Consider the following 71173-nt stretch of genomic DNA (forward strand, 5'->3'; position numbering starts at 1 on the left):
GGAGGCCACATAGAAATGACAGGGCAATTGGTGTGCTATTCAGAATAAGGAAAAGTCAAAGGTGAAACACTCGTCTAGGCTCAAATCAAGCGGGTTTGTTCACCATACAGGAATGGCACCTGCCTTTGCTGTGTTCAACCCTAGAGGGGAGACAGTGAGTCTCCCTGACCTGTGATGTGGGAGAGGTGATCGGTGAAGGGCAGTAGTGTTTATGGAACTCTTTTCAGGTTGCTACTTCTTGTGTTTGTGTAGGGCTGCTGGCAAATATGGGAGACACAGGGGAAATCTACCAGTACTAGTCATCTACCGCACTTCTCAGCGAGCTCAGAGAAGCTGTTTCCCCCTAACTACGGTGAAGTTCCATGTAGGGTATATAATAACACCATGCATTTGGGTAATTATTCTCTTACAGTTATCATTTTTGTAACGCCTCCTTGTGAAACATTTTCATATGCAGTATCCCATCTGGCTCCGCGAACTCTGACAAGCAAGCATGGCCCTCCAGGTCCTACAGGTGAGGAAACAGAATCAGAGACGGTCAATAAAAAATACCAGTTCACTCATAAAGAAGGCACAGAGAATATGCCAGGCACTGTTCAAAGTGTTGTAAATATTAATATTTATTTCGTCTTCGCAACAACCTTGTGAGTTGGGTACTATTATCCTTCTCGTTTTACAGATGCGGTTAAGTCGGGCTCAGAGGGGTTAATGAATTGTCATGCATGGGTCACACAGTTTCACATGGGAGACACACAGAGAGAATTGGAACTCAGGTTGACAGGTTCTAGAGCTCTCCAGCCTCTTGTTGACTTGGTCAAAGTCACAGAGCTGGAAAGAGGCAAAAGGCAAAGCCTGGCTGGACTTACAGCCCTGCTTTCCACTTGGCAGCAATAGCTCACACATCCCAGGGTTGAACGTGGGCCCCTCCTGCTCACTTTAGTTCTGTTACTTTACTTAAGCCTTCCCACGCTGCAAGAGAGGAAACTGAGGCATAGAGGTAAAGTGACTTGCCCGAGGTGGCAAAGTGAGCAAGTGGCAGAGAAAGGATTTGAATCCTTTCTGGACCTCAAGCCCCTAGTCCTCATTTACAGCCTGTCCTCCCGGCTGCCCCTACCCATAGAGTTTTCCATTGTTCTCCCTGGTGTCCAGAGTCATAGGTAAGTTTCCGTCCGTGCAAAGTCTAAGGGGTTTCCGGTCACTGCTGGCTTTCTGTTTACTTTGCTGAACTGTTTGCTCTATGGGGACAGAAGCTGCCGGCGTGCTCCCTGTGCAGACCTTTCATGGCCCCAGGAGTCCCAGCAGAAGCTCCGTCACACACTGAAAATGAAGACATCTGGGCTGCGGGCTTGGGGGGCCCCGGCAGAGCTGATTCTTCTCTGTGCTGCTCTAGGTTCTCTCGGCGTGCCTGGCTCCAGGTAAGTGACGGTTACAAATGATTCCCCAATCAATAATGTGACAGCGAGTATAAAGCCACATAATGCTGACCGCCTCTTTGTCGTGTGCCTATTGAATAAGGAACATCTCTTGAAGCAATTTGCATGCATTTGATAAAATAATATCAACAACTCTCTTCAAATTATTGTGGAACCAAGCATCTGACTTCAACAAAAGTTCCCAGAAGAAACTGACATGTTTAAATGTATTTTGTCACACTGAGAAGAATAGGATACTTGTTCTGTGTTCTGAACAAAGGCCTGGTGTGATTCTTTATGCAAAAGGTTTGTTATGTATGGAAAAAAGAACCAATTCATGTCAGTGATTTTCGTTTATGAGAGGGACCCACTCTACCTGCTCATCAACCCAAATTCTTTGGGTTCTCAGGTGCTCTTGCTCACTCGCTGGCTAGCTCGCTCTCTCTCTCTCTCACACACACACACACACGCACACTCGGTATATTCCCAGCAGATGAACGCTAAATGATTAATTTCATCAGTTTTGTATTGTTAATAGGATATAAAACAGGCTAAAGGGAATATTTGAGTGGAAGCTCAAACTTGGGCTGCAGTAAAAGAAGTGCCAGGACCCGGCAATGGGGGGATCCTCCCCGTGCATGACCCCCCCGAGCACGAATGCAGAAGTGCGCAGGTACCCCAGGCCGCCGCGTGAGCAGCCCTCTGGGAAGAAGGACTGTTAGTGCCATTCCTGTTGTTCGTCCCGTAAATGCTGCCCGAGCTCAGCTCCCACTTCGTGTGCGGAGCACCAGTACCCATTGGACACGCGCCTAGGTCTCAGCTCTGCTGAGCACTCAGCTGCCATCGGGCACCGCCCCTAAGACCAGGACGGCGACTGTTCACCGCCCATTGGGCACTTACAAACAATAGCTATTATGATTATCAAGAATCTCAGCGTGGCCCCAAGAAAGACCAAGCTGCCAAGGCCTCCCTTATGTGCACGCGCTATGTATACGCAGGGAAGGAATAAAGACCCAAGGAAATGCGTCTGGAATGGAGGGTGCAAGGGGCTCGTAGCAACCCTACCCACAACAGTGACCCCTGCACAAGGCTCCTTGTCAGGCTCTGAGGATGGAGACGAGTCGGACACAGAGTTCGTGTTCTCATGGAGAAAGAGCCGACGTGTGAGCACACGCCGTATGTCCTGTTGCAAGAGATGATACAGGGACAGGTGGGAACCGAGAGGGGGAGTGACCAGCCCTACTGGGCATGCAGGGGGTCTGGAAAGGCTTCGAGAAGAGATAGTGTCTGAATATTTATATACGAATAGGTGTTTGCCACATGGCCAAGGGGGTGGAGCGTGTTCCAGGCAGAGGAAGCACATGGACAACGGCCTAGAAGTAGGAGAAACCTGGTGTGTTCCTGAAGCATCAAGTCTGTTTCAGGAGGCCTTGAGCACAGGCCAGTGTGGGTACTACCAAAGACAGGGTCGAGTGGGAGTAAGCAGGGTCGGAGCAGGGTGGAGTGGGAGAGCAGTAGGGTGCCATCCAAGGAGCTTCAACCGTACCTTCTAGACAATAGGGAGTCATTGGAGGGTTCTAAGCCAAGGAGCAACACCAGCATATTTATACATTAGAAAGTTCATTCTGACAGAGGATGTGGTGGTAGGAGTGGGTAAGTAGAGTGCCTTGTTGAATCCGCCAGCCATGTCCGGAGATGGATATTAACCTCTTCTTCACGCTATGAAGAACAGCAAAATGATTCTCAAAGAGAAGAAGATTCACTCCTGTTTCATCAGTGTCAATGCCACTCCCGGATTCAGGTTGGGCGTTCCCGCCTCTCCCCATGATTTCCGCCGGGCCGTCCTGAACACAGCATGGATTTGAATTCCATGCTTGAAGTGGACGAATAGTCTTCAGTTCTAGAATAGGAGAAGCTGAGCCCCCCCTCCTGTTAGCTGAGAAGGGTTTTTGTCTTTATTCTTCTTATGATCAAGTCCGATGGAATCATCACATTGCAGTAAGACCGGTTATTTATTTATTGCCCCTCTGGGCCAGGCACTTAGATACATTAGCTCTAATCCCTCACAGCTATTTGAGGTAAGTGCTATTGTTTACGGTTTTACAGAGAGGGAAACTAAGATTGAGAGACAATGGAACTCACAAGGCTACTCACTTCATCTGGAACAGAATATGGATTCAAATCCATGTTTTTTCCAGTTCCAGAGCTCCTGTGTACCCTCACCAGCCTGCTCTCAGGTGCATCGTTCCCTCTCCGGCTGCATTGTGTATCTGGCTTGCTGGGCCCCCGTGCTGTTTGTCTATCTCTGGGCCACCCATTTGTTACCTTGAGATGTTGCTTTAAATTTCATGCCTACAACTGCCACTGACAGAGAGAGGAGAAATTGAAAACCTGCCACCCAGAAGCTGCCCCTGCTAGCAAAGAGGAAGGGTGCTAGCTGCAGAGGGGATGTGGCTGCCTAACAAATTGGGTGTGACAAGAAAGTTGTTGTGTCAGGGCATTTCTACAGAAAGCCAAAGTATATTGATACACCCCATCTGTATAAGCTGATGGCTTGCAATTTACTGCCGACCTAATCCCTCATTACTCGATGGATCCATCTTTATTTTGAGCAGAGACTCCTGGTAGAAAGAGACTGGGAGACAGGGACCCTGTGAAATATGTCCTGATGTTGGCTGTAGCGTTCCATACACTTAGAGCAAAGGAGCATCCCCCCTCTAATGGAGAGGGATATGTTCCAGGGGCTTGTAGAAGGGTGTTTATTGTAGCATTATTTGCAATTGCAAAACACTCGGCAAATGTAAATTCCTTCAAAAAGAAAAAGAATCAATCGAATGCAATGTATGTCCTTTGATGGAACACCTAGGTAAAAGAAATGAACTAGATCTCTTTATGAATCCACAAGCATTGGGCTCAGACATAGAGTGTTGACTGCCAAAAGCAACTTGCACAAGCGTACGCATAGGATGAGTAAAGCACACAAAAGCAGTGCTCTGTGTTGCGCATATGTGTATATATGTAAAAATATTTAACGGATCAAGGGATACATGTAAATTCCTGACAATAGTTCCCTCTGAAAAGGAGAAGGAAGTGGAGCTGAGGCTGGTCTCACATGCAGATGTGAAATGTGTGGGGTTATTTTTTTATTAAAAAAAAAAAAAAAGACTAGGGGCACCTGGTTTGCTCTGTCGGTTAAGTGTCTGACTCTTGATTTCGGCTCAGGTCATGATCTCAGGGTCGTGAGACGGAGCCCTGCATCAGGGCTCTGCGCTCAACACGGAGCCAGCTTGAGATTCTCTTTCTCCTCTCCCTGTGCCTCTCGTCCACTCATGCTCTCTCTTTCTCTCAAAAAAAGAAAGAAACAAAGAAGACTTGAAGGTAATATACCAAAATGTTAATAATTGGCAATCCTGGGTTGTATATGAGTGTTTTTTTTTTTTTTTTACTTTCTGTACTTCTCTGGTCGTGTTTTAAGTTTTCAACATTAAAAACATACATTTTGAATGACAGAGTCAATTCAGCTGATCAAAAGGTTCATCTGGTTTGTTTCTGTAAAAATCCATAGGCGTGAAAGAAATGTGCTGTATCCAAACACAGAGGCTGGAATTTACCGATGCAACTTGATGCCAGCCTTTCTTTCAGATTTGCATTTTGCGGTACTAATAAACCACACACATCTTAACTGATGTAATTTACAAACATACTATTTATTCAGCTGATTACTTCATTACATTGCCACCTCCATAATGAAAATGGGGTGCAAAAATGAGAGATCTGGTGGCTGTAACCACTTTTTCACCAAGTTCCTTCTGTAAACGATCATCCTGCCTATTAACAGGCTTTCAAATCTTAGAGAGGAAAATAATCGTAACTCTTAATAGTGTCTGTGCATGCATTACTTACCCACTCAGTCTCAACCACGGCCCAGAATCAGGTTGATAGTTGCTGAAAACACAATGTAACTGCTTCTGAGTTGGAACAGGAAGAGGATACCCTGCCGAGCTGTCAAATATATACTTAGCAGAAGCCGAATCGCAGACAATATTGTTTTGTCAAACGTGGGCAAATTAGTAGATAAGAGCACATTCTGAGCCCCCCCACTGGTGTGCGGCATCCTGCCTCAAGTAACCATTTTAAAGTATCCACCTGTGGTTTCCAGGAGAGTCTTTGACCTTTCGCTAAAGATCCAACTTTACTAGGCAATTGATTTTTGCTGGTCTCTGGGGCAGTTGTGGAGATGGATTTCACTGTAGTTAATATTATCCTCTTTTTAGGACTTTTGCCAAGTGAGAATGTATTGTTAATGACCTTGTCTGGAGTGATGTACTATGTATTTGAGTCAGTGGAAACTATGTGATGCGCTCCCTAATGACTCAATCTTGGACACAGGGATGAAAGAAACTTTGCATAGAGAAGGAAGGCACCAGTGGAGTGGGTGCTGGCCTGGTTCACTTGCAGGCGGCGTGGGGAAATACAGAGGCTCTAGAGTCGAACAGACCTCAGCTCAGACCCCAAGACCACCGCATGCCAGCTCTGTGACTCTGGGGCATTTCCCTCCTCTGTCCAAGTGGCAGTGTCTTCCCACATTGCTGTGAGGACTCTGGCATGGGTAAAACACCTCCCACAGGGCTTGACATGTCCTGGGTGCTCAGCAAATCTGTTTTCTATCTCATCTCTTGTGCCTTGAAAGGGAACACAGATTATAAGGGATCGTACAGTGTTATATGCCCCTTCCGGTGGAAGAAAAGTAAAATCATAATACCCCCAACATGTTATGCATGGGGAAACGGGAGGCCTAGACAGATTCAGTGACATGGTCATTTATTCACCCTTTTACTGAAAGTCCCACTGAGTGCCAGGAACTCAACAAAAAGTGTTGCCTTACTTTCTAGACCTATTTCAGGTCTCATGTCGCTTGACTGCTCTGCAGATGTGACACTATCTGCCTCCCTCCCCCACACCCTGGCCTCACCGACACCCCCACTCACTGCTCTGTGCTGCCTGTGCTCGGGACTGGCAGGGCACTGGTCTTTCTTGGTCTGCTGGTGGTGCTGATGTTCCCCCGAGGACTTATCTCTGGCCTGCCCCTCCTCTCAAGAACAGTATTACAATACATCTGCCATAGCTTTGCATGATCAGATCTGTATCCCTGGTGAATATCTCTCTTCTCAGTATGCAACCCACATGGGAACTCGTGACTGAATACTCTACGTAGGTGTTGCTTGAGCACCTGGAACTCAGCATGTCCCAACTGCATCTTCCCCAACAAGCTCTTTTATGCCGGTGTTCCCCCCTCATGCACACACTCTAACTGGGAACAAGCATCAGCCCGAACCCCTTCCCCTCTAACCCTTTCCTCTTACTTTCTATCCATTCTACCTGAGCAGTGCCTCATGTACCTGTCCTCTCCATGTGCTCTCCCCTAGACACTGCCAGAGTTCAAGTTCACATCACTCCGCGGTGCTACTGCACAAGCCTCCTACCTGCATGTCCTACATCCAGGCACTTCCCACCCCTGCCCAGTCTCCACACTATGGCCCCCAAAGCACAGCTCTGGCCATGGAGCCTGTGTACTTCAAAACCTTGCCTACTGGATAAAGTCCCAAATTGCTAGACATGAGACATGTTTCTCTTTTCCTATCCTAAGACAAACGGTGAACTTCCAGAAGGCAGAACCTATGTTCTGTATTTCCCTGTGTCCCCTGTAGCACAGTACCCTGAATGTTGTTGGTTCTCAGCAAATGTTTCATGGACTTTTAACTTGAGAGGGTGCCTTATAGACCATCAAGTCCAGGGGCGTCTGGGTGGCTCAGTCGGTTAAGCACCCAAATCTTGATTTTGGCTCAGGTCATGATCTCGGAGTTCTGAGATTAAGCCTGCCATCAGGCTCTGTGCTGGGCATAGAGCCTGCTTAAGATTCTCTCTCTCTCTCTCTCTCTCTCTCTCTCTCTCTCTCTCTCTTTCCCTCTTTCCCTCCCCTTCCTCTCTCTCTCTCTCTCAAAACAAAACAAAACATCTAGTCCAAAGTCTCCATTCCCAGGACATAACACAGAGGCCCACAGTGAGGGGGGAATTGCTTAAAGTCCAATATCCAGCTGTGGTTGTATTCCCTGCATATTTACAGCAGTTTAGAGTTTATAAAGTGTTTTTATGTGTACTTTCTTAGTTAATCCTAGAAATAACCTTGTGATACAGGTGTGATTCTCCCATTATATAGATGAGAAAAGTGAAATTCACACAGGTGGAAAAAGCAGACCAGGATCCCCCAGCTGCTGATGGACTGTATTTGCTCTGAGTTCAATGCTCTTTTGACCATAGCTAGCCAAAATGTAAGCCACTTATGGGTGTTCAATAACTTTGGTGGATGCATTAACCTATACGTGAATGATAAATAGCCTCACACAATTGAGCAAATACATATTTATTGAATGGGTAGGTGGGTGGTTGTATGTATACTTAATTCTCTTCTGACGCTTGACTCTGTTCTCCCATGATGACCCTTTAGAGGTGAAAGGCCACACTCTCTTGAGTCGAACGCAGTCAATGAGAGCCTTGCCAAGAGCAGACAGACGCGGAGTGTGGGTGTCACACTGATGCCTATTGATTGTGAACTGTCCAGCTGGTCCTCCTGGACCACCTGTGATCCCTGTCAGAAGAAAAGGGTAAGTACGCTGGCCTTGGGAGAGCTCTAAGCTTCCAGAAGCCCTAACCCTCAGTAAGATTGGTTGAGGTTGTGCTGACAGTGCCTGGCACATAGTAGGACCTCGATAAATGTTGGCTTATTTAATTAGTGAATTCTGTTCCTCTCTGCTGCCAAGTAGTAGATCCTTTCTTCAATCTTCCAGTTATTTTCCTAGCGTATCTCTCCTTGCTCATGTTAACAGCTTCCTAATCAGACTTCCTGCCTCCAACTTTGCTCTTTCAGTCCATCCTCGTGGTGCACCCAGGGGAGCTTCAAAAATGCATGTCTGGCCTGTCTTTTTCCAGCTTGAAACCATTCGAAGTCCACACATGGCCCTTAGACTCAAATCCAGACTCACGACATTCAGAGCCCCCATGATACAGACCTGGCCAATGTCTCCATAAAATATGCCCCACTCCAGCACACAGAACACCTGTCTCTCTCTGACCATTTCTTATTCTTTCTTTGCCTTTATTCATGCTGTTTTCTCAGGCTGGAGTGACCTTTCCCACTTTCATCACTGGCCAACAGCTACTCAGGATTTGAAACTGCTTATAAACCACCTCTTTTGAGCCCTTCCTTGACTTCTCAGCCCTCTGCACAGTTAGGTGGGCAACCTTCTGTGAGCCATAATAGCTCTCTATTCTTTCGGTCATTTACTTTTCCTTAATTATTTACCTTTCCATGAAATGGTAAGCTGTTGAAGGTTTATTCAATTCCATATCTTCAGTGTAGTCCAATCTCGAGCACGTAATAGGTGCTCCATAAATCTGTGTTGTTTGATCTCATGGTATTTTCTGACACCTCTGTAAGGAAGGGAAGACTGCCGTGACACTTTCCATGAGGCAGGTGGGTAAACAGAGACTCCGAGCAGGAGGTGTATCGGGTGCACCTGGTAGCAAGTCACAGGCCCTGCACTCAGGCTTCTGGCTTCTTGTCTAGTGTGCTCCCACAAAACAAACAAAAAAAAACCACACAGTCTCTGCAGTATTTGTCCTTCAGGTTCCCTTGTCCTAAGAGGGCTGGTCCAGGATCTCAGCGCTGAGCAGAGCAGACGTGTCAGAGAAAAGAGAACAGCTGCCATTTCCCCAGCTCCTCGGGACATCAGCGCAGCCATGGGCTAAGACCCGAACGAGGCTGTAAAAGTGGGCCCAGGATATTTACACAGTTAACTGGATCTTTGTGGAGAGCCACGCAGGATCCTTCAGTTCCCAAGTGAGCTTTACTGCTGAAGTTATCAACATCGATCCAATTATCTGTAGAATTGCTTCATCTGCACCATAAACCAGGACGACTCAGCATGAGCCAGCCAGCCAGAGCTCTTCACTCGGAGTTCGCTGTGCACTTGTCCTCAGAGGATGTGATCGCCCTCTGCGGGGTCACTGGCTGCGGGTTTATCAAAACCTTTCAACCAGAGTTTCGAGATGTCTCTCTTCCATCATTTCCACACTCCTCAAACCCATTTTGTCTTTGGTGCCTGGGGCTGGTCTTCTAGCAGTCTTCTTTACAGATTTCATCTCTGTCCTGCCAGCCTCTGCCTTCCAGCAGGAAAGACCCTCTGGAAATGCAAAGGAGCGTGGGTGAATGGTTGTCTGTATTTTGCTGGGTGGTGGAGGGCGGATTTCACAGCTGTGGCTGGCGAACAGGGCGTTTGTCAAAGGACTGCTCTCCTGGCTTGTGTTCTTTGTTGCACCAAACCCTCGGCCTACAACCAAGATTTGGAAGTCACCAACTCTGAACATTTTCCCCCAAAATTGTTTCTCATTGTCTCATCGTAAAATACTAAATCTAACCTAACCGAGGCTTGGAAGGCCCTGCATTTCCTGCCCCCTGGCCATATCTCCCTCCAGCTCTGGCCATCTGCCCTCTTGTACTCTCCTCTCCAGCCATGATGAATTTCTTCTTGTTTTCTGGAACCAGGCACACTCTAGTCTCTCAGGTTTGGTATAGCAATTTTCTCTGCCCGGATTCCTCTTCTCTACCCTCCTCATACCACCTCTTCCTGTTTGCCTGACATCTCTACTCATCTTTTGGGTCTCAGCTTAGTTGTGACTTCACCGTCTCCTGAGTTTGTACCAGGGATGCCCCTGTCACCTTACAGAGCACGCCGTCCTTCCTCAATCACGGTGGCCATCACACCGTGTTCTCACTGCCTGGTGCTTACCGTCACTATCACTTACAGTCACCATCTGCGATGACCTCCTTGAGGGCAGGCTAGAGGGCAGGACTATGATTAAAAACAAACAGATAAGCAGTTATGGGATGAATGAGTCGTGGGGATGAAAGGTAGAGCACAGGGAATATAGTAAGTGGTATTGTAATAGTGTTGTACGGTGACTGATGGTAGCTACACTTGTGCTGAGCAGAACGTAATGTACAGCGTTGTGGAATCACTATGTTATACACCTATGCACCAAAGAGTAGCATCGTCAACTATACTTCAGTTTTAAAAAAAGGGCAAGCATAAACACCTATCTTTATCAACATTGGGTGGCTCAATTAATGTTCTGCAAATTATTTTATTTTTTTCATTTTTTTTTAAAGATTTTATTTATTTATTTGACAGAGAGAGAGACAGCCAGTGAGAGCGGGAACACAGGCAGGGGGAGTGGGAGAGGAAGAAGCAGGCTCCCAGCGGAGCAGGGAGCCCAATGCGGGTCTCAATCCCAGGACTCTAGGATCACGCCCTGAGCCGAAGGCAGACGCTTAATGACTGAGCCACCCAGGCGCCCCTGGAAATTAAGTATTTTAGAATAAACAAACAGGAAGTTAGAGAAATGTTGACTGCTAAAAATTATTAATAATAATAAAGAAAAATAAGTACAAGAATTTGTGTGCCAAACTAGGTACCAGACAACGTAATGAGATGTCATATGGAAATCGTATATGTAATTGAAACTCCATCACTATACATTTAGGTAATTCATGACCCCTATTTTGTACGTGAACAAATTGAGATCACAGAGGTGGAGTAACTTGCCAATATCACATAACTACAAAGATTCAGAGTCAGGTGCACCTGCTTTTTCATTTATAAGATACCGAATAAATAAGAATACTTGAAACCACCCATTGGAGTAATCAAGCTGAGAGATTGTGGTTTTTTGTCATTGAACTGGTTACATTAGTCTACTTACCTTTTGACTCTGAAGCCCAGGCTTTTCTCACATTCAGCAAATCTGCATGGATCCCTGCAGATGCAGAAGCAAAGGCAAGATCTCTGCCCTCAGCTCACGGTCTATTTGAAACAGTCAAGCAAACAGCCAATTGCAACATGGACCCTTGAGTGTACCCTCAGTTGCTGAGGTCCCTGCGGCTCTGCCCTTGGTTCACCTTGCTCTCCTCTGCCATAGTACAGACACGCCTACTTGCTCCGGCCCTCTCAGTTCTACGGGGAACCATGTAACTTCTCTGACAAGGAAGTTGAAGACTGTGTTACCAGCAGACCATGCAGAAGTCAAGTGCGATGTGAAGGCTTTGTGTGTGCACAGACAGGTATAAAGGGAGGGGAAATCTAGCAGATGAGGTGATGACACCCGATGATGGGGGAAATGGCCATTACCTAGTGCTCAAGGTCAGGGTCACGTGTCAGGCCGGGAGGCCTCCTTGTCCTCCTTGATCTCTCTTTACATGTATTTCACAAAAACAGCCCTATAAAATAGGTATTCATATTATCTCCATTTAATGAATTAGGAACTTGGGACTTGGGGTAGTTACTTGCCCAAGATCAGACAGCAGGTAAGTAGAAGAGCTTGATTAGAAACTGGGGAATGCGAATTCCATTCGCTGACATGAAGGACACCAAAAGTACGTGTGCTGGAATCGGTAATCCTGAGTCGAGGCTACTTTTGACTTTGTGACCTAGGAGAAGTCACTTAACCTTTCTGCATGTTGGTCCTCTCAACAGAAAATTGGAAGCGACGTTAATGCCTTCTAAGCATGCTCTCGGCATCAAGTGGCACAATGGGTGTGAACGCTCTCTGCAGACTGTGAGCCCTGCTGGCTCTCTCAGAGGCTGGGGCTCAGTACAGTGCGGAGAACCTACAGCAGTTACCTAGGGTGGTTAGATCATTTATCTCTGCACAGTTTTGCAGAGGTAGTTCTTGACTTTTGCATTTCTCATAACCAAGTACAGCATGGCCCCTAACGTGTGATATAGTCAGTAAAAAATTTGGATTAAGGGAAAGAAGGAGAAAAAGGACAGATGGATGGAAGGAGGGAAGGAAGGAGCATATGCAAATGAATAATCGTCTGCTGCAGAACTAAGTAAACACTTGTCTTTCCAACTTGTCCATCTCGTGAATTTAAGCAAACCTACGCCTCGCTGTTTCTCCAAGTCTCCAGCAAAAATATAAGTATTTTGACCCAAATTATCTAGATGGGAGTTTGCAACTCTCTATATTCACTGCACCCACATGGACTGTGCTTTGGGATTTTTCAAGAAAGACTTAGAGATTTTTAGAGCCATTTCCAGGGCTTATTGCAAATGCAGAATTCTATGTAATAAATCCGAAAGACTTTTACAGTGTGTCCATGGACTCATTATGGCCAGTGTTCCATGATTCTGACCAAAGCCATAATGGTTATTCAGGCAGACTTCAGTTTAAGTGCCTTGTAAGAAACATTTGAAGACCAGATTGATATTCTTCTGCTTTTAACATTGGTTAAAAATGGTCAGACACATCTAAGGAAAGAGGGTCACCTGTCTTACAGGCTTTATCTCCCATGAATATACAAGTAAGAGAGGGGGTCAAGTCGGCGGCGGGGGAAGCATTTAAAGGAAACAGTGCTGAACATAGAGTTCTAATATTTTGAACATAGGGTCCAAATATTTTTAGCGTTTAAAAATAATCTAAATGGCTATGGTGTTGAGGGCAGTGCTGTTTATTGGGAAGAATTTGTGGTTAGAAAGTTACAGTTTCCAATCCTGCAGCAGATATTACCAGCCTTGTGCATTTGGCCCACCAAAACACTAATAAGAGTAGTAACACTTATCTAGCACTTACCATGAGCCCCTACTGTTCCATTTATTCATTGAAACCCCCAAGAACCCTGGGTATGATGACCTCCCCATTTTACAGATGAGCAAATTGAGGCAGGGAGGTCAGGTAACCTGTGGAAGGTCACACAGCTAGCACTACGTGCAGGACCCACCAAACCCACCTCCCCTCGCCAGCCTCAGGGAAAGAAGTCTAGACTTCTCTCCTGTCTGGCCACTTCAATCCCAGCCATGAAGACACTTTCCCTTTCCCCACCCTTAATAATCTCCCCTCCAAGTGCATTCAGAAATGCAACACTGGCTTCTTTGGGGGAATAAACTGTTAATGCCATTACTGACCCACCCTGATACACGATGACTAATCAAAATGGCCTTAAAGGCCCAGCAAAATGTCTGGCACACAGTAGGTGCTCACACTATGTTCGTTCCCCTCTTGGCAGCCACGTGACTCTGGGTAACACCCTTTCTCCTTCCAGGGAGGTGTGTAAACCGCAGACTTCTCTGCAACGGGGACAATGACTGTGGAGACCAGTCCGATGAAGCAAACTGTAAGAGGATTTACAAAAAATGTCAGCATGAAATGGACCAATACTGGGCAATTGGCCGTCTGGCCAGTGGGTAAGTCACTATCCTCCCATTGTGTAGATGGGAAGGCACGAAATTAAATATTAAGTCTGGAGGAGAGGAAGGGAGCTGATATTAACAGAGTTGCTGCTCCTTTCTTCCTTTCTGAAAAGAGATTGTACAGAAAGTGGGTGCTTGTAGCTGCTCTCTGAAGAAGGCTCCAGGGAGCTCCAGGAGCCCGTCCCGGGGACAGGTAGAGGCCACACGGAGGGCTAGGTTAGGAGCATTAGGGACGGAGCTGTGCATGGAGACCATACCGGCTTCACGCCAGGGCTGGGGGTGAACGTTTATTGAACACCCGCTATGTGACTGTGTTAGGTGCTTTCTAAGCATTACCTCTGAATCCTATTGACGACTTGGGAGGGGCATTTTGTATGTTTTTTTTCTAAGATGTATTTATTTACTTTAGAGAGAGAGAGCACATGCCGTGGAGAAGGGGAGAGAGAGAAGGGGAGAGAGAATCTTAAGCTGACTCTGTGTGGAGCCCAATGTGGGGTCCGATCTTACAACCTTGAGATCATGACCTGAGCCAAAACTAAGAGTCAGACACTCAACTGACTGTGTCATCCAGGTGCCCTGACAACTTGCAGGGGAGGTCTTCTCTGTGTCTGTATCTCGAGGCCCAGCACAGGGTCTGGCCCAGCGGTTAGGCTCCTAGGGAGGTGGTGAAGAAATGGATTTCTGAGATGGGTCTGTGGTCAGTCTGTTTCAAGCTTCTGTGGACCTCTGAGTTGATCAGTCCTCTGGAGAGATCAGAGGGGCAAGGTCAGATGGGAGCAAACCAGCCTGGTATTTGCTGTACCTGCCACATCCTGCAGCTCCTTAGCCCCCAGGAGGAAGAGTGAGAGCCTCCGCTCACACGCACTAGAAACCATCGTATAGGATCAGTGTGGGGAGGACATCACCCGGAGTGGAATTCACTTCCTTCCTAAACAAAAATCCCATCTCGCTGCTTAGAGGTTGTCATTAGAGAGAGAGAGACTCCTCCTACGGGAAAGACCTGCTCTCAGGACCACCATATAAGCTGGTTATTATAATCCCCACCTCCTCAATAAGGAAACTGAGGCCTGGAAAAGTTGAGAGAGTTCTAGGGGTCACGTGAGGGTGATGGAGTGGACATTCCACCGGCAGTAGAGCCAGCCCGGAGCATGTAGGAGGGGACAGAACGACAGCTCACTGGCCGTGGGACTTCAGGTGAGGACCTCGTGGGGCTTCGGTTTTGTCTTCTGTAGAAGGAAGCCATTAATACCCTCCTCTCAGGTTCTGTGAGGATCAAATAAGCTAATGCGATTGTAGCAGACAAGTGGGAGGCAGCTTGCGTGGAGGGAAGGATGCGGCCTGGCAGTGAGGCCTTGGGCAGGTCCCTTACCCTCTGTGCCTTACTTCCCTCCTCTGTAAAATGGGCATCATCATAATCACTACCTCTTAAGGGTTAATCCTTATGAGGAAACAATATGTGTCCGTTGATTACGACGGCTCCCTCCACAAAGTAAGCACCACGTTCTACTGGTTAAATAAAATAAACGTATAGACATTATTGCGAGGCATGAAACTCTGTCACAGGAAAGAGCACCTAAGACAATTCTGTTAGGACCGGAACCGTGGCCAGCGCACAGAAGCTGAGGGAAGACAGAGCTTTCAGTAGTAGTGAGAGCTGGTCAGGAATGGAGGCCTGCTGTAGGAGGCAGTGGGAAACAAGGCTACAGACTCGATTTCCGTCCCCTCGAAACAGACACAATGATACCTGCTGCCCCAGGCTGGGACTCTATAGGGTGATCCGTACGTAGCATCACCCACTGCTGTGTCTGTTTCTAGTTAGCGCCTCAGTAAAGGATGATTGTGCGGTGTCTTGTGATGGCGATCGTACAGAATTTCAGGAGGAAACCTCCACCCTCAAGGGCAAATTCAGTGTCAAGGGACAAAAGACATAAATAATATCAAAGATTAATCACAGACCAAGCAGTGTTTGAACACTTAACAAACATGGGCATATGCAATCCTCACAACAGCATGAAGCAGAAATTGTCCTTGTGCCCATTTTACAGATGAGGAAAACAAGGTACAAAGAGGTTAGCTGGTTTGCCTGAGGTCACATTACTAGGAAATGGCAAAACAGGGATTTGAGCCCAGGCGTCTGGCCCCAGAGTCCCTGTCCTTACCTCTTTCTCATAAGGTAACTGTACAAGGACAGACTGATAACTGCTTGAGGGGGCAAGCACGGGGTCTTAGGAAGACCTCTAGTTTAGCCCCACAAGTGTTGGTCAAGGCTTCCCATGAGGCAACAACAGAGCTCAATCTTGAAAGGCAAGGAGGAGATAAAACAGTGAGTGGCTGGAAGGGCATTCTGGGCACAAGGAATAGCACTTCTGCAATAGAGAAGGAGCAGAGCAGATTGGAGGACAAACAAACATGTCCCAATGGCTGGGACTAAGGTATATGATCATGATCTGGAAGGGCCACAGATGAAGCCAGAAAGCTGGTTTGGACCAGATACTGAGGACCTTGAATGCTGTACCAGGGAGTTTGGGTTTCCCTCATTAGGGTCTGCCAGTGAAGATGACCTAAACAGATGGCCCTAACCTCTCCCCCCTTTCCATGCCTTCCCTGCAGGATAAATCTGTTCACCAACAGGTTTGAGGGCCCGGTACTTGATCACAGGTATTACGCCGGTGGATGTTCCCCCCATTACATACTCAACACGAGATTTAGGAAGCCCTACAATGTGGACAGCTACGACCCACAGGTATGTGCCAGCCAGGAAGCCCCTGCAGGGCAATGGGGGGAGCACACACTAAGGAGCCAGCCAGCCTGGAGCCGAGGCCCGGCCCTGGGGCCTGCGAGCTGGGGGAGCGTGGACGCATCACTCTTTCTCTTTGAGCTTCCATTCTTTATGTGTAAAGTGGACAGTTCCTTCCTCAGGACAGAGTGGCGGGGCTGGCGTGCCATGGGCCATCACAGCGAGGGTTGTATTAGCAGAACTAGAGGAGCGATGGCATCAGAGCCTCCTTGGAAGACAGAAGTAGAGCCACGGACTTGGAGTCCCACAGACGGGGTGGGGGGGGGGCTCTGCAGCACAGCGTCTGAGTCAGCCTGGGTGCTCTGAGCCTCAGTTTCCCAGCCTTTCAGTGGGAGAGGATTAGTGAGACCACGTGTCAATGCGGAACACAGACAGGAAGCATGTGGCTCCATGGGAGGGGACGGCGTCCTCAGGACGTAAACCGCTTTCCTGTGGTAACTGCCAAGTCCCCGCCTACCAGAGCCAGGCGTTCTGCTAAGCTTTTTCGTCGTCACATGCTCCACCGTGTGAGCCCGTGTTCCTACGAACATGCCAACTTCCAAGCAAAGCTCACGGAGCGTGGGGTGTGGGACAGGCTCTGACTGCGCGCGCACACGCACGAGATCCAAGGGAAGGACGTGGGGTCCGGGCCTGGCTCTGCCCACGTCCCAGTCTTACTTTAGGCTGAGGTCCTTCCCCACGCTGGGCCCCAGCTTCCTCGTCTGTCAGATGAGCGGGCTGGACTGCGTACGAGGGAGTAGTTGAGGAGAGTTTCTACTTTTAAAATTATGTCCTCCGGAGGGTTGGGTTACTACTTCCTCCTCCTCCCTCTCCTCTTCTCCCCACACATCCTTATGGGCCAGAAAAGAGACATGGACAAGCACAGCCTGCCCCACCAGGCCCACGGCCACCCCTATGGGCTCTCCTTTCAGGGGAGGATCCCAGAGCAGCCATTTATCGTCCCGGCTGAAATAGCCCCGACCCAGCAAGACACACGTCGTAAGTCTCCCCTCTGCAGAGCCAGTGCTTTCTGAGGGCCGTGTCGGGCACTGTACGTGTTTTCTCTATGTGGACTCAGTCCTCAGAACAAGCCCAGTGAGGAACAGCCATCGTCTCTGTGGGACACAGGAAGAAACTGAGGCATACGAAGTCAAGTTGGCCATCCAAGGTTGCTCGACTGGAAAACATTCCACCTCAGGCCACACTGGGAATCCCTCTGCTCCCTTCCTCAGCAGCTGAGTGCTGTGCGACCTGCAGGCAACCAGAAGCCGACGTGTGGGGGTGGAGACCACTGGGGACGGGTCCCTCCAAGGCCATCAAGGCAGTATCTTTGGCAGCTCCCCTGTGCACAGAACAATGAGCACTGATTTTTGAGCAAACGGCTTTTCTCAGTCCTCTGGAAGGCACTTCCCCTCTGTGTCACTTCATCCCCACTGCACCAGCTTTGACCAGACCTGGTCAGCGGTCAGCTGCTCTCGCCTTAGAGCCCCCTCACTGGCCTGTCTCTCTGACCCCAGATTCATCCCTTCCGGTCCAATCCCTGTGCTATCCCCAAATGATCTCCTAGAGGCTCGGCTACGTCCATCTTGGCTCATCTTTGGATTGAGTCCAAATTTCAGAGCCAGTAACGCCGACACCCCAACATTTGGATGCCAGCACACTGCCTCACAGTGCCTGTCCCTTCCCCTCACTGTTGCATCTTCTGGGCCGACCACACTGGAATCCCTGCACGTTGTAGGATACATTGTGTTCTTTTCCGCTTATGCGCCTTTGCCTAAGCCGAGTCCCCGAGTCCCCAGTTGAATCCAAGTCAAGTCCCCACCTCTGAGTTTTGCCCGTAGTCTGTCTGTCCTCCTGGATTGGGAGCTGAGGGGCTGGGGAACACAGTCGGCCCTGAGGTTCCTGTATCCAGAGCCTCTAGCCGAGAGCCCTATGCACCGTACAAATACAGTGGATATCTGTTGACTTGTGTGGAACTGATGTGAGTCAAATGAAATTCGAAACATTTTCTTTTTTCCTCCTCTAGACCCAAGGCAAATACGAATTTGCACTGACAGAGTATGAATCGTACTCAGATTTCGAACATAACGTCACAGAGACAAGAGCAAGCATGTCTAGTTTCGGCTTTGGTTTTAAAATACCTGGAATATTTGAACTTGGTTTCAACACGGCAAGTGGTAATGGCAAACACTTTATTAGCAGAACCAAACGATTCTCCCACACTGTAAGTACCCTTTGCTGGTCTTTGGTTTCTGTGTATCCATTTGAATTTTCATGCCCAGATGTGTCTGTGCGCCCCATTACTACCAGGCCTAGCAACCAGTTATATCTCTGTTGTCCTGAAAAATCTCACAAAAACCAGCACGGTCTTACATGGACTTACTTTTTAGAAAGGCCAGGCAGTGGTACACAGTTAGTTTTCTTCTTCTGTATTTATGATCTCACACTTTCTAATGAGCTTTATCCCATAGTTTTCTTTTTTTTTTTTTTAAGATTTTTTTTAAAAAGATTTCCTTATTTGAGAGAGAGAGCACAGAGGGGCAGAGGGAGAGGGGCAGCAGACTCCCCACTGGGCGTGGAGCCCCACGTGAGATTGTGACCTGAGCTTAAATGAGCGAGCCACCCAGGCACCCCTCCCCTGGTTTTCATTATGCTTGAGATCGTAGCTTTTCCAGACCAAATCATCTCTGGAGGCGTTTCAGCCCCCAGCCATTTAACTTCCCATCCTAAACATTCAGCTGAAGTTCCCCTCCAGAATGTCACCCAAGACCTCTTCTTCTCCGACTTCGTGGGACCTTGGGTGGAGTCGACCACCCCATCACAGGCCTGCTCCTCCTGCATGTTTGCTGCTCCTCATCGCTTCCCCTTCTGGATTCTAATCCCCCCAAAAGCTCTTTATTTAATTTGTGGCCATCTTCTCTTCTTATCCGTCAACCATGCCGGGTGACCTCTTCTGTCCCCACTGCCCCACCGCCACCAGGGCAAGCCACGCGCCTTTGTGACTGCTTCGACCTTCTGCTATGCTCTGACCTGCATCGCACCCTCTTATGGGCATCATTACGTGAATGCCTCACGGACACTTCAGAGCAAGCTCTTTCTCCCCAGTTTTCCGCGTTAAATAGCATTTGTTTCCTTCTGCTTTTCCAGGTGAAACATTTCAGAATCATATTTTGCGCTCTCTCTCTTCTCTTCCTTTCCACATTATTTGGCCACCAAATCCTTCAGGGTCACTCTCCAGTATTTCTTAATCTAACTTTGATTTTATCTTAAGTAGCCCGGACCCTGGCATCTGTTGCTTGGCCCCCCGAGGGGTCTCCTGTCTCCCGACTTGCCCCTTCAGACTTAAGTGCTGCCGGAAAGACGTTTCTACGATACTAATCTAATCATGTCACCTGCCCCCCCCTTGCCCGTGAGATGAAGGTCAAAGCCCGTGAGTTGGTGGAAGAGGAGTAATTGGACTGGGAAGTAATGGGATATGATGTTGGAGAAGCAGGTGACAGGCAGCCTTGAGGAACCTCAAATTCCTGAGCGAGGAGGTGCATTTTATTCTCTAGTCCCTGGCCATTTTCAGCATGAGTGCGATGTGTTTGAAAATTGCTCTGAGTGGAACATGGAGGAGATCAAGTCACCTATAATGATTCATATGAGGAAAAAGTGGTGAGGGGCTCAGAAAGGTCTCTGCTGCTGAAATACCGACCAGCAGAGAATGAGTAGTAAACGTTAGCGGGAATGTTACAGTCTTTGTGTGTTTTTCCTTATCTTCTAGGCTCTGAGCCACTTGGGGGCACAGGCTGTTTCTTTCATCTTCAGACTTAGGATGGCACTTAGTAGGTGCTTAAGACTGAAATATAGTGACGAGGGGTGGGACTCATGAGAAGGAACGTACTTTGTTGGAGAGCAAACAAAGGGTGCCATCCATTTACTCCTTCCCTTTCTCCTGTTCCCCACCCCCATCCCACCTCCACCTCCCTGATTCAAATAGCTGGTTATAGCGCGCTTACGGTGTTCTGGGCGCTATAGTAGACTTGGGGTCTAGAGACAAATACAGCCTGCCTCTTGCCTTCACGCTCACAGTCTAGGAGGAGAGGCCAATGTGTATGCAGATAATTAATGCTGAGTTTTTTGTATCAGCTGGAATACAGCATGGTATGTGCTCTAAAGGCAATAGAAGCAAAGTGCAGTGCTGTCCCAGAGAATGGAGCGAGTGTCTGGGAAATTCAGGGATGGTGTCACATAGACAGCAGCAGCTAAGCAGGGGTTTAAAATATAAGTAGATGTGCCTCAGGCAGAAAAGGGAGGGAAGAGCATTTAAGGCAGGAGGAACAGCATGTGCAAAATTGTGTTATGAAGAGAAAGGCAGATTCGGGGAACCGTGAGAAGTTGGATTGATGCTGATGTGTGGTGTGGGTGGCGGGAAATAGGAAGGTATGGGGAGGACCACCTCACCACCAGAGGACAGAGTGTGAATTCTTATGTTCACAGGAAGGGAACGGAGTTTATTCTGGAGACAGTAGAGGGCCAATGCAGGGCTTTGTTTGAAGCCCAGAGGGCCATTATAACACAGGCGTGCCTCGGAGACACTGCAGGCTTGGTTCCGAACCACTGCAATGATGTGAATGTCACAATAAAGTGAGTTAGTGAATTTTGCAGTTTCCCAGTGCACACACAAGTTACGATTACACTATACTGCAGTCTCTTAAGTGTGCAATAGCATTATGTCTAAAGTAACAGTGGACATACCTTAATTAAAAATTCTGCTAAAAATGCTAACCATTGTCTGAGCTTTCAGCAAGTCATCGTCACTGATGACCATAACAAAAATAATAAGAAGAAAGTGTTGAAATATTACAAGAATTACCAGCGTGGGACACAGAGATACGGAGTGAGCCAGTGCTGTTGGGCAACGGTGCCAATAGCCTTCCTTGATACAGCTTGCCACAAACCTTCGATTTATAGAAAACACACAGGGAAGCACAATGAGACAAGGCATGTGTGTAAGACTCTCAGAGTTTTAAGAAGTCAGCTCTGACTGGAACAGTGAAGGCAGGCTAGAGAAAGGAGGGAGATCAGTGGGAAGGCTTTTATCAGCATCCAAGCAAGAGAGGAAATGTACGATATTTAGAAAAATCACGAACAGAGCACTGCTTTGCTTGGAAGGGTGAGGAAGAAGGGAGAGTCGTGAGTCTGTTGGACAGGACTAGAACGAGGTGAGCGTAAGGCAGGGAGCAATGAGAAGCCCGGGCAGTTGGCACCATGGGAGCTGGCATGGCCTTCTAGAACTGATAGGTCAAACTGGCTGTAAGTTTTAAGATTGGTGCAGAAAGTGCCTCGTGGACATTACCCACCCTCTTACCTTTTCCTCCGCCTACACGCCAGCATAGGAGCCTCTCGCCTCGGATTATACTAGTATCTCCTGGATGCTTGCAGTTCACCTAGCGTCACCCTCTTTTAGTCTGGCCCCCGCACTAGGGGTCCCCAAACATTATCTGTAAAGGGTCAGATAGTAAATATTGTAGGCTTTGTAGGGCCCTAGGGTCTCTGTCACAGCGACTGTGCTCTGCCGTCGTGGGCGACAGCAGCTATGGAGAGTGCCTGAACGACAGGCCATGGCTGCATTCCAGTAAGACCCCATTTATAACACCAGGAACCTTATTCGGGTGCAGGCTGTAGTTTGCTGACTTGTCGTACACTACAATGTGTCGCCTTCCTAAAGCACCACTTTGACTCACTCTTGAGTGGCCTTCCTTCAGAATTTGAAAAGCATAAACAAAGAGGCTGCCTTAGCAGGCAGGCAGGCCCCGTACCCCGCCAGAGCGGCCCCGGGTGCACCTGCTGCCCCCTGCCACGTCTGCCTCTGGCTACCCACCCTTCTCTTCCCTGCTTTGCCGCTCTGAGGAGGTGAGCTAAGAGCAAGTTCTCCCAAGCTGAAAGGACATTGGAATATTTATGAGAAATGAAAGCTTGTCAAGGAGGCCCGTCTTCCCTCAAGTATCCTCAAGGAATCATAAGAGTGATGACCCCAGGCCAAGAACGTCGGGTGGTATTTGTAAAGTTCATCTTCTCGTTCCAGATTCCTAACTTTAAAGGTCTGGTTTTCCCATGTGGGTATTTCATTTAGAAAAGCACACTGCTACACGCGCGGTCTGACCTTGAAGTAGCACGTTACAAGCTGAAACCCAGAAGCCTCATGCTCCATTACGAGTTCCTTCAGAGAGTCAAGCAGCTGCCCCTGGAGTACAGTTACGGGGAGTACAGAGATCTCTTCCGTGATTTCGGGACCCACTACATCACAGAGGCTGTGCTGGGGGGCGTTTACGAATACACGCTCGTCATGAACAAGGAGGCCATGGAGAGAGCAGGTAAACAGCCCAGGGGACCGTGGCTTTCCCGCCGGGGCCCACGTGAGCTCTGTGAGGTGGTGGGGAGAGGCTTCTCTTAGTTGGTAGGAGAAGAGTTATAGGCTCTGCTCCTAGTGCCTGTCTCCCTCCCTGGCTACAGTCTCACTTGCAGATCTCCCCTGTCTGTAACCTGTTAATGTGGGTCCCCCTCCACCCATCCCTGTTTTCTACAACTACTGTCTCTAGACAACAGCCCCCAAGCTCATGGCTTTAAATGCCCCCAACATGTGGAGAAATTCCCATGTCTTTTTCCACCCTGGCTACCTTCCCCACACCCAAGAGCTTATGTCCAAATGGCTCCTTGACATCACCATTGGGATGTCCAATCTCCAGCCCCACCTTACACGCCCCAAAAGTCAACTTTCACTTTTCTTTCCCAAATTTGTGTCTTCCATAGCCACACACATCTCAGAATGGTTTCACCATCCAACCACTGGCTCAAGCCAAAAACCTAGGAGTCAACCTGGACTCTATTTCTTTCCTTCTAGTCGATTAGCAAGTCCCATCAGTAAGTTTGAGGTGAAACTCAGGATTCTGCATTTCAGACAAGCTTTGACATGATGTCCATGCTGCGGATCCCTAAACCACATTTTAAGTACGAGGTCACAGATTATTACAGTAGCCTCCCAACTAATATTCACCTCCCATCCCCCCCCCACACTCTCTTCTCCCTACACTGTAATTACAGGACTCTCGACCAATGGCAGGCCTAAGGTGTGACTCCTGCTTCCCAATCCCGTGTTCTTTCCTCCAGTGTGGCACTTGCAAGGTGACCTGCCCTGGGTCACACCGTTCACAGTGGCAGAGCCAGGGCTTGATTATAAGTCCATTGTACTTGCAGGAGGACACATGGTATATGATGGATGTGAATTTAAGCCAGTGTGGCCTCAGTCTCACTAAGGTCGAGGAGAGCTTCCTCCATCTCACTAGTTTCAAAAGCGCTTTTTATATTTCCTCAAACCACTTCCTGCAGAGGGACTCTGTCATCAAATAAATTGGGGAAACATATAATGGATCCCACTTTTAGCCTAGTCAGGAGCCTACTGCCATAAAATGACCTCTCCACGTCCTCTGACACAGCATTGGTCACACTTACTTGACTACAGAAAGCACTTTTTCTTGTAATACTTACTAGTTCACAAATTACAAGAGATGCTGTCGTGAGATTTGTATTTCAGGGAACATGCTTTGGGGGAATACTGCTGTACGCTAACACCACTGGGACAGCCCAGGAATCAGAATTGCTCTCCTCTCCTTGCCTGGCCTCAAAGTGCCGACAAGTCACACCCGAGTTTTCAGCAAGCCCCGGAGGGGAGGATGCCTTGAGGAGAATTAGGGAGGAACAAATGGGAAATGAGCCAAAAATGAAGAAAGAAGAGGAATTGGCCCCTTCTCTTTGCCAGGTCCTAGACCGACACTTTAAATGCATCACCTCAATCAATTAATGAATAAGCTCTCTCTTCTATCACCAAAATTAAAGAAGAGTGGGTCAGGGGAAGGGGAACACATGGCAGGAACCTCGACTGATGGAATCAATCCCTAGAGGTTTGATAAGGAGCCACATTTTTAGAAAGCGACTCTGAGCACTTCCTCTCTTTGGGGGGCAGCAAAGAGCCTCAGAGCCTCTGAGGACCCTCAGGGGAAGTTGCTGTCAATCTCTCACGAGGTCTCCACGCTGATGTCAGCGGCCGCCCATATTGCAGTCACCAGGCTGGCCACCCTTTTATCTGAACCTGAGTTCCTGGGGGACCCATGACATCCAGGAAGGGCAAGGCCTTTGGAATCGATGACAGGAAAAGGGACAGGGTGAATTACCTCCAGGTCATGGGTCTCTTTCTTGCTTCCTTCAGATTACTCTCTCAAGGATGTCCGAGCCTGCGCCCAGAATGGTTTTAGAATTGGCATCGGCATTGAGGTGGTCTACGCCAAGCTGGGGGTGTCGGTAGACATATGCCGGGGTATTCTGAACGAAATAGGAGGTGAGTGGCAGGGGCATGTGACTTCTGTGCTCATCATCTCTCCCTTCCTAGCATTCCCAAAACTGAGTCTCTCTTTGGGCCAAACACATTTCAATTAAAAAACTAATTCATTCAATAAAAACTTATTTAGCTCCTACAATATGCTGGGTAAACAAAAATGAATAAGATTGTATTCCTATCCTCATGGTGCTCACACGAAACAGGCAGACAATTAAAGAAGCAATGACGAGGCAGTAATAAGCACCAAACCCTGTCTGGAGCATCAGGGAGGGAACGTGGCGATTGCCGCTCGAGGAGTAAAGCAGCAGGGTTGTTTTTAAGGCAGGAGGAAAATGACAATGGAAATTGACTCTGGGGGGTGAGAGTGGGCCTGGCTGGAGGTAGGAGGCCGGGGTCGGGGGCAGGTGGAGGAGGCTAGTCCGTATCTGAGACAATGAGTGGTTCGGAGACTAGAAGAGCAGCCGAAGCCATAAGTCATGTAGCAGAGCCCACACGGCAGGGGAGACAAGACCGGAGGGGGGTATCGAAGCCAGGATGTAGCTCCAAGTGTCTGGGAGCCGGAAACCTGGAGGTCATTCAAGGGAACTGGGAATCACTGCAGCAAGTGGAGTAGGAGAGAGAGGCCGATCAGCAGGGACCCAGTCTGGGACCTCTGCGGCAGCCCATGCAGCAAGCCTCTACCTGCTTCACTTACTGAGCTTGAACCTGGGATGGGTGGAGAAAGAGTTCCCCAGCTGAAACACAACAGAAAAAAAAAAAAAATGTAACTGCTGGCCTAGAACACTCTCTTGCACTTGTCACTGCTGTGTGGTTGATACTGTTTCTTTGTTCATTCTGCTGGCGCTGGGTTGGAAGATACATCCTGCAAGAGAGGCATGCGTAGAACATAAGTGCTCTTGGAAGAAGACTCCTAGGGGCACCAGGCTGGCTCAGTCAGTGGAGATGTGACTCTTTTTCTCAGGGTTGTAAGTTCAAGTCCCACGTTGGGTAGAGAGATGACTTAAAAATAAAATCTTTAAAAAATTTTTTTTTAAATTAAGAAGACTTATAAACTAACCCCCCATGCAGGTCACTTGATGGAACATCGCCCAGACCCTGGAACCCTTGCCAACTACAACTCCTCCCTCCCTTTGGGTGAAAACACCATCCTTACTTCTGTGTTAAACACATCCTTCCTTTCTTAATAGCTTGACCACCATATGAATCACTAACCAATACAGCTTAGTGTCGTTTGCCTTTTTTTCTTATGTTTTAAAGATTTTATTTATTTATTTGACATAGAGAGAGAGAAAGAGCGCGAGCACAAGAAGGGGAGGCAGCAGAGGGAGAGGGAAAAGTAGACTTCCTGCTGAGCAGGGAGCGCAATGTGGGGCTCCATCCCAGGACCCCGGGATCATGACCAGAGCCGAAGGAGACACTTAACCGACTGAGCCACCCAGGCGCCCCTGTTGCTTGTTTTTGAACTTTATATGGATGGAATGTAATCTATTCAGTTCTGGGTTTTGGTGGTTTTTCTTTCCATTCAACATCATGTTTCTGTGTATAACTATAGTTAATTTCCGTCGCTGCATAGTATTTATTGTATGAATGTAACACTTTGTCCATGCCGCTGTTGAATTTGGGTCACTTCCTGTTTCAAGCAAGTACAGTCACTGGGGCTGTGAACATTCTTACGCAGCCATCTGGTACACTCGTGCAAGGGGTTCTCGGGGAATGCACCAGGAGTGGGATTGTTGGGTTGTGGACTATGTCCTTTTTCTGGACTAGTTCTTGCAAAGCTGTCTTCTGGAACGCTTGTACCGCTGTACCCCCCCACCAGCACGTACAAGACTCCCTCTCCACAGTCCTCAGGTGTTGCAGGCTCAGGGCTGAGTGGTCACTTGACACCACCTGTTTTGGCATTGGGTATGTGGAGAGATTAGAACGAGAAGGACTCGCTGATGTGATTGAGGGCTTTCTGGGAAGCTCCACGGGAAGTCAAAATAGTAATCATCTCATAGTAGACACACCTTAGTGAGTATCTGTCCCGTATGAAGCCCAGCTGTTACAAATGTTCCCACCTGTTATCCCACACAAAGAAGCACTATAGCCTAGAGCGTCAGCGGGGCTCCCCAGATAAACCTTTTCACCCTTAGCGCCTAAGATTTCTTATCTGCGGGGCGCCTGGGTGGCGCAGTCGTTGGGCGTCTGCCTTCAGCTCAGGGCGTGATCCTGGCGTTCCGGGATTGAGTCCCACATCGGGCTCCTCCGCTGGGAGCCTGCTTCTTCCTCTCCCACTCCCCTGCTGTGTTCCCTCTCTCGCTGGCTCTCTCTGTCATATGAATAAATAAAATCTTAAAAAAAAAAAGATTTCTTGGGGCGCCTGGGTGGCACAGCGGTTAAGCGTCTGCCTTTGGCTCAGGGCGTGATCCCGGCATTATGGGATCGAGCCCCACATCAGGCTCCTCCGCTAGGAGCCTGCTTCTTCCTCTCCCACTCCCCCTGCTTGTGTTCCCTCTCTCGCTGGCTGTCTCTATCTCTGTCAAATAAATAAATAAAATCTTTAAAAAAATAAAAATAAAAATAAAAAAATAAAAAAAAAAGATTTCTTATCTGCAATTAAGGGAGTTAATACATGTACCACAGATTACTGGCCGACACATTAATGATCAACAACTCATCTCCCTGTCAACCTATTTACCTATCTATGACTTATCTATCCACACACACACACACACACACACACACATATTTATCTGTCCATCAGCTCTCTTCCATAGACCCAGTGATTGGCATTTATAGATGTCCCTTCCTCGTCCTGCCCCCAACTTGTGTCCAAAAGATTGAGAGAGCTGCCTTTCTCCCCTTGCTCCATGACTTCCTCACTGGCAGGAACCCATCTTGTGCCCCGGCACCTCCAGAATGACTTTAATAAATATTGTGGTAATTACGTTGTTGGTTGGGTGGCAGTAAATTCCAAGGTGCTGAAGTGGATCCCTTGACATGCCAGGTCTCTGTGTCCATTCCAGACCGAAACAAGAGAAACACCATGGTGGATGACTTGGTGGTCCTTGTGCGGGGAGGGGCAAGTGAGCACATCACCACCCTGGCATATAAGGAGCTGCCGACGGCGGACCTGATGCAGGAGTGGGGAGACGCGGTGCAGTACAACCCAGACATCATCAAAATTAAGGTACAGCTGGGGGGCGCCTGGGTGGCTCAGTCGTTTAAGTGTCTGCCTTCCGCTCAGGTCATGATCGTGGGGTCCTGGGATTGAGCCCCGCATCAGGCTCCCTGCTCAGCGGGGATCCTGCTTCTCCCTCTGCCTCTGCCCCTGCCCCTCTTCCCCTGCTTGTTCAGTCTCTCTTTCTCTCTCTCTCTGACAAATAAATAAATAAAATCTTAAAAAAAAAAAAAAAAGAATGCCGGGGCGTGGGATACAGAGCTCAGTAAGACCCACGCCCTAATCTCGAGGCACACACATTTTAGTGGATAATGTATCTGGAGTGGACCGATTACAATATACTGTTCAGCACCAGCTAGAGACCCTTGAGTCCCTCCCACTCAGGGCCCCCAAGTTGCTAAAGGAAATTCACCACAGCTTCTGATTCCAGCCTTCTTAAATAGATATTGTTTCCATTTCATCAGAGAATCACTCTTTCCATTATTTATTTTAGCTTTCATTCATTCAGCCAACAAATAATGGTTAGGTTCCTGCAATGGGACAGGAATTAGGACACTGGCGGAAAACACAGGAAACTGTAAGGATCAAGCATATGGTCTGTACCGAGCAAGCAGTAAGACACACCCAGGCACGACCATCTTACAGGACAGGGTGAGGCCGCACGGTGATCCCGAACGTTTCGAGCACCTACCGTATTACTGACACCCTGCCAGGGGCTTTAGGAGGGTTATTTCATCGAATCCTACCAAGTCTGCAGATCGCAGATGCTGACCTCCATCTTGTGGCTGCTGAAAATCAAGGTCATGGAGGTTGCATCCATCCTCAGCTGCTCAAGAGTCTCCGTGAGGTCTGCACCCGAGACTTTGACCTCTTCCCTCTCCTCCAGATTTTCCTGTGGGTTTGGTGAATAAAAACTAATGATCCCAACCACCTGTCACCCACACAAGAGCAGTTTTGCAATCTTAAACTAAGAAGTTTGCTCGAACAGGACTGTCGTACGCATCAACAGTAGGGGGTCCTTGCCTGTGGGGACTTCTGCATGGTGTCCACGTTCCATCCTCGGCCATCCTCTTCTCGCCATTGTCTATACCGTCATTGGTTGTCTGGCATCCACCCCCTCCCCCCGCTGCCCCCAGAGATTTAGTCTGGCTGCCAAGGAGGGGCGATGAGGGACTGGAGCTCTTGACGGGAGGCTCTGCAGTCCCCAACCCCAGCAGCTTCCCACAGTGTCTTTACTGGTATGTCAAATGCATGGTTTCTGCAGAACAAGAAGGCTGCCATTCACATGCTCTCCTCGGCTTTGTGTTCAGTAGTGACACTGAGGGTACAGCTGTTGACAAGCACTGAGGAGACTAAAGTCAGCCGTAGGTCGTAGGCAGCTCCAGAGAAATCTGGGATTGGCTGACGGTGTGGTGACATTGGTGTCACAGATGGGCATGGGAGTGAACAGAGCTCAAGGCAAAAATAGATCCCCAGCCTCTACTTGTCACTTGCATTTTATCCGCATCTTTTTTCTAAAACTGAGAATTAATGGAGTTTTCCTCGGTTACCCACCTGAATAGGTTGGATGTGCCAGACTGGGCATGGGGAATGTCAAGTGCCAAGCATGTGATGTGATATGGTGTGTATGATGTGTGTGTATGTGTGTGAGAGAGAGAGAGGGAGGGAGGAAGAGAGGTAGGGCAGGTTAGTACGCTAAACATCTCAGTCCGGCCTGCAAATAACCTCAGAGGTACAGTGAAGACAAGTGCTTCCCAGTCTGTGCGTGACGTCATGGAAAGCATCACATACGCTGTCAGGGTAGTGCTGTGAGGGGCTGTGTGGGCTGACGGGGGCAAAAGAGGAAAGACTCAGAGATGTTTTCAGGAGCTGGAGAGGCAAGAGATTACTGACGGCTCTTAAGCCCTTCCTTTGTAAGCCCCGGACCGGAGTTGGAAGCATACGTTCTGGGCATCCCACTCTTGCACGCACTCTCTCCGGCAAGAGAAGACTGCAGACGGCTTCACATCAGCTCACCATAATTCTCTGCAGTGTCAGCTCACCAGGAAGTTGGAGCAGCGATTACTTTCCGGGACTGTGGAGGCCACTGGATCAGCGATTCCTGGACACAGAGGTTTAGCCGGGGGTTACACCCATAAACCATCCTTGAACATCGAGACCTGAAACACGATACCATAAGAGCCAGGTGGACAGGGAGGAAGAACACTGAAGAGTCTGCTTCCACTGTTTACTGGTAAAATCCAGACTCAGAGAAATGGCTCTTTCCTCAAAGAGCTAAGAAATAGCAGTGACATGTAAAGAGAGTCCCGAACACAAAAGGTTGAAATTACATTCAAGATGCAGAAGACAAGCCTCCACGGAAAAGTGGAAAAACAGAAGTAAATTTTAGAATGCGTTTGGTTTGTGATGAGAAGATTTAGGAGGAAGTCAAAAATAGAAGCTGAGCTCTTGAGTACTCATCAGATGAGAAAGGAAGTGGCTGACTCTGGGAAACCGCAGGAGCCGATGAAAGCCTACACTGGAAACTGTAAAGAACAGAATTGACACTGCAGAAAATTGAGTCAGTGATGTGAAAGGTGCCATAAAAATATTCTTCTCGTGTAGAAGCAAAAGACCAAGAGATTAAAGCAATGACGTAAAAGAAATAACGACGAAAAGAGAGTAGAGAAGGAGAAATCGAAAACTCAAGGACTTCTTCTGAGAAAGAGACAAGACTAAATTTGAAGATGCATTAATCGTGGACATAACAAGAGAGACTTCCCTGAGCTGATAACGCAAAATGGAGAACTCTTTGAAAAGTGGGCAAAAGTACTGAAAACAAGACAATACTGAAACGCATCCTAATATATTTTTTTTATTTTTAGAAACATATCCTACAAAAATAAAAGTTGTCCTGGTGTTAGAATTCTTTGCAACACTAAGTGCCTGAAAGACAGTGGAGTGACAACCACGGTGTCTTGAAGGAAAAGCTCAGGGCCCAGCGAAATGGTCACTGATGGAGGAAAAATCCCAAAGACATTATGAATGGATAAAGGAGTCACCTAAAGATTTGCCAGATTTGTCAAGTGAAGATGCAGGATGTCCAGTTAAATTTGAATTTCAGACAAATAATGGATAACTTTTTAGTATAAGCATGCCCCAAATATTTCATGGGACATCCTTGTACTCACAATCGTTTGTTGTTTATCTAAAATTCAACTTCAGCTGGGCATTCTGTATTTGGCAACCCTAGTCACCTAGTCTACCAGCCGTGTACACGTCTATAAGCAGTCAGGGAGGCTAGGTTGTGGTCTGAGATCCAGGCTGATGGAGAAGCTATTATACAGAGCTCGGGCATGGCCCAGGGTAGAAGGAAAAGATAGAGTTGTGAATAGTGCCCACGGAGAGGTCAGGAAGGACTTGGTTATGCTGCAGTAAAAAAAAAAAAAAATCCCAAATCTTAGTGACTTAAGACAACAAAAGTTTATTTCTCAATTACAGAGCATGTCCAAAGCATATTAAGGAGGGGGCTATTGGCAGTGCCCTGCGGGGACCCAGGTGATGGAGGCTTTATGTGGTCATGTGCTTCCAAGATCACCAGAGCAGTGGTAAGGGAAGGGGAAATGTCACCTCGCTCTGTTCTGAAATCTTCACCCTGGCAAGGACCCTCCCTCTGCTCACTCTCCACCGCTCAACACAAGTCACGTTGCAAACCTGCCCTTAAGGATGTCAGAGGATTGCAGTCCTGCTCTGTACTCAGAAAGAAACGCAGCTGATCTGTTGGTAACCAGGGATAATCACACCTTTCTAACAGTGTGACCATCATCCCTTTCTAAAGCAGTGTACTCGAAGATTCTCGAAAGGCAAATGACTCTGACCAAGAGATGCGGGGCTCGATCTCATGGCCCTGAGGTCATGACTTGAGCCAAAATCAAGAGTCAGACGCTTAACTGACTGAGCCACCCAGGCACCCCAGGTGATCACCATTCTTAATGATAACGGATAATCATTGCACTGGCAATAGTGATTAGGTGCTGAACTAAATACATACATGATCTGACTTGATCTTTACAGCAATCCTATGAAGCATGTGGTCTTCTGGAGCCCCATTTTACAGATGAAAAGGCTGAGGCACAGAAACGTTAAATGGGCCTGCATTGGGCTCCATGCTGGGCGTGGAGTTGGCTTGAGGAGTCACTCTCCCTCTCCCTCTGCCCCTCACCCCCTGGCTCTCTATCTCTAAAAAAAAAAAAAAAAGAAGGAGAAGAAGATAAATGGTGATTATCATTATTAGGGTCCATTACGGGGAACTTCGTGGAGTTTAATAAATAGTGAGCACCATCCCTTTGCCGCAATATGATAAAAAAAATTTTTCACAAGAGCAAGTGTGCTTAGGACCCCATGGTCAATATGAATAGGTAAGACTGTGTATTTGGGGGAGAAATAAGAAAAAGGGAGGGACTAAGCAAGAGGAAGAAGAGGAGAAAAGAGAGAGGAAGACCAGAGGAAAGGGCCAACATATGAAAGAAGGGACAATGGTGCCCTACCACCGTCGAACAAAAGGAGCTGTGGAGTCCAGGAGTCGCTGCTCAGTCCCAAGGTAAACTGCAGTCTGCAAAATTTGGAGAATACCGGCATAGAAACTGTAAATGGGAATAATCAAGCCACTTCTATCAATAATTACCATGAACTAGTAAGAAAAACAAAAGCTTTTGGTTCAGAGTCCTGGCAATACTATTTAACGAGTTCTTTGACGTTGTTCAAGTCACTTAACCTCATCTGAAAGCAGGGCTAACAGTTGCTACCTCGTGAGGATGGAGTGGAATCACGTGCGTCCACCACCAGCCCCGCTTCTGGCGCGCGATACACGGCGGAGGTTTCTTCCAGTGCCGCCCCTGACTTGCTCTCTCTCCTGGAGCCGAGCTCAGCGCTGGTAGGAGAATGCCTGGGGGGTTAAAGGCAGCCTTTCAAGGTGCTCCGGCAGGGAGAGCAGATTGTTGGAGGAGCTCATTCTGGTGAACAGCAAACCCCCCACTTCCCTCCCATCCCTCCCCCACATGTGGCCAGCAGGCTGGACTGTTCTGCAAACCGCCTCTGGATCAATTCATTGACCACAAAACGGTGAGACAATGGGACCACCAAGGGGCCTTGCTTTGCCCACTGGAGCGAAGGTCAGCATCAGATGCATTAAGAAATGGAAGCAATTTTCTTCCCACTGGAGGCTTCTATTAGGCATGATTGCCTGCATTTAGACAGACCCTAAACTCTCCAGAGCTGGGTTAGGGCAGGATCACAAACAAAATCTGGAGAGGAACCTGGCCCTGGAGCTGAAACTAGGGCCAAGAGGCTCCGAACATTTTTAACTACTTCTTTGCACTTCGCCTCAGACTTTTCCTAGCCCGTCAGCACCATCACACTCTATGGCTTCCTCTTGTAAAACACTACCATGTCCACGGGCGACCAGTGACGCTGTCCCTGGGTCTGGGTCTCTGCTGTCCACCCCCTCTTCTCCGGGCCAGCTGCTATTGCCCTGATGAGGCCTTCCATCCCCCATTCATTCGCCCATCCACTTTTTTTTTAAGATTTTATTTATTTATTTGAGAGAGAGCGCGCGTGTGTGCGCACGTGAACATGAGCAGGGGGGAGGGACCTGATCCCAGGACCCTGGGGTCGTGACCTGAGCCGAAGGCAGATACTCAACTGACTGAGCCACCCAGGTGCCTCGCCTATGCACTTTTATTAGCTGTTCTCACGACACTTGGGGCTAGACCCCAGAGACACAGAGCTGACAGTAAATATCCCTGATCTCCAGCAGCTTACCTTCTAATTCAAGAAGGAAAAAAAAGATTTCAACTCATAAAAAATATTAATGACTGCAAAGGAGCAAAGAGATAGAATCAGTCTTGGATGAGCGCTAGACAGTATGCTGAGCACTTCATGGTGGGAAGGTGCTCTGTGAGCTTTGGAGCTCAGGAAAGGCTTCGTGGTGGTGGCTTTTGAGTGACATGAATGATTTTGCCAACTTTGGCGGGGGCAATGTTGGGACAAAGCTCCTATAAAGTTTCAAAGAGCGGCTTGAAAATCACCTCCTCTCCCCCACCAAAGACAGGTTAACCAGCTGCTCTCCCTCCATTCGCAGTTTGCACTCACGCCTGTACCTGCTGTAAGTACATGTAACTGTGTCTCTCTCTCGGGCTTCCTGTGGATTTTATCTTACTCATGACTTATGCTTAATGCTTGGCATTTAGGAGGCATTCAGTAGGAGCTGGCCTGAACTCGGATGAGTTTATTTGTGGATTTTGGGTAGGATGGGACAGACCGAGGATAGGGCATCCGTCTACATACTGGGGCATCCAGCCAGGGTCAGATGAATCCCCTTGTCTCATTCCAGGCCCCTCGCTCATTCCCGTGGGACCTTGCTTCTCCATTCTGTTTGGTGAATGTCTTCTGTTGAAACGCATGCCTTCCACTCCCCAGGCGGAGCCTCTGTATGAATTGGTGACGGCCACAGACTTTGCCTACTCCAGCGCGATAAGGCAGAACATGAAGCAGGCTCTGGAGGAGTTCCAGATGGAAGTCAGCCCTTGCCACTGTGCTCCCTGCCAAGGGAATGGAGTCCCTGTCCTGAAAGGTACCGTTTCCAGGCAGCTGGCGTCCCTGCGGAAGATATCCTCTGGAGGGGCTGGTGCTGGGGCCAGCACACCATCAAATCCACATACCCTCTGGGTATCTCAAGAAGAGTTCCAGGTCAATCCCTAGTCCTCTTCCCGAGGCCCCAAGGACCATCATAAAGCCCTCTTTATTTTCTCAGAGGGAACAAAGAGCCCCCGAGGCATTTGGAGCCTCTAAAACTGAGCTTCCGCACCCTGACCAGGTATTAGAAGTACCCGAGTGAAACTCGCCCCCTGGAGTTAGGGCGAGACCTATGTGGATAGAGCTACTGTTGCTCAAGCCCCCACCTGGATCATGTGACTCTCGAGAAGGTTCCTCATCAGGATGGGTAAACTCTCTCCAGGTACTTCTAATCCGCAGCCGGGGTGGGACTCCCCACTGCTGAACTCCCCACCTCCCTGGAGCAGGTGAGGTGGGATTGGACGAAGGGGCCCCTACACTCCGGTGCAGCTCTGGGCAAAGAGCATGCTGTTCCTTTAAGGCAGCTCGCAGCCCGGGCCCACGTGAGAGTCCGGAGCCTCAACCCGGAACAATTAAAGGGAATCGCTGGGATTGGCCTTTGAGAAAGCCTACCAGGTGATTGCACTGCGGAGTCAGGGCTGAGAAGCTGATCTACGGCTGAGTTCACTGGCACGCAGGATCCATGATTTCACTGGCTTACAGACTAGTGGGAGAGCTAGACGGGACCAAAGAGTTACACTAACGTGTACCGAGCATTAGAACAAGTGTTAGTCTGACTATTTCCCAAGAAGTCAGAAAGTAGGCAACTAGGACATGCTCCTCTGGCCCAGAATGCCTAGGTTCCAGCAGCATAACACCGAAGGAGCTGGCTGAGAATGTGCCGTCTGCAATAGGAGGTGGGGATGGGCTTGGGGAAACTCTCTGGACCAAATAAGAGGCCCTGGGCTCTGCACGTCCTGACCTATACATGGTAAGAAGATTGGGGGCTGGGGGAGCGGCAGCAAGGATGGGCCATTTGAATTTGATTCCTAACTTTAAGGGCCATATCCGGGGCCACTGCAATGGGCAGAGCAAATTTGGGTTTGGCTGAGGCCTAAGATCTTAAACTCCTGCGGCGATGGCTGAGGAAAGGTCCAGTCCAGTGTGAAGCCAAAACAAGATATCGGGAGCAATTGGGTACAGCAGATCCCCACCCAGGGAGGGAGCCCCCTGGAGTTAGGGCGAGACCTGTGTGCATAGAGCCAGCTCACCAGAGGGGACACAGGAGAAGACCGGTTCCCAACTGAGACTGAAGAGTATATGTCTAGCTTCTCGGACAGGGTGGGTGGGAGCAAAGCAGAGATAAGTGAGAGCCTAAGGTGGGGAGTTCTGCCCTCAGAATGGGGACACCTAAGTGGGGATGTGGTCAGCAAGAAGTGGGGTCAGCCCATCAGCTCAAGGTCTTGATCTAGGGTTGCTGAAATCCCCTTGCCTTTGTGTGAAATTTGGACCTAGAAGCTGGGACCCACCTGAGGATGTGCACTGGTGTGAGGAGAATATGCAGCCAGGGACTGGGGTGTGCCTGGGCCTGACTTAGGACAGTCCTGTGAAGGGGTTCTGTGTGATCCAGAGGAGAGTAACTCCAGGGTGATAAGTTACAAGTTAACATAAGAAATAACTCCCAAAGGGTCAGAATTGGCCAAAAGTAGGATGAGACTTCTAAGGACAGTGAGTTCCCCATCACTAGGAGTATTCAAGCAGAGGCTGAACAAGTAAACCCCTTGGGGTGAAATGGAGCACCAGTGACCTCAGTGACCAGTAATGTAGCCTCTAACACTGGAAATTTACGAGGCTGGGTCAAATGTCAGCTCACGAGTAATTTTCCTCAGGAATGCTGTGTGATTTCCCGTGATGGCAATAAACATCCTCATGAGCAAAAGGCCCTCAAGGAAGGAGTAGGTATTCTGGGTCCTGAACCTTCTTCTCTTAAATCTTTTGGCTACATGTTTCTCCTACTTAATCTAATGGCGAAGTGTCACCACTTTGATGTGGGGGGCTGAACTCAAGAGTTCTGTTTCACATGGTACGAGTCACACTCTCTGCATTGTCTTTCCAGAATCACGCTGTGACTGCATCTGTCCTATTGGATTCCAGGGCCCAGCCTGCGAGGTCACCCACAAGAAAGGTAAGGAAGTTCTGAGAGTTGGTCGGAAAGGGGAAATCTAGGGAATTTCGGAGGGTAATTCAAAAGGGCAAGAAGAGCACTGGGGTTGTCGGGTTGGGAGCTGGGTGCTATGCAATTTGAGGTCCATCCTGGCTCCTGATCTTGTATTTCATTGTTTTCACACCTTAGAGGGCTTTGTGTCCCAGGACCTTCATGCGTGGCATTTGCAAGTCATTTCTTTGAATCAATCGAGAATGCTTACCTTTTTTTTTTTTAAACTGAACTTTTATTCAGCGCTCAAAATTCAGCACTTTTGTGAAAGTTTTAACCCTCCACTCCTGAGTAAAATTAAGTAATTCCTCCTATGCGCTCCTATAGCACTTTGAACATATTCTGCTTTGAATTGTGTGTGTCTGTCTCCCCTACGTGTGTAAGCAGAGATCATGTTCCATATATCTCTGTGTCCCCATGGCCCAGCATAGTTGCTGCTCTGCGGGAGGGGCTGAATTAACAAACAAAAGACTAGGCTTTCATCAAGATCATTTCCAGCTCTCAAATTCTTTGGCCAGTTTACTATCTGAGTTCTCAATATGCCCCCACCCCGGATTCCTCCTTCCCTTCCTTTGCTTCGCTTTGCTTTTCAGTGGTACCATTAAAAAAAGGAAATGACACATCCAGTAAAAACAATGTACTACTATGTATCGGGCACCTTGCTGAGTGCTCGGACTCAGCGTGGGTTTGAGTTTCATCTCTAGCATTTAGTAACTGTGACCTTGAGCAACTTATGTGCTTGGTGCCTCAGTTTCTGCATCTGTACAATGGAGACAATGATATTAACTACCTCCTAGAGCTGCCTTGATTTTCTCCTGAAACATATATAAAGCCCTTGGAACAATGCCTAACACATTGTAAGAGCAAAATAAATGTTAGTTTGTTTTAGAGCAAAATGAACAGTGTTACTGTGTCTTTTACATACATTAGATCCTTTGGTCCTCACCACAACATCACAAGGTAGGTATGTCAACATCCCCATCTTATGGATGAAGAAACTGAGGTGCTGCGGATCACTAATGAACTTGCCCAGTGGTCACACAATAAGTGTGGGACCACAGGTTCAGGTCCAGTGTGTCTGCCGCAGCCTTTGCTCTTGACTCCCGCCTGCACTATTATTCTCCCCAGTGAAATGCTCAGGGTGGTTCTTACCCCCTCCACCCCCTGCCACATTGCAGCCAGGCCCCGCACAGTGCTGTGCCCCCAGCATGTAGCGCACAACCACAGGATTTCTCCTGGTTGGAGGAGACCGTGGACACCTCCTACTGGAGCCTTCTCATTTTATGAGTGGGCAGGCCCGGAGATACTGAGAAATGCATGTGGAATGAAACCGCCCATCAGAGACTCAGCCAGACACCTGATATATCATGGTGGATGGAATCAATTACTTGTCAATCTCATCAACAACCAAAAAATCCTCAAGGGAAAAGCAAATGTCAGGGAGGGGAGAGTGCTTTGTTTGTTACTATTTCATGTAACACACAATGCTCACAGAGCTCCTCGGTGATACATTGACAGGAAGTAAATTACTCAGCGTCGTGTAGCTGGGAAGTGACTAAGCTGAGAGCCAGTCATTCACCAGATGTGTACATCGGCCTCTTAACGTGCCAGCTCAGGTGCGAGGGTCAGTGGTGAGCAAAGCAGGTATACATCCTGTCATCGTGGAGACTGCTGTTTAGCAAGAAAGACCTACATCATTTGAATTGTCCCAGAAATACATTTAAAGTTTCAGTTGTAACTGCTATAAAATGCCAAGAGCTTAAAATATGAAGAATTGGTGGGGAGTTAGAGGTCAGGGAAGTTTCCCTGCAGAAACAAACCTTAAATGGAGATCTGAAGGGTGAATGGGATTGACCAGATGAATAGAAGAGGAAAGAGTTTTCCGGGCCAGGGAAACAGCATCTGCAAAGGCCCTGTGGTAGAAGGGAGCATGGCAAGTACAATGGTGTGCAAGAAAGACAGCTGACTACAGGGAGGAGATAAGAGCAGACTCCCAAAGCCTTTTGGCTTATACACCCCACCCCTCCATAGGGCACCAGGTATGACAAGGGCTAATTCATGTTCGCTGACCTTCTTTCTTCTAGATGTCCCCATTGACGGGAGGTGGAATTGCTGGTCAAACTGGTCTCCGTGTTCTGGAGGACATAAAACAAGACAAAGGCAGTGCAACAACCCACCTCCTCAAAATGGAGGCAGCCCCTGCTCGGGCCTGGCTTCAGAAACACTTAGCTGTTGAGGAAGAAGCGCTTCTTGTAGGGACTACCGTGGGCTGCTCATTGCAAGATCTCTGAGCCCTTAGGAACTCAGGCCCAGTTACTCACACCAGCTCCCACCTGGGGCCAGCCCAAGGGTAGAGGGTGCGCCATTCAGGCTGTTTGAAATAAAGACGTTATTTGCAAAATGTACATTGATTGAACAAAGACTGAGTTCAACGTAAACTACGGGTTCCTTAAGGGCTTCAGAATCTTGGTAACGCTCACTTTGCGCACCTGTCTAGTTTTATTCCACTCACTCACACTACCAGCCAGGAACCGTGTTAGAAGTCGTTCACAGGGAAGTCCTACCGTGTAGCAGTGATGGGCGCAGAGTAGGTGCCCGGTAATGAATCAGTGAGTAGATGCGACGTTGTTCCTCCCTTAAGGACGACATGGTCTCATTCGGTGACAGTGGCGGTGAATACGTATTGATGACGATGCCAGCTGTGGTGCTCAGTGTGTTCATTCATTCCAGCCTCATGACGGCCTTACAAGGCGGATGCCACATCAGCCCTCCCAACAGCCGCGGGAGCTGCGGCTGAGAACAGTGACGGGACTTGTGCGGGTTTGCGCCATTAGGAGGTGGCCGAGCTGGGCTGCAGGGCTTTCGGCTCTTAACTGTCATGTTCCCTTCCTCTTGGTAGATGGGCATTTATTTTACAAAGAATTTTTTATGAAATAAAATGTAGAAGAGCGTGTGTGTGTGTGTGTGCGCACACGCGTGTGTGCGCGTGTGGTATTGACAGCCTCTACCTGCTGCATCCTGAGGAGAGTGGATCCCGGTTCCTCAGCTCCCTTTGATGCTGAGCAAAGGAAGGGCGAGGTTGTGCATGTCAGAAGCAGGAGTTCTGGGGCAGAGCTGAATTATAGTGACACGAGTGGGTGCCCAGAGAAGGTCCTGAGCTGGAGAAAAGAGCAAGGGAAACTGATCACTGAGTGAGAGACCGGAAGGAAAGAAGGAAGGAAGGGAAGGACGGAAGGGAGGAAGGGAAGGAAAGGAGAGAAGGAAAAGAGAGAAGGAAAGAGGGAAGGAAGGGGGGAGGGAGAGAGGAAGAAGGGGGGAGGGAGAGAGAGAAGGAGGGGGAGGAAGGGGGAAAGGAAGATGTAGTGACTGGAAGAGGAAACATAATGAAGGAGAAGTTCAAGTTGACAGCTCTGGGGCAAAGTGCAATGTGTCCCTTCCCCTGCCTCTGTACGTTCCACTTTGCTCGCTCGTGCTTTCATCCAAATCCCACCTGGGTGAGGAAGGTGCTTGAGGAGGGAGAATAGTTGATCTTAAGGTTACTAAAAACCAAAATATTTTGGCTTTGTAGATTGAGTCAAGTGATCATTCAGGCTTTAGGGCTCTCATTCATTCTGTCACATTGAAAAAGCCCTTCGGACTTTGCTCTTGTATGCTCCCCGTCTAGTTGCGGAACTTCACGTGAGTTTGTTGAAATCAAGTTGGTGGCGGAAAAATGGTTGAAGGTGAATTGGTTAATCCTGTTCATTTTCCACCAATTTTGTTGTCAGCCGCATCATCTGCTTCGGTTTGCCTCTGGGCTAGGTGCTGGGGCCTGAGACCTTCACACACCCACGATGCCACAGCGTGGGTCACCGCCACTCAGCCGTGCGGCCGGCCCAGCCATCTGGAACGGGGTCGGTAGCACGACGCGGGGAAGGAGCCGATGCGGGCGGCTGGGGGTTGTCAGAGCAGGCGTGCTGGCTCGGCCTGCCCTCGCTCGTGCCTGTGGCCAGGCCGCCGAGCCGACGGCTGGCCCTCGTTTGCCTTGATATTATTGCTTTGCCGTCTGCTGTTATTCCAACAGGCTAATCCAATAATGCTTTATCTCTTTCATTATACCGAAGCCGTATAATTTTCTTGAGTTATAATCTATCTTCTTTTAAGGTTCCCCAGAGACGGGAAAGCGTGGTTCTGTCTTTGGTTGATGGGAGGCTCCCAGGAAGCCCGCGCTAGCAGGTGGGAGCCAGCGCCGCCAAATTAAATTCCGAATCTCAATCACAGCCACCGCTTCTAATGGGAAATTTAAGTTGATTATGGAGATGACAGCCCAGGTTCACGTTTATTGCATTTAGCAGAAATTGTTTATCCTATTAAATACGGTCTTGAAGGAGAAACAATTGAATTCCAGAGTCCCGGCGAATACCCGGGTGACGCCAGGTACCTCTGAACTGTGTAATAATTATGTTCTTATTTGTGGGCTGACTTCCCCTCGTGGCTCTTTCTGCAAACAAATGCATTTAGGAGGAGGCCGAAACATAGTGTAAGAATTAAACAAAATAAATGCAGGCTGTGTTTTTGGCACACCTCGGCGACGGTAGCTCACACTGGCGTACCTGGGAAGGAGCGGGGTGTCCGTGGGGCACAGTCCAGGCGGTGTCGTTTGGCAGTGGTCCTGGAAGTTCGAAGACGCCCCGAGATACCTGGACGTGGGAGGGTTTTGCATCCAAGAGCGTGAATCTCTGAAATGCCGGGAGCTTGGCTGCCGTGCGTCTGATGTGGGGGCGGGGGTCCCCGCATCTCCGCTTCCTCCCCGCGTGACCTTGGGCTAATCACGTGCCTTCTATGGGAATAATAAATAATGATTTTAACAATAGTAATAACAGCTGCCAGTTAGAGAGTGCTACTCAGTTTATGGAGTCTTTTAACGGACATGATCTCAGTTCCTCTTTATCTGAATGTGATGGGGTAGCGATATTCATACACTCATCGGGTGATGTGCAGAGAAAGGCTTTTATATCCCTTACCGCGAAAGGGCTCACTGTGGAAATCAAGGTGGGATGCCGAGGCTGGGAGAAAGAGCATCTGCTGGCACAGAATCCAGAGGAAAATGCCATCTTTGTTTTAAAGAAGAGAACTTTGGCTTGTTCCCAGGCATTTATTTGAAAAGCCCTCGGGAAAGAGTGGGCCTGCAGCAGAAAGCCCTTGGGACACCAGCCAGGTCTCCCTGGGGACCTTCTGATTAGCGTCTTGATGGAGAACTATTTTGTTGTATGGACTGAAAATGTCCTTAATGACGTTATGTCTGCTTGCCAGCATCTCTAGGCTTTGAGGGCGTTGTGTTATAATTTACTCATTGACCATCTCCTCTTCCTTCTCACCTATCATGTCCCAGAAGGAGGGAGAGCGTCTGCTGCACTTTTCTATCCCGAGGCCCCAGCGCACGGCCTGGCCCAGCAGGCACCAACAGATAACCGTTGCATGAATTCGTTACCTAATGAAAAGGAACGTGAGTGGGAAGGGCAGGACCTTCCCAGGCCGGTGAGAAACTCGAGTGAATTGGTGGCCCATGATGGTAGCATCGTGAAATTTGGGGTACAGCAACCCGGAGTAGCGGGTAACCCCCATAGCAGGTGGCACCTTCAGCCAGCTTTGTGGGCAGCATTACAAATCAGAATGAAACAAAAGAGAGAGAAAAACAGCCAGTGTCAGATGGGGGCTGATGGTCCTCGGGGAGGGTGTCGGTGACACCCACTAGGGACCACCAGAAATCTTCAGGGACACTTTATAGAGGAAGAGAGCAGAAAACTCTGCAACCACTGGTGGGGGAACCCTGAGAAGCACATTTACGAGTGGACGCCCAAGCCAAGGCTGCAGACGGTTAAAGGCCAGCCCAGTCTGTGGCAGAGGTAGGAAAGGAACAAAGAGGAGCCCCCTCCCCCCAAAATATTGTCTTCCGGCATTCTGCTTCCACCTCATTTTTCCATCTGTGGCTTCATTTGAAGCCTGGAATGCCCACCTAAGAACTTAACAACAGCACACTGGAATAGTGCACGGGTAAGCCTTCGAGGCTCCCTGTTTATTCAGTGTTGCCGCCGCAAAATCCGATTCTTCTGTAGTGCTTTCCTCTTTGAGTTATCTTTCTTGAACGGTAACAAGTGCCGTACTGAGGCATTCAGAAGTTGTGGGGTTTACTGAGCACCCAGGGAAAGCCACAACCTCCGAGGCCGACCTGGAAACACGGATGAAGAGATGCGGAGTGCTGTGTTCTTAGAAGTGTGTGCTCTGGGGCCACCCCGCCTGCGTTTGTGACGTTGTCTGGCTCTGGGGATTATTAGCTTTGTGGCTTTATGCGAGCGCCGCACCCATCTGTGCCTTCATTTCTTCCTCCGTGAGATGGGGATGGTCACAGTAGCCGCCTCCTGGGGTTTGGGGAGGATGCCGTCGCTGTGTCGCTGAGTCGCTGACGTTGTTCCTGGGGATTCTCAAAACATCGACAGAAGCGGTGGTCAGTTGGCTCGTTTGTTGTCTTGTTTTTTAAAAGTCGTTTAAGACTAGTTTAAAAATATTTCAGTGTTAAACCCACTATAACCACGAGAACAAGGAAGACTTATAAAATAGCTTAGCTCCTAGGAGATGTCTTCATAAAGGACATGGAAGGCTTTTATATCCCAAGCTCTGGGTTATTAAGGGAAAATGTAACAGCATAATAACTAATATTTGCAGAGGGCATTACCAGCTACAAAGAACTTTCACATACCTAATCCAGCTTAATCCTCTCAATGGCTACAGAGGAAGGATTTATTATCTGCCTTTGACAGGTGATGAGAAGGCGCCTCGGAGAGACTGAGCCATTTGCCCAAGACCACACAGCTGGATAGGGGCAGCACCGCTTCAGTCCCAGGGCTGCACCCCAGTTTGCTGTTACAGCAGAAGCAGATCCAGCTTCGTCACACAGCAGATGCCTGCCCACCTGCCCACTTGCATAGAAGAGGCAGAGAGAGGCCCCCAGTCTGGCATCTGTGCAGCGGGGAAGCAGAGCTGTTCCAAAGGGCTTGCAGGCAGATGGATAGAGGTGTAAGGCCCAAGGCCACCACTTCCTAGCTGAGTGGTCTTGATCAAGTCACTGATCCTCTTTGTGCCTTGGTGTCCTCATCAGAATATGGGGCCAATCGTCCTCACGGCACAGTGTGAGGATCGAATGACAAGACACATGCAGAGGGACTGCTGTCACCCCAAGTGCCTGGCACATGGTAGCTGCTCGACTGTCTTTCCATTCTTGGGTGTTAAACGAACCAACCCTGTCTACCATCTGCCTCTTCTCACCCTGCCTCGCATCTGTCTCTTTCGGGGCATGTAGATTGCATTTTACAGAAAGGAAAAGGAGAAGAGATGGGGATTGCATTTGCAGTGGGGAATTCTTGGAGGATTGTCAAAGAGAGGCAAGTGGCTGGTCTGACATTCACCTCTGTGCAGGAGACCGCCCCAGAGCCCGGGCACTGCCATTATCCGTGGCGGCACCCACCAGTTATCTCGCGTCTCCACCTTGCAACCCCAGGTGTTCCTTCATCCATCACTGGCCCTCGTCCGGTATCCACTCCTCCTTCCCCCTGCCGCCTCCTGCCTGACGGGCCTCCTTGTTAATAAGCCGGTTTGTTCGTATCCTGAAAACTATCTGATTCTGGTCCCTTTTATCCCAAACACCATCCATCCATCAACGGCTTGCTCTACATGCTTGGTTAGGAAAATGGGAATGGGGGAGGGAGGCAAATAATAGATAAAACTTCTTAGCTGCTATCTCTAAAGAAATAGAATGGATAAATAGATCCATCGGACATGTATCACGCCACTGGACAGCGAAGTCCATTTGTTAAAAACCGGTTAGGCGGGAGGATTTATCTCACATTTTAAGCTGCTAATATAGGAGGGAAACAGTTTCCTTTATCTCTCCCAGAGGAGGAGAGGGAAAACCCCACGGCCACTAATGCAGAATTTTTAACTGGATTTGATGGGCTTTCCTTCACAAAGGTGGAAAAGGTGGTCTCTCCCTCTTAAGTTTACACAGCCTCTTGGAAGGGTGTGGGCTCTCCGCTGGTGCTCCAGAAATGATGCAGAATCTGGAAGTTCTGTGAAAATATCTTCCGTGGGGTTCTGTCTCACAGATTTCTGACCCTACATGCGAAGGCCATTTCAGAGCCTTTGCTTCTAGCACAGAGGGACCAGAGAGAAAACAGCATCCCGCAAACTTTTACTAGGAAGCTCCTCTGTCCGGGTGCTGTGCTCGGTATTGGGGCTCCAAGCGTGAAGATATGCTTCTGCTGCTCTGCAAAAGTCTTTAGGTGAGGGAGATAGACAAGTAAGCTGCAGGGATAGGCTGGGAAGTGCTGGAATACGGAGTGGCACGTGAGGAACTGTGAGCTAGTGGGAGGGGTCAGGGTTGACACCTAACCTCTGGCCTGAAGATGACTGGCAAAGAGCTAGGAGAAGAGGGAGCTGGCAGGCAGGGCGCTTCTGGGTAGTATGTGCAAAGACCTGGAGGGGACAAAAAGCCTGACCTATTTGAGGAACTAAATTGGAAATCATTCTTTCAACAAATGTTTGTTGACCCCCTATTAAGACCCAATAGTATTCTAGGCACTGGGGATCTAGCCATGAAAAAGTTTGCATATTAATGGGGGGGAGGCATACCAAGAAAAATAGAAGAATAAATGAATCTCTCATCTCAAGTAGTGCTAAGTGCCATACAAGAAAACTAAATGGGAGGAAGGTCCTCGGAGGAGTAATATTTGAGCAGAGACTTGAATGAAACAAAGGCGTGAATCTTGGACGAGCTCATTTAAGGGATGAGCATTTCAGGCAGCGGGGACAGCAGATGCAAAGGTCCTGAGGCATGAGAGAGCTCGGCATGTGTAAGCAAGCACAAATAGCTTCTCCTGGCTAGAGCAACATGATTGAAGGAAGGAGTGAATGGAAGGAAATGAAGTCAGAGAGCCAGAGGCTAGACATAAGGCTTTGTACATCCTGTAAGGGCAACAGATTTCTAGTACAAGTGGCTCATAGAACCTAAGAAAGGAGCTGAAGATGGAGTGGCACATTGGCATCGGATCCTAGAGAACCTTGTGAATCCAGTTTAAAACGCTTGGGCTTTCTAACAATGGCTGTGGGGTGTTGAACCACCAGGACCGTCTGAGGTGAGCCTGGGAAGTGGCATCTAGAGAAATTTCCCCAGGACCAAGCACCAGCTGCCCTCAGCAAAGGCTCAGGGACCAGACCAAAGGTCTGAACTCAGCAGTCCCCAGCCTGAGAAGGACCAGCACCCACACCAAGGAGCTGAGCAGTAAATCGCCACCCGTACGACCCCACCCCCCATGCGGCTTCCTCTGCGTTATCCTGTCCCTTCTCTACCTTTCCTTGCTTGTCTAACTCCCACTCACTTCCTAGACTCCACTCCATCCTCTCCTCCTCTGGGCTGTTCTCCCTGCTCCCCCAGGTGGGCTAGCCGCCTCCCCCCCACCCCGAGCCCTCTGGGCTTCCTGCTGGCACGGGACCTTTTGCCATCCCCGGCCCCCGCATTCTCGCAGGGCCAGAAGCACGTCTGATTCATCTCTATGTCTGGCACCTGGCACAGGAGCTCCCGAGGGGGCCTCGCCCATTTCCCAAGTGAAGGGGTGGCAGCCCCCGTTGCCTTCATAGAAGAGAAGTGTCCTCCCACTAATCCACATCATATCCCCTTCCTGTCATGACCCCCAACAGCGCCGTTCTGCCATCTCTCATTTCTGCAGCGTGGTTTTGAAGCCTCCCCTTTCTCTCCGTCCATTCTCTTTACCCTGAAGGCATATATAGTTCAGAAGAGATTCATTGAGTGAACTCTTTAGATCTTCCTCTATCTCAAGAAAAAAAGCAAAAAGCCTCTCCTTATTGCTTTCCATTCTGTCGTTAATTTACTTTCCGAAAGACACCTTGTCAAGCTGAAGATTATATCTTTAAGCCGTGTTTTTACATCCACTTCTTATAAAGCCTGAGATTATAGGTCTCCTGAAAGGACCTGAGGGAGAATACATTTGACGAGCTTTATGCCCTTTGCTTAGCGAGAGCCAGACGTTCTTGAAGGAGGAAAGGCGCTGATCTGGGGAAGGATTGCTGCTTCTAAAACTGCTCCAGCCACTGTACTGTGATTTCCGAAACTGCTGGGGAGGCCGTGGGGAGGAAGTGTCCTCGCAGGAGCGGGGCAGACGCTGGCCTTGGTTCTCTGGCTCTGGCGACAGGAAGACGACCACATGGCTCAGCCGGTGGTTTGGGCTCACAGGTGATCCAGGCAGTTGTTTAACCCCAAAGTTCTCATCTCTTGCCTGGATGACTAGATTTACCCCAAAAGGAGCTTCCTCGCCTCTCCCCTGCAGCCCACACACCATTCTGTAGGTCCCTGCACTGGTAGACGGCATAGAGCAAAGGTGGGGAGCCTGGGCTTGATGGACTGCCTTCAAACCCTGACCGTGAGGCTGTACCATGCCAAGCCTCAGTGTCCTTAGCCGTGACGTGGGACTCATAAAGCAAACCTGAAGAGGTCCTTGATGAGGCTGAATGAGATAACACAGATAAACCCTACTGTGGCTACCTTTGTTCTGTTACACACCTATTCCCGTGAACACGTGATGACTCCCCGTGCTCAAGGGTTCTCAGCCTGGGCTGCTTTCTTCTTTCTTGTTTTATTGAAGTATAGTTGATAACAGCTTTAAAACTAATGATGTCTGGCTTGTACCTCCAGACATTTGGATTTCATGGGTCTGGGGTGCAGCCTCTGGACATCAAGGTTTTTAAACAATCCCCCCCCACCCCGATTCTACTGTGTAACTGAGTTTGAGAACTACCACTTTCATGAAGACCAAGCTTGAATGTCCTGTGTAAATTGCATACTCAGCCTCCATCAGTTACTGGCATGTAACTACCGCTCCCTATTAAACAACGAATGGAAATTAATTACTAATGTGAATTAACCTTAAAAGGAAAACGCAAATGAAGGACCGGATGGGAAGCAGTAAAGGAGTCTTCTTCTTTCAGATGGATGATCTAATGAGCTCAGAAATGAAACTTCCAAACTATGTTTTAATTAATAATAGTAACAATAGTAATAAGGGTGATGCTAATAATTCCATGTGCAGCAGGCACTGTGCTGTTTTATATGACATATTTACTTTCACCTTCTTCTCCACTCTCCATTCCCAACACATGCACCTGCACGCCCCCCCCCCCCAAGGTTCTTTCTCACCTTCAAATTTTGTTACATGCTGAATTTCTGTCTTAAAGGCCTCCTCCCTCTTTACCTAGTTTATAATCCTTCAAGGTCTGGGTCAAGCCCCATTCCATATATAAAATACACACATGGGAAGGTAAATTTCTGTCCCACCTGGCCTCCTTTGGCACTTGCTTTGGCATTAACTCAGCAATTAATTCCCGGTGTTCCTAAAACCCCTTCTAATTGTTTCATGTATACATGTCTTATGATTACTGTAAAAAGATTGAGGATTCTGGAAAGATAGGGAACACCAGTATATATCAATTCAACAGATTTTTTTTGTCCCTACTGGAAATGTGGATTCCACCACCAAGGAGCTACCAACCTATGGGAGAAACTTAGAGGTAAACAGAAAAGTCAGTGCAATACAACACATTCTCTATTTGAGGCATGACTGGAGTGCTGGGGAGATACTGAGGCAGGCTGGTGTGATTGGCTCTCCCACAGGTGTCAGGGAAGGTACACTGATCAGCACTGGTTGGCCTCTCGGATCCACGCTCCAATCTCTGGAGCTGACCAATATGGACCACATTTTTGAGCTGACTCTTGAGTTCAGTCCCTCACTTTATCCAAGGATGCTTATTAGGTCCCTCCCGATTCAAGGCACGGCGCCAGCCTCCTCAGATACGGTGCTGAAGCAAGCAAAGCTAATCTCTCACGATTACCGTCTCAGGGCAGACAGGTCATAAATAGTCACAGGACATATAGCAGTCAATCTAGAATTATTAATTGTGAAAAATGCAATGAAGGAAAAGGATAGTGTGCCGTGAGATGATAACTGGGGGAAATGTGTTATTTGTCGTAAGAACCAAGAGAGATTAAGTGAGGAAATAAAGGAAAATATTGTTGAATCCAGTTGAAGGAAAATTGAAGGAACCCAAGTCAGTCTTCATTTTTTTTTCTCATTATTTCAGTGTGTCTGCTTATTTTACCAACTAGTCATGGTTCTATGAATGAACAAATATTATACTCAAAGAACTGAAATAATTCTCATCACACTTTGTTTTATTGGCCATTGACTGTTTCAATAGCATCTGTTTGCCTCATACCTCTAACATCCTATAAATCCCTCTAAAGCATGGATTGAGATTTCTCTCTTGGGTTTTGGCTTTTTTGGATGATCTGAAGTGCTGTGAGCAGGACCGAGCCCCTAGTTAACGCCCAGCACCCAGCTGTTGAATGACTCGAGAATAGGACAGTTAGATGGTTGTAGATGGCACAGGCTCGTCCTGGGCCCAGGAGCTGGCAGGACAGAGAAAAAGTCCATGTCAATTTGCATTTTCCCTCATCTGAAAGAAGTCTTTATCCAGCGGTCGGTGCAGGGGGTGACGTCCGCAGCATCGGTGCCCAGAGGCTCTCAGCAAGCCCGCGTCTGCACTTTCCACCCTGGACACGAGGCGCCTCCATTCTGGGGTGCGGGGTTATTGCACTCTCTCCTCCTCTCCTGGGTGCCTGCTCTGCAAGCAGACCAGGAGCTCCAGCAGCTCCAGCGACCGTCCGCCTTGGCTCCTGCACAGATAATTTCCCAGGGGAGGAGGAGGTTAGCATATAAGAAGCAGCTCGGACTATCAGCAGGGAGGCCTGTTCCGTTGCCCTGGAGTGGTCCGCGATCTCTCCTTGGGGAGATGCCTGGTGTAGCCAACCAAGACCTCTGTGCTCTCCGGCTTACACTTAATTTGAAACTCTGGATGGAGTGAGAAGAGGCCACTGAGAGCCCATCTCATGAAATTGGAATGCGCAGTTCCATGGAAGATAGATAGCAGAGTATGGCGGGAAGGCACGCTCCTCCGGAAGAATGACACAGAGCCACCGGAGGCTGTGAAGAGCCCAGAGCACAGCCCGGCCAGGGAGTCACAGAAAAGGGCCAGCCTGACAGCCCTGTGGACAGGCTTGCTGGGCTTTTGTGAGGGTTTGCAAATCAGACCCCCTCCAACTCTGATAGTGGGACCATAGTGGGTGACAGAGTCTCTGCACAGAGCGTGAGAACGTAGGCACTGATCATGGGTTGCCTCTGGAAATCCAGTTCCTGCAGCCCCCTGGGCTGGGGCTGCTGCCTCCTACTGGCTCTGTGCCTTGGGGCAGACCCTCTCTCAGCCTGAGTTTTCACCTCTGTAAATGAAACAGCTGGACTAATCTGGTGGGGTTTTTCCATCATTTTTTTCATTACTGTTTTTTCCCCCTTAAATGAAATCTTACATGAGCCCCAATATGGCAGCCAGATGAAAGTCAGGCTGTGTTATTTGAAGCTGGGGTGTCTATCAGGTTTGCCCTGATCCCCTGGGGCAGATCCTAAGACTGCAAGTTTCTTTAGATCCCAGTGTGAATATCACTGGATTAGGTTATCTTCAGGTCCCTTCCAGCTCTGTAATTATACTCCCTGGTGGGACAGCCACAGCGGGCTTCTCTGTCTCTATTTTTCTCACTTCCATGACTTGGTCCCCATAGGCAAAGGTTTGCAGGAAAAATCCGCAGGGACCGATGTCAGTGGGTCTCCATGGTAGCTGACTGCCCAGTCTTAGATTTCCTTACCAAATTAATCTTTGTCAGGCTGAACTTCAGTCTGATGTCCCCAAGGCTACCTGATATCCACACGGTGCTTGTAACAAGGTTAATGGAATACCTGTGTGCTCCCTGCAATTGACTGAATGTAATCTTGCAGGAAAAATGGGCTGTGCCCTGCCACCCCCCCCGGATCATTGGCATCATGTCCCTCTTCCCCAGGGCCCATTGTGTGTACATAGGATTCAGCATGTCTGAGACTGAACCCAGCATTGGACCATTGAAGAGGCATAACTAGGTAACCCACACTCCCTATTCCTCTCTAGCTCTGTGGTCTTGTCCAGGGATCCAAGGGAACCAAGCAAGTCACTGGTACTGCGGGCCCATACCATAAGTGTAATTACTAAGGCAGGGCTCTTTAAGTCAGGTTAGACTGATAACCATGGTCTGGGATATACCTTCCCTTCCCACTCTCCCAAATAATAGTCAGTGCAATCATCTCAGACCCTCTGCCCTCATTTCTGAAATTCCCTGACTCTTAGGATGTACGTCAGTAGAATGTAAGTTAAGAGCTTGGGTCCTAGCATGGGTGCAACCCCCTGGGTCCAAATCCTGGCTCCGACCCTCCCCAGCTGGATGACTTTGAGCAAGGTATGTCACCTTTGTCCTCCCCCAATTCCTCAGCTGTGGATTGGGGCTAATAACAGTATTTACAACATTCTTGGGGGAAGAGATGAGCTCGTGCACAGGGAGTGTTGAGATAGTGCCTGGCACAGAATAAGGGTGAGTTATTCTTTCTGTTCACTGACCTATGGCCCCTCTGGAAAAGCTTCCTGGCCAATGGGGTGAATGAGGGCTGAAACCAAGTCCACACTCTGCTTGAAAAGTCAAGAAATCCCAGGGCCTAGCAGCTGGTCTGTATCAGCCCTGAGAAGTTTCTTTGTTTCTCCCCATTTACCCACCAACAGGCAGTGCCTTTATTCAGTTTACCTGAGGACACTGTGCCAATCTTTGCCCTGGTAATGAGTCTACTTGTTTTTTATTCTCTGTATCCTCCTTCATAAGGACCCCGGGATTCACTCACCATCTTGGCTCACCCCTCTCAGAATTCCTCCTACAGGATACAAGGCAGCTTATCGGGATTTAATTTGCACTCCCTTCAGCTAGCAAAGGAGGGATTTAGACAAGGCAGCAAACCAAGATAGACCCTTTACCGGTAGAGCAATCTCTTCCTCTTACGTATTATGATGGAGCCTGCCATGTGTGTTGGCCAGTGTCACATCAGCACAACCTGTGAGGAAGGTACTGATACCATCGCCATTTTTCAGGGGTTATTCAGATGAAACATTGGCAACATGGGTATTCAGAGGTCTGTCTGCCACCAGAGCTCTGCCGTCTTGCTTCCCGTCAAGAACTACTCCCCCAGTGAGGGAATTATAACCCAGCATCAGCTCATTTTCAAACCAGGCTCCATCTACCATGGGCATCCCCAGTTCATTTGACTGACCTAAGAGTAGTACTTTAGAAAGACCTATCCAGATTTCCTTTTTTTTCCCCTTTACGTTATCTTCATTGCACTTGCCGGCTGAGACCGATTTATACATTGGTTTGGCAGCCCATGTGTTTTTGCCATCATCCCATGTACAATATAAGCAGCTTTTTATGTGCAAAAAACTGAAAGCTTAGGGATTTGGGCTAAATTCTTGGGCCAGAGATTCTTGAAGCTCAGAGGAAACTTAAATGAGAGAGATGAGCCCCAGAAAAAAGAAATGGTTCGCCAGTGTCTCACAGGAAGTTAGTGAAGTACGGGGGCTCACATCCAGGTCCTCAGACTTGCTCATCTTTGCGGGATACAGATTTCTAATCCTTGTGTGGGAGCCTTCTTCCTTGGGAGCAGTCAGTTCATGCTGTACCACAATACACTGAAACCTGACTTGCTCCAGCCCTTTTGAGTTTTGGTCATAACTCCTTGCAATGTAATGCCAACCATCTATTTAACTCTTGTCATGAGTTGAATTGTGGGCCCCCCAAAATGTATTCAAGTCCAAACACCTATCACCTGTAAATGTGACCTTACTTGGAAATAGAGTCTTTGCAGTTTATATCATATTAAAATGCAGTCATTATGGATTAGGGTGGGTCCTAATCCAACGACTAGCTTTCTTAAGAGAAAACAGAGATGAACACCATGTGAAGACAGGCAGAGATTGGAATGACACACCTACAAGCCAAGGAAAGCCAGGGATCACCAACAACCACCAGAAAGGAGAGAGGCATAGAACAGGTCTACCTTCGGAGCCTCTGGAAGAAACCAACCTGGCCAATATACCTGAATTTCGGACTTCTAACTTCCAGAAGCATCAGACAGTAAATTTCTGTTGCTTTAAGCCACCCAACTTGTAATTTGTTACAGTAACACTAGGAAAATAATATATCCCTCCAGAAATGAATTCTGTCCATACACACCTTGGCAAACAACAGATCTCATCTGAGAGAGGGTCTTGATGGCAGGGAGAAAGCAGAAGAACATTAAAGCAGGGAGGGAGAGTCAGCCATAAGGCACAAGGTCACAGAAAGAAGAGGCTGGGAACCCTGAAGGTCCTTTCCGTGCTGGCCCTTCTGAGCTGGGCCGGGCTGGCAACTGAGTAAGGATGCATGGGCCTTACCCTCTTGCTCCATTTGCTCACAGGCAAAGCCCTTGCGACCCAGGGGGCACTGGCATCTGCAGCTGGTGCCCTCAAGGATGGGCTCCCCATTGTTGAAGCAGGGCCCGCAGCGGCAGGCGTTGAATTCCATCAGGTACTGGTCCAAGGCCTGGTGCAGGTTCTGGCGCTTGGTCTCCAGGGGCCCCAGGGTCGTATGCCTCAGCACCTCATGGATGGGCTGCATCTGCAGGTACAGAAAGAACAGAGAGCCCCTGCCTGGGCCTCCAGCTTCCCAGAGCCCAAGAACTGGCCATCAAGCCGCTGGAAGGCCTGCTACGTGCCAGGCACAGAACTAGACACTCAACTCTACCCCATGTATCGGATCCTCACCGCCACTCAACCCCAGAGACTCCAAGTGTTTGAGTGACTTGCTCAGAGTCACATAATTAAGTGCAAGAGCCACTCTGGACATGGGCCTGCTTAGCTCTGAAAGCTGTGGTCCCCCTATCCCAGAGAAGAGAGCTCAGCAGCAATCTATGCCAGCTCATCTGCTCCCCACCCCCATCGGGCACTTTAGGAGGCAGGAAGAGGATAAAGTATGTGTATTTATGTGGGTTTTTTTTTTTTGATCGCTAACCTTCAATGCAGGAATTATTAAAGTCCTTGATAGGTAGTTGTGCCGGCAGTGCTGAACACCCCAATTGGTATCAGCGTGGAGAGGTGCAGGGAAAGGGGTCATTTGCATTTGAGACCACTGCCCATTCCAGGAATGACTATATCCCAGGGTTCCCCAACCCCAGCATGACTGCATTTCCAGCTGGATAATTGTTTGTTGGCGGGGGAGGGCAGTCCCGCACATTGTCGGATGCTTCGAAGTATCTCTGGCCTCTACCCACGAGGTGCTGGTAATAACTTCTGGTTGTGAAAACCAAAACCGTCTCCTGACGTTGCCACATGTCCCCGGGGGGGCGAAATCGATCAGTGGTTGGGAAACAGCAGATGTGGTAGAGAGCACTGTATCTGGAACCAGAAAATCTGGCTTCCGATCTCAGCCCTTCTGGTTCCAGCTGTGTGATCTGTCAGGTTGCACAGGGAGCCTGACTTCTTCATCTCCAAAATGAGAACAGTCCTCTTACCTTTCTGTGAGGATGAAGGCTGATAGATGGGAAAGGCCTATCACAGAGTAGAAGTTCAAAAAATGCTGCTCCTGTCCTAGTTCTGTGGTCTTTCCTGTCTGTCTCTAAATCTCAGCCTCGTTTTCTATAAAATGGGAATAATAGCCTACTTCCTAGAATTCTTATGAGGATCTAAAGAAGTAATGAATGAGAGATACCATTGCAGACGGGAATAACAATATAAAGTAAAGCACCATTTTTATTAGCTAAATGTGATGACGGGGGAAAAGCCAAAATTCTTCCAATTGCATGTGTATATGGTTGTCTTCAGCGTGCTTTTTAAGGCTCTATATTTTAATGCACAGTCATACAATGAAAGCTCCTTTACAGATCTCTCATTTTATAGGACAGTAACACGAGGCCCTGAGATGAGAGTGATTTGCCAAGGTCACAGGGCAATTCAGAGATAGGACCGAGCCACACTCGGGCAATCTCACTGCGCCAGAGTCAGAAGTCAATAGAGGGCGCTCACAATAGCCTTGAGGGGGTTCCTGGAAATGTGTACAGAAAGGCCCGTGACAGACAGACCTTGGCCTGTGGTCACAGGTTGCAGCGGAGGTCACCAGCCTGGTCATTTCAGGACTGGCTGGGCTGCCAGCCAAGGGCAGACGACCACTTACTGGAAGTTCAGAAAATCTGGCCCCATTGTTAGGAAGTCAGTACAGGATGGGCTGCCCTGTGACCCTGGCGAAAGATGACTCTTAATTCCAGGGGAGGTCGGGACTATTGGGCAACTTCCCCGTGACTTTCCAGTGGGGCTCAGCACCCAGTCCCTTGCCTCTCATTCCTGAATCCCAGAACCCACAGGAAGTGGGTAGGGAGCATTCCTTGGGAAGGGCAGGTAGGGACTTAAAGGAGGGAGGAGGGGTGGAGAAAAAGAATCTTAGAGCTTGAAAGGATATTGGCCATGGTTTTGTTCCCATTCTACAGATAAGAAAACAGGTTCAGAGAAGGCAAGTGGTATGATATTAGCAACATGATACAACCTAACACATAATAATATACAACATAGCACAGCATCATAATATAACATGATTCCTATATTCACTCAGTCTCCGTACCCGCCATAAATCAGCACTGCTCAGCTATGGGGACATGCAAGTGAGTAAGACATGGTCTCCGCTCTGAGCATCAGGTTCCAAATAACCCCCTGGCTGGACTCCTTGTCCATTGTCTGTCTGTCTGTCTCTCTCCCCAGTGCTTCAAATCATCCTTCATATATCTGTAAGCATCCTTTTTTAAAAACACAGCGCTAGCTGTGTCGCCTTCTTGCTCTGCCACCTGGCAGCACCTTAATGCACCAGATCCAAACTTCCCGGGGGGCAGCCTGTATTGTGAAGAGATCACGGGTATTAGAGTTTGCCACAGCTCAAGCTGGGCTCTGCCATTCACCAGCTATGGTATCTGGCCAGCTTCCTTAGCTTCCATCAACCTGTTTCTTCAGCTGACATTCACTAAGTACCCACTGCTCTCTCCCTAGCCTTGTGAAATAACATTTTATTATCCCCATGTTATAGACCAGGAAACTAGGGCTCAGAAAATAAACTTGCCCAAGGTTATACACCGAAAAGGTGGCGAGCCATGATCCAAATTATATCTTTCTCACCCCAAACCTAGGCTCTCTTTCCCCAAAGACAGTATTTGGCCTCCTCCAAATCATTAATACCAGACTTCCCCTTGGAAGCTTTGCTCACGGCAAACACGAAGTGTGCCTCTTGCCCATGAAAGTTTATATATTGCTCCTGATATCAAGTTTACACTTTTGCCCAAATGACTAATAGCTTGATGATAGCAATTTTCAGACCCTATGTGAATTACAGGTGCGTGAAAATGGTCCCTTACTTATTGGAGAAGAAATGAGATCAGGGTTAATCCATCTGACCTCTTTCTTCATAGAGAGCAGGGTATTGTAGTAGACTTTTAGGTTCAATTGTTGGTATATATTTTAAGAAGAGGAATGTATCCATACCTGGGATTTTAAATATGTAGAAAACGGACAAGAGTCAAGAGAAAATGGGCAAGAAAACAATAGCTTATTTAAAAGCCCAAAATCCGGGGCGCCTGGGTGGCAAAGCGGTTGAGCGTCTGCCTTCGGCTCAGGGCGTGATCCCGGCGTTGTGGGATCGAGCCCCACATCAGGCTCCTCCACTATGAGCCTGCTTCTTCTTCTCCCACTCCCCCTGCTTGTGTTCCCTCTCTCGCTGGCTGTTCCTATCTCTGTCAAATAAATAAATAAAATCTTTAAAAAAATAAAAAAATAAAAAATAAAAGCCCAAAATCCAACTCTTTCCTTAATGGACTACCCTTGCCTATGAATAGAAACAGTTTGACGACTGGTAGAACAATCCATTTCCTTTGCACTTTGAATACACTCTTACTGCCTTTGTGAGGCTAGAGATTTAGGGCAGGGTTTCTCAGCTTCAGCACTATTGATGTTTGAGGTCAGACATTTCTTTGTTGTGGGGGCTGTCCTGTGCATCGGGAGATGTTTAGCAGCACCAATGGTCTCTACTCCATAGATGCCAGGAGCACCTTCCTAGCTGTGACAACCAAATACATCTCCAGAAGCTGCCAGATTTCCCCTGAGGAGCAAGGTACCTGTTCCCACTTCCCCCATGGTTGAGAACCATGGCTTTCAGGAAGGTGCTAGGGTAGAAGGAAGTGAGAACTGGTTATGAAGACTGAGGGTCTGAAATCCAGGCAGCCACATAGGAGCTCTGGGACTGTAGATGGCTCACTGGTGACCTGGAGCCTCAGGTCCCTAATCTCTTCCATGGTAAGACTCACATCTGGACCAGAGGTTCACTGTGATGAGGGGATGGGATCCCTTAGAGCAAAGGCAGCAAATACAGCTTGGGACCACAGCTCATTCTTGCATGGCCTTTGAGCTGAGAATGGTATTACATTTGTAAAAGGTGGTTTAAAAAAAAAAAAGGAGGGGCGCCTGGGTGGTGCAGTCGTTAAGCATCTGCCTTCGGCTCAGGGCGTGATCCCGGCGTTCTGGGATCGAGCCCCACATTAGGCTCCTCCGCTGGGAGCCTGCTTCTTCCTCTCCCACTCCCCCTGCTTGTGTTCCTTCTCTCTCTGGCTGTCTCTCAAATAAATAAAATCTTAAAAAAAATAAAATAAAAAATAAATTTTTAAAAAAGGAGAATTTATATGACAGAGATTGTATGTGGCCCACAAAGCCAAAAATATTTACTATCAGCTCCTTTACAGAAAAAGTTTTCCAACCCCTACTTAAACAAATGTGATTTTAAAGTCTTTTCTATACTAATGCAAGTTCCTATTTTTTAACGTGGCCTAATGCTGAAGAAATTCTGGGACTACTCGTGTCAAACTAGGCTCTGCCCAGATAGTAAGCTTCTGCTCCCTGTGGTCCTGTGGTCGGGTTTAAAGTCACGCACTCCCTACAGTCAGGCGTGGGGAAGGCCACCAAATCAGTGTGCCGTTACATTTCATCTTGTTCTTTGATGGGCTCATAATAAGAAATATGAAATGATCTGGTCTGCTTCACTTTCATTCCTCATGGACGTGGAGTTTCTTCAAGTGCGAAAAGACTTACCTCAAAATCAATAACAACAGGATTATACTTTAATGACCTCCCCCAGGAACGATATGTAATGGTGCTTCTGTTCTGAGTCAAGCCACCGCCCCAGCCAGAACTGCCACCTCGCACCCGAGAAATGATGTCCACCACAGCCATGGCCAGCATGTCGCTTTCTGCCATCAAGAACATAACCGCATTAGTTCGTTTTCCAAAAAGCCAAAGGACTGGTTGGCAAGCCCCACTAATGAGATCTGGAACAGAGTGTATGTGCTCCCCTTAGAGCTGTCTCCCATTCTTCTACCTTGCTCAGTGAACTTGTAGGACAAAGCAGAAGAGAAGGAGCAGAGCCTAGAAATAGACCCATCCTCTGAATTAGAGCAGACGCTGGGAGGACAGCCCAGCCCAGCATAGCAGAGGGAGAGGCTGGGAAAGTGGATGAGGATTCATTCGTGCATGCATTTATTCATCCATCTGCCCAATGCCTGCTACCTGCCAGCGAGGCTCCATTCAGTATCATCGGTGCTGTGACAGATGTCTCTACAGGGCTCAGAAGGATATGGAGAAAGATCTACAGTAGAGGAGGGAGGGTGGTCAGGGTGAGAGGTGAGTTGTCTAGAAAAGTGAGTGAATTTTTGTAGGTAAATGGAGAGAGGAGGGAAGGGCATCACAGAGAAGAAATCATTTCACTTAAGGCCCTAAGGCATTAGTAGCCTAACATAGTGGGGGTAACATGAACCTATTTCATAACTACCTCATCCACTGTACTGTAAGCTGTTTCATTATCCCTGCATCCTCTTTGTCTCCCACTTGAAAACAAATACCCAATACATTTGATGAATGCATGCATGAGTACTCACACTGACTTATTCAGGAAATGCCACAGAATATCTGTGTACAGTCTTTATCTAATAATTGTTCTTTGACCTTGGTAACTATATTCTCTCTCGGAAGACTCATCTCCTCCCTCTGGACTGTAACCTGAGGGGCCTTCATCTCAGCAGTCAACTACCCAGGTTCTGTCTACACATTGCTTTCATCTCAGTTCTTTCTTACATCTTTGTCTAGTGCTCGAAATCTGGGAGGGGGCACGTTCCCAAATCATGTATTTCTAAAGTGATCTCAGCCCATGGTGAATTCAAAATAGAACCACAACTGGTCATTGGTTTGGGGTATTTAGCACCCGTGCAGCACGACCATTGACTGAAATGGAATCAATTGAGGGGGAAAATTGTGTTCATGCCCTGAGTGTGCATCCAAGGAAAAGTCTAGCTTCTCTTTGGGAGACCCATTACTCAATACTTACTAGTATCTCCACCTCCAGACTTTTTGCAACGTTCCCCTGATAACTTTCCTCCAATTGTCATGCTCTCTGAATATTCATATTCAATGCCTACAAAACCTCCAAAGCATGACTTGATATCTCTGCTGGTAATACCTGCAACAGGGAGAGAGACACACACAAAATGCTGAGATGCTTCAAGACCGTGACTATGGAACAACTGACTCACAGCAGTGGTAGCTAGCTTCGGCTTTGAAGTCTAAGAGATCTGGGTTGAGATCCCAGTCCTTTGACCCAATTTCAGTGTTCTCTTCTGTGTGGTTCAAACCCAAATAACTCTGAAAATGAGAAGGAAGGTGTACTGCGCATACTAGTTGCTCCAAAGTGCTAGCTCCCTTTCCTTTGCACATTCCGGTGAGGGATTCTGCCTCACCCATCTCCGCATACCCCTGTGCCTCGCACAGTACGTGGCTCGTGATTGGCACCACTTTCCACTCCGCCATTTTGCACACACTACCCCTTCCTCTCTCCCCTTTCACCATTGTTCCAAAGCTGCCTCAAGCTCTAGTTCAAGTGCCATGTCCTCCACAAAGCAGACTTGGATCAGAACACCTGCTCTTCCTTCAGAGCTACCAGTGTGCTTGGTTCAGCAAGAATGATCGTGTTTGTGCAGTTCTTTTCACCCAGGTCCTCTTTGTGGCCCGGAGAGGCCAGAGTGCTGTTGGAAGATGGATAGATCTCCATGGGGAGTCTGCCTGCCTTCTGGCCCCATGATAACTTAGTCCCACAGTAGCTGTCCCTATGTTTGTCTACATCTGGGGACCCATGGAGGAACCTGAATCTTGTAGATGAGAAGCGTAATTTCCAAAGCAGTAAAGTCATTTTGTCCCAGTCGCTCACTCTGTAAGCGAACAGAGCTGGTTTCCAGCCCTTCATTCGGCTGGCAAGGTAAGACTAGAAAAGTCGACTAGAGCGAGGTACTGACCATTGCTGCAGAGTCCAGCTTTATCCGTGGCTCAGGTTTTCCGAAGGTTGTGAACTAGAGTTTGTACTTTTGAAATATCATTACCTTTTTTAAAACTTAAATTCAATTAGCCAACACATAGTACCTCATTAGTTTCAGAGGCAGTGTTCAACAATTCATCAGTTGCCTACAATACCCAGTGCTCATCACATCTCGTGCCCTCCTTAATGCCCATCACCTAGTTACCTCATCCCCCACTCACCTCCCTTCAGCAACTCAGTTTGTTTCCCATAGTTAAGAGTCTCTCATGGTTTGTCTGTCTGTCTCTCTCTCTCTCTCTGATTTCTTCCCATCCAGGTTCCCCTCCCTTCCCTTATGGTCTTCTGTGCTGTTTCTTATGTTCCACAAATGAGTGAAACCATATGATCATTGTCTTTCTCTGATTGACTTATTCCACTCAGCATAATACCCTCCAGTTCCATCCATGTCAGTGTAAACAGTAAGTATGCATCATTTCTGATGGCTGAGTAATATTCCATTGTATATATAGACCACATCTTTATCCATTCATCTGTCAAAGGGCATCTCGGCTCCTTCTACAGTTTAGCTATTCTGGACAGTGCTGCTGTGAACACTGGGGTGCGTATGGCCCTTCTCTTCACTACATCTGTATCCTTGGGGTAAATACCCAGTAGTGCAATTGCTGGATCATAGGGTAGCTCTATTTTTAACTTTTAGAGGAACCTAAATCCAGAGTGGCTGCACCAGCTTGCATTTCCACCAACAGTGTAAGACGGTTTCCCTTTCTCTGCATCCTCGCCAACATTCGTTGTTACCTCTCTTGTTCATTTTAGCCATTCTGATTGGTGGGAGGTACTTTGAACTTTACAATAATTATTACCAGTCCTTGTATTATTATGGCCACCACAAAGGAAAAATAATTTCAGTCCGTTATTTGATTGAGCTAAGGATTAGATTTAATATTTTCAAGGGAGTATCGAGCAACCAAGTTTACTTGCCTGCGTCCCCATCAAACTACAGACTCTGTGGGGTCAAAAACTTGTGCCTTATTCACTACTCTCTTGTCAGCGTGGCAGCTCAGTGGCTGCTGTGGAGGAGGCGCTCCGACACCATTGTCAGAATAAGCGGTTGATGAATGAAACAAGTGAGCAAATAACTATACACCAGGAGTCCTGTGGTACGGGCTTGTGACAGAAACAAATCTCAGAAGTCAGGGATCCTGAATTCAAATTCCAGTCACTTGGATAAATGGACCAAGAGGTTATGGTGTGTGTGAGTATATGCATGTGTGTAGGTGTGCGTGACTATTATATATATATACACGTATATGATTATTCAGCCTTAAAAAAGAGGGATCCTGCCATTTGCAACAGTGTGGATGAACCTGGAGGACATCCTGCTACATGAAGTAAGCCAGACAGAAAAAGAAAAAAATGGCATGATCTCACTTATATGTAGCCTCCGAAAAAGCCAAGTAAATCTCTGGAAGCAAAGAGTAGAAAGGTGGTTGCCAGGGGTGCAGAGGTGGGGGAAGTGGGCAGATGCTGGGCAAACGGTACAAAGTTGCAGTTCTGTAGGCTGAACAAGCAGGGACCTGTAACGTGCCGCCCGACGACTACAGTCCCTCCTGTCGCGTGGAGAACTGAACATTCGTAAAGAGAGTAGCTTCCAGGGGCTCTCATCCCATACACGCAGGAAAAGGAACTATCTGAGAAGCTATGTTAATTTGCTTCACTGTAGTAATCATTTCCCTTTGTATACATACATCAAGTCATCATGCTTACGCCTTAACTGTGTACCCATGTTACGGTTTTTTAAAAAGTGAAACTAACAAATCCCGGTCACAGGCACCCTGTATGAGCAGAGAAAAGGCCTGTGGTCACACTGGGCTGCAGTTCCCTGATTGCGGAGAGAAGGGCTGGATTTGTCTGTCTCCAGGCCCCCCAGAGCCTCAACATCCCCACCCTCGTGGCTGTGTGCGTGGGTTTCTGAATCACTCCCGAGCTGGGAGCGCCTGGGAGGCGCAACGCTGTGAGGCTGTGAGCACCAGGGCTTCTCCTGCCACTTCTGTTCGAGTACTTTGAATTGTTAATGCATTACTAATTGAGGAAGATTTAGCATATTTAATTGTTTTGATTAAAAAATGCTTCACCGGTGATAAACAAAAGTGGGGAGAAGGCATTCACAGGCAGAAGCCAGAGTGATTACAAGGGGAATGGTGGTGGAGGGCTGCCGGCTTACGGTGACAGGGCAGGCTGATTACAGGGATGCGGGGTGGCCGGAGGGCGCCTGCAGAGCCCTTAGGCTCTTGCGGGGTCTGCCACAGCCTGTCATGCGCAGCAGGGGGAGGAGAATTCTAGTTCGATTTGAGCAGCACCGCTCGGACTGCAAAGATTTGCCTTCCAAGGACACCAGAGTAGGGTACCAGCCAGCAAGGGAAGGTCTGTGACTTCAGAGTCCTACGATGTGAGAGCTGAAAGCACCCTTGGACACCCAGCCCGCACTTCTCATTCGTAGTTGAGATGCCCTCGGTTCATACAGGTGGAATTGTCTTGCCTCAGGTCATACAGCTAAGAAATGGTGAAGCTGAGATTCAAACTCAAGTCTGTCTCCCTTAGAAGCCTGTGGTATTTTCATTAATTCCAGTTATCACATCGGACTAAAGAATTCTGCTCTCAGAGAGAAATTTAGTGATTTTGTGTGTAGCATCCCCATCACACTGTGAATTAAATAGGAATATGATGCAAATCTGAGTAAGTAAGGTCTTGTCCTGAGAAGCTAGCAGGTTTGGGACAATATGCTAAACAAAAACTAAGGTGTATCCGGAGAGTTGCGTGTTTCAATATACGAGGGTTAGAAGAGGAGTCTCTCATCAGAAGCTGTAGGGGAGGCCAAATCAGAGCTGTGTGCTGAGCACCCCTGGGAAACCAAGACCAGTAAGCTGGGGCAGGGAAGGGGGTGCAGAGGAGGTCAAACGTAGTGGCAAAATCCAACACTTGAAACTGGTATTGGAAGCCAAGACACAGAACCAGACACATCTTGCTTCCATCAAGTAAAGAGCAGGGGAGGGAGAGGGGAGAGAGAGCAGAGAAAGGTCTGGAGCAACTGTGTGGCACTTGCCCAGGTGGGTGTGTTGTATGGGTGGTAGCTGACCTTTGAACAACACGGGGGTTCGGGGTGCTGACCCTCCACACAGTTCAAATCCAAGTATAGCTTTTGACTCCCCCAAAACTTAACTACTGTTGACGGGAGTCCTTACGGTTAACATAAACAGTTGATAGACACATATTTTATATATTATATGTTTTATATACTATATTCTGACAATAAAGTAAGCTAGAGAAAAGAAACTTATGAAATCATAAGAGAAAAATGTATTTATAGAAAAAAATCCACATATAAGTGGACCCACACATTTCAAATCCATGTTGTTCATAGGTCACCTGTATTTATAGAACCAAAGAATGATCTGCCATGGCCCCACCCCATCCCATCAAGGCTGGACTCCTTAGATGTCAGCTTTGGAATATCACTGGTATTTGTTTGGAGGTCTTGAGCTCAGTGAACTCTGAAGTTGATGTTTCCCAAACCTGGTTACACAGTGAGATCATCTGTAGTGCTTATTAAAAAGACACGTTCCTGGGGCACCTGGGTAACGCAGTCGTTAAGCATCTGCCTTCGGCTCAGGGCGTGATCCCAGCGTTCTGGGATCGAGCCCCACACAGTCTCCTCTGCTAGGAGCCTGCTTCTTCCTCTCCCACTCCCCCTGCTTGTGTTCCCTCTCTCACTGGCTGTCTCTCTCTGTCAAATAAATAAATAAAATCTTTAAAAAAAAATACACGTTCCTGTGTCCCACCTCTATCAGTTCTAATTCTGTATTTCTGAGTCACCAGCCATCTGCATTTAAACAGATAACCCAGATGATTCCTCGTCAGTGCCTCTGGGACCAGATATTGAGTAGTGTGGTACTACAGAGAACTCCGGAGGCCTGTCACAGAGCACTGGCCTCTGCCCTCTCTCAGTCAATGCTTTTGTCAATGCCTTGGATATGGACTTAGCAGCCAGGCTCATCATATCCACCCAAAAGAAGTAACTAGGAAAAGCCAAGGATCATTCAGATAAAGAATCAGGATTCAAAAAGCCCTCAGAAGGTTTGGAAGGATAGACACACCAAGCATGGCAAAATGAGGCTCATTTGGGAAAGCTGTAACCTCCTTCCCTGGGGAGAAAATACCATGCACGAGCACAATAGGAAATGGGCACAGCTTAGAAAGCAAGAGAAAAGGCTGTGGAGTTTTGGATAACTTCCAGCTCAGGAAGACAATGAAGCCAGGTGAAAAACCAGGGGAAAATTATAATCAATAAAGTAAAGGAGATAATCTCACTCTCTCTGTGTAGCTTAGAGAAACCCAGAATCTGGGGTCCACATTTTTAAAAGGAAATAAGAAAAAAGGACTTTCACTCATCATTGTTTAGCCTTAAAAAAAGAAGGAAATCCTTCATATGCAACAACATAGGTGAATGTGCAGGACATTACGCTAGATGAAATAATCACGGAAGGACAAACCAGCATGGTTCCAGTTATACGAAGTATTAAAGATAATCCAACTATCAGAGCGTAGAATGGTGATTTGCGGGAGGTGGGAGGGGGAAATGAGTAGTTGCTAATCAATGGGCATAATGTCTCAAATGTCAGTCCTAGAGATCTGTTGTCCAACATTGTCTCTATAGTTAAAAAGACTGTATCGTACACTTACAAATTTGTGAAAAGAGTAGATTTCATGTCAAGTATTCTTTAAAAAAAAAAAAAGATTATTTGAGAGAGAGAGCACGTGCAAGCAGGGGGAGAGGGGGAGAGAGAATCTCGAGCAGATGCCCCACAGGGTGCAGAGCCCTAAGCAGGGCTTGATCCTAGGACTCTGAGTTCACAACCTGAGTTGAAACCAGGACTTGGATGCTTAACCAAATTTGCCACCCAGGCTCCCCTAACGTTAAGTGTTCTTACCACGATAAAACTAGAGTGAGAAAAGCAAGTAGGGAATGATTGGAGAAGAGTAGCATGGGGGTGAAGAAATTCAAAACATATCCTTTGGGAATGTTTGAAGGGATGGGGGATGTTCACCTGAGAAAAAGAGAAAAGATCTCTCTCTAAGAGAGCTCAGTGGAACTAGACTCAGCTCTCCAGAGGGTTGTCTTGAGGAAGAGGAATGAGGCTTACTTGTGTGGTTGCAAGGGCAAGAACTAGGACCCAAAGGGCAGAAGCTATAGGAAGACAGATTTAAGCTCAACATAAGATAAATCATCCTGATGGTCACAGGCCAAGGAGATCTGAGTTGTTTCATAAGGGCAGTGAGCTCCCCATACTGGGAGGGTACCAAGCAGAGGCTGACTATTTGCCTATAAGAAGCGCAGTAGAAGGGTTTGAAGAGTTGACCCGTGGTCTTTTAAGGTTTCTTCTAAAGCCACGATTCTGAAACTTTAAGAGCACACCAGAACACCTGAAGAACATTTGAAACAAGTGTGATAAGTGCTTAATAATGTCTGAATGTGCACCAAACATTTGGGAAATAAGGACTAAAGACCATTTGCTCTCCGTGAGTTCACAGGCAAGTGTGAAGAAATGGAAGGGAATGAAACTGCCCTGTGCGAGGAGAGCTGTGAAAGAGGCCAGCAGAGTCAGGGGAGTCTTCCTGGGAAGTCAGATAAAGGATATGAGAGGCAAGTCTGAAAAGATGAGTAGGGATTAGCCAGACAAAGCAGATGCTGGGAGCAGAGGGAGACCATGTGGAGGCCTTGTGTCCCTGGCAGCAAGATTCTGCTCAGAAAGGCCAACCTGACCTAAACTCAAAAGTAGAAAAGAGGGAGATGCCAAGCAGTGGAAGGAGTACTGGGAGCCTCCGGGTTCCTTCCCACTCTAGCCTAAACCCGAGAAGAGCTGTTGGGTTGCCCACCTGGTAGGCCAGGAGCACAGAGAACATGTCTCTGGCCACCATGTCTGGTGCTCCTTTCCCACCTGGTCTTGGCGAGGTGTTGGAGAGGCCGGATCAATGTGACTTGGAGGCAGAACCAAGCAGTTTGACTTCCGAGGCGCCAGAACGCAGCAAGTCTGTCACTCCTCAGATGAAAAGCACCAGGTGGAAAACAGCAGGTGTAATACATTATTTATCTCTTTGCAACAAACAAATGCCATTCGGGTTGCTGTGATCTGTCTGCTGTGTTGCTTTGCTACGTTGGTTGCCCCCAAAGACAGCTTCAGAAGGAAAGGAAAGACTCATATAGTCTATTTCGTGCCATAACACTGGAAAAGATGATTGTTTAGCTGGGCAGTGTAGACTAACTTTACCTGCCCCCTCTGTGCTGTTGTTTATCCATTGAAACTGATGCTTCTTCTCCACCGCCTAAGAATAATAGTATAAGTACCTCTATGCCTTTCATATGCTGTTTCCTCTCCCACTCAATTCTAGAAAGTCTTTCTTCTCTCCCAAGGGCCCAAGTCTGTGTCTCCATGGAATCCTTGTGTGTCCCCCAGGGTATCCCTGTGCTTCTTCTCTCCAGCATAGTATTTAGCATACTCTAACAATTGTCAGTTTCTCGGTCTGTTCTTCCAATTATCCTGCAGACTTATAAATTGTCTCTTGGGTTTACAGGTCTTGGCACAGAGCCTGGCATGTGACAAGCCCCCAGGAGTGCTCAGGGATGGGCTGATTCCAACCAATCTAGACAATGCCTCTAAAATGTTTTGGTAGTCCCAGATGTCCCTTTGGTTGATGATACAAATCACATCCTTGTAATATCTCACACTTGATTAAGAGATGATATTTTATAAAGCACTTGTGTCTGCATCCTCTCATTGGAGGCTCACAACAATCTTAGGGAGCCAGGGGGATTTATCCATTTTGTAGGCTCAGTGGTTAGAAAAAGCAGTAATTGGGGGCGCCTGGGTGGCGCAGTCGTTAAGCATCTGCCTTCGGCTCAGGGCGTGATCCCAGCGTTCTGGGATCGAGCCCCACATCAGGCTCCTCCACTAGGAGCCTGCTTCTTCCTCTCCCACTCCCCCTGCTTGTGTTCCCTCTCTCGCTGGCTGTCTCTCTGTGTCAAATTAATAAATAAAATCTTTAAAAAAAAAAAGAAAGAAAAAAAAAGAAAAAGCAGTAATTGTGGTGGTTAAGAATGCGAACCCTGGAGTCAGAGTTTTATGTTCACTAGGAGTGTTGGGTAAGTTACCTGAACCTCTTTGTGCCTTATTTTCCCCATTTAAAATAAAATGGGAGTGATAGTTTCCACACATGGGTCCCTAAAAACAATGTTTGACACAATCAAGTGTTCAACAAATCTTAGCTATTAGTAAGTCTCTTGCCCAAAATGCCCTAACACGCAGGCCCAAGATGTTTGGTGCGTTACACGCAAAGGCCGTGCGTGCTTCTTTGCGGCATGTCAGTGTTAACAGTGCAGGGAAATGCGTCTCGTGTGACACAAGGAACAGCAGCCTTCCCAACCCCCTGGTTCCATGATCACCTCGTTCCACAAAGCGGCTCAGAGAAAGGAATCCATGCTCCCAATGGGCAATGCTGGGACAGCAGTCTCAGGTCTCCCTCCTCACTGGTAACAGGTGTCTGCAGGGACTCTGGCCCTTCTAGATAGATGATTTTGGCCGCACATATATATATATATACAAGAGGCAGTATAGCTGAGGGGGCTGATGTGGCCATGACAAGAGTCAGAATAGCAGAGAGCCTCAGTCTTTCTGGACTGGAGACTGCCTGAGCTAAAATTCGCCTCTGCACACTTACTATCTGGGCAAATCGTCAAACCTCTGTGTGCTACAGTATTCTCATCGTCGGGTGGCAGCTTTCATGGTGTCTACCTCATACGGTTGTCTGTGGTGGTGAAGTGAGTTAAGTTGTAGTGTGTACAATGCTCGGGATGGAGCCTGGCTCAGAACCAGCAAAACCAGCAATAATGGTCAAGTATTACTGTTATTTCTACTGCCACGAATATTACAGCATACTTGGACTGAGCTACTGGTCCCTGATGCTGAGCCTGGAAAATCAGGGAATGACGGAGGCCGAGGAGTTTGTCAAAACAGATTTTTTTTTAAGACAGATTTTATTTATTTATGTGACAGAGAGAGAGAAAGCACACAAGCAGGGGGAGAGGCAGAGGGAGAAGCAGGATTCCCCACTGAGCAGGGAGCCTGAGGCAGGGCTCAGTCCCCGGACCCCGAGATCATGACCTGACTGAAGGCAGATGCTTAACCAACTGAGCCACCGAGGCACCCCCCAAAATAGATTTTCTTAATCCACATTTCTGCAGTGGGCCACAAATGAGTGAAGATTGAGAAAACACCCACATTTGGTAAGTACATATTATGTGCTGGGTAAAGCCTTCCCATGTGCTATCTCATTTCATATTCACACATCTCTTCACAACACGTACAATTATTCCCATTTTTGAGATGAGTAAACAGAGGCTTAAATAGTTTAAGTCACTTGCCCAAAATTATACAATAAGTAAATAGAACGGGGATTGAACCAAGGTCTGTGTTGAAAGCCCATCTCCTCCATGCCACATTATGTCACCTATGGGAAAGAGGCTAAGAGTGGCTCTGGGGGTAATTTTGACATCATCACACCTTTTTCTCCTTAAAGGCTGGGGCTATTTCAGTGACAGAGGTGGCAATTCAAAATCAGGGAAAGATCACGAGAATGGTGCCCGAGAGTGTCTCAGTTCCATGTGTATGCAAATGACTTAGGGGGGATGGGGACAAAGCCAAGACACCAGGAGTCTGTCAGTCAATCAATACCATCCATCACTGTGAAGCCTGGTTGTCATGGTAACTGGGGATAAAGCCTGGAGCCTGTTAGAATCTAGTGCCTGTCTGTTCAGGGTGACTGGTTGGTTAGCAGGCACAGCAAAAGACCCTCTGGGCCAGGCCAGACTGCCTAGTAAATATAAGACCTTTCGCAATCAGATTCCTGCCCAGCTTACCCTCTGCACTGTCCAATCCAGCCCAGACTCTTTAGGAATCTACCCCGATTCTGCAGAGTGTAGGAAAGCTCCCGAGGAGGCCCAGCAGAGATGGGCTTGGATTTTGAGCCTCTCTTGCTAGGAAGACACCGAGCCCCTGCTGTGGACCAGCAGCAGCCTATGCGCAGGACTCTGGGAACACATCATTAACAAGGTGCATGATGGAGACAGGAAGCTGCAAAGTGGGCTATATCGAGCTAAATCCCAGGTGCGCTGAAGCACCTAAGAAGGCTCCCAACCCAAAACCATGGAGACAGAAAAGCTGCCTGGAAGGGTCCTATCTAAGCAGAGACCAACGATGAATAAGCACTAACCAGGTGAAGAAGACAGCGTATAGGGAGGGAAGCAGAAATCCAGGTAGAAGAAACAGCACGTCCCTTCGTACAAAGCCCCAGGGAGAAAAGGGGTAGGATTAAGTTGAGGGACCAGCAAAAGCACAGTACAGCGCAGCCCAATGCTGAGTAATGGGGCTAGAGGGCTGAGCAGGGCCAGAGCATGCTCCCTTGAATGCTGGCCATCTTATCCAGGGCCAGGAACACTCCTGTTCTCAATGGTCACCTTCGCTTGGCTCCAGCAACTTGCCATGCTGCAAATTGTCATCCTCTCTGTGGCTCCCTGGAGGCCAACACTGACTCCATTTCCAGGTTACTGATGTTATCACTCTTCCTGCCATAACTCAGCCACAGGATTTCTCTCATTAATGCACTGGCCTCGGGGGCAAGCCCTCCGCAACAGAGTGTGGCCTTCGGGTGAACCTGTACACTTGTCTCCTACCACTTACTCTCGCCCATTCGCTGCTTCAGCCACGCCCATGAGACTCCCTCCACCCAGAAACCCTAGCTCCCTTCTCCGTTAGGCAAGCTCCTACTCCTAATTTTTGGAAGTTCAGGTTTGAATGTCTTTGGAGTCTAGAAAAGGAGAGGGTAGGAAAGGGTGGGTTGCTCCCTCCCTTGTGCTTCTACTGTATTTGTTTCTATTGGAGCATTTTCACACTGTATTATTCTCAGTCCCCAACTCACTGCACATTTCTCCAGGGCGTGGAGCTGTGTGTTTCATCACTTTGCCTCTGGAGATCGTGGGTTCTCATTGGCTGGATGAGTGGTTGGAAGGATGAACGGAGGGAGAGAAGGAGAGAGGGATGCAGATTAGATTAGGAAAAGGGTTCCCCTCAGAGATTTCCTGCCTCTTATTTTGGGTAACAAGGAAAAATATTGTTTTCTACTCAGCACCTTCCTGAAAGGGAATTATAAGCAAGCAACAGCAATAATATATAAATGTGATGGAAAAAATGAGAATTTGAGGGACTTAAATTACACATTCATCCTATCGCCATGACTCCCCATACACAGCTTAATCATCTAGGCTGCCTTTGTCTCATTCTCTTAAAGGAATAAAAATGTACAGCCCACTTTCCCTCCTTCCCCCATTCTGCTGCCTCTGACAGACATCACTAATTGATCACAGCACAGCCGGCCTGAGTGTTTGTCCTGTATCGTAATCCTGCTAGCATTTGCTATTGAAGCCAGCTGCTATTATTTGCTTAGACCCTTTTTCTGGTCATCAAGGCTCTGAGGCTCACCTCTTTGAGTGCCTCGAGTGCCAGCACACCGCGCTTGTTCCCAGCCCTGTGACTGTACCTAAGCTCAGAACAGACAACCTCGAGCTGGGCAATGTAACCCTTCGCAATTCTGCCAGTAACAGTTCCTGATCAGCAGATCAAACCGATCCCAAACTGCATTTAAGAAAGTGTATTGAGGGGCGCCTGGGTGGCACAGCGGTTAAGCGTCTGCCTTCGGCTCAGGGCGTGATCCCGGCGTTATGGGATCGAGCCCCACATCAGGCTCCTCCGCTATGAGCCTGCTTCTTCCTCTCCCACTCCCCCTGCTTGTGTTCCCTCTCTCGCTG

General features: G+C 48.1%; 2 protein-coding genes across 2 annotated transcripts in view; one reads left to right on the forward strand and one right to left on the reverse strand.

The window, feature by feature from the left end:
* Positions 1 to 1323: 1323 nt before the first annotated feature.
* C8B (complement C8 beta chain) lies at positions 1324 to 39219 on the forward strand. The gene is made up of 12 exons (XM_008699149.1): positions 1324 to 1415; positions 7918 to 8074; positions 11448 to 11589; positions 13570 to 13711; positions 16328 to 16460; positions 18520 to 18717; positions 22612 to 22852; positions 24742 to 24870; positions 27879 to 28042; positions 34490 to 34643; positions 36741 to 36809; positions 38924 to 39219. Exons 1-12 carry the CDS (start codon positions 1324 to 1326, stop codon positions 39073 to 39075), a joined length of 1773 nt encoding a protein of 590 aa, XP_008697371.1. The 3' UTR covers positions 39076 to 39219.
* A 10246-nt stretch (positions 39220 to 49465) lies between these two features.
* C8A (complement C8 alpha chain) overlaps positions 49466 to 71173 on the reverse strand; it is a 62601-nt gene continuing 40893 nt past the window's right edge. The window contains exons 8-11 of the mRNA XM_008699150.1: positions 59281 to 59412; positions 57993 to 58150; positions 53274 to 53496; positions 49466 to 49617 (exon numbers count right to left, since the gene is read on the reverse strand). Coding sequence (XP_008697372.1) covers positions 49466 to 49617; positions 53274 to 53496; positions 57993 to 58150; positions 59281 to 59412 — 665 coding nt within the window. The remainder of the gene's footprint in view (positions 49618 to 53273; positions 53497 to 57992; positions 58151 to 59280; positions 59413 to 71173) is intronic.

This window comes from Ursus maritimus, unplaced genomic scaffold, assembly GCF_017311325.1.
Source record: "Ursus maritimus isolate PB19 unplaced genomic scaffold, ASM1731132v1 scaffold_12, whole genome shotgun sequence".
Taxonomy (NCBI): Eukaryota; Metazoa; Chordata; class Mammalia; order Carnivora; family Ursidae; genus Ursus; species Ursus maritimus.

Excerpts from the sequence above, each read along its gene's own strand:
- C8B (XM_008699149.1), top strand. The coding sequence starts at position 1,324 with ATGAAGACATCTGGGCTGCGGGCTTGGGGGGCCCCGGCAGAGCTGATT. Across the intron at positions 16,461-18,519 it reads TGGACAGCTACGACCCACAG|ACCCAAGGCAAATACGAATT; the intron begins GTATGTGCCAGC and ends TTCCTCCTCTAG. Across the intron at positions 36,810-38,923 it reads CGAGGTCACCCACAAGAAAG|ATGTCCCCATTGACGGGAGG; the intron begins GTAAGGAAGTTC and ends TCTTTCTTCTAG.